The sequence below is a fragment of the Pyrus communis genome, chromosome 13, assembly GCF_963583255.1.
Source record: "Pyrus communis chromosome 13, drPyrComm1.1, whole genome shotgun sequence".
NCBI lineage: Eukaryota > Viridiplantae > Streptophyta > Magnoliopsida > Rosales > Rosaceae > Pyrus > Pyrus communis.
In genome coordinates, this window is record NC_084815.1 from 5,794,658 (window position 1) to 5,866,746 (window position 72,089).

General features: G+C 35.0%; 5 protein-coding genes, 2 long non-coding RNA genes and 1 pseudogene across 7 annotated transcripts in view; 5 read left to right on the forward strand and 3 right to left on the reverse strand.

Annotated features, from left to right (window-relative positions):
• The first annotated feature begins 1,892 nt into the window (after window positions 1-1,892).
• On the forward strand, window positions 1,893-4,096 carry LOC137712136 (NAC domain-containing protein 67-like). The gene is made up of 3 exons (XM_068451274.1): window positions 1,893-2,085; window positions 2,694-2,983; window positions 3,557-4,096. Exons 1-3 carry the CDS (start codon window positions 1,893-1,895, stop codon window positions 4,094-4,096), a joined length of 1,023 nt encoding a protein of 340 aa, XP_068307375.1.
• An 8,612-nt stretch (window positions 4,097-12,708) lies between these two features.
• Window positions 12,709-13,962, forward strand: LOC137713897 (uncharacterized). The gene is made up of 3 exons (XR_011065345.1): window positions 12,709-13,139; window positions 13,259-13,394; window positions 13,760-13,962. It is a non-coding gene; the product is annotated as an uncharacterized lncRNA (long non-coding RNA).
• An 11,751-nt stretch (window positions 13,963-25,713) lies between these two features.
• LOC137713445 (remorin 4.1-like) lies at window positions 25,714-28,049 on the forward strand. Its single transcript, XM_068452739.1, has 2 exons — window positions 25,714-26,586; window positions 27,441-28,049. The coding sequence occupies exons 1-2, from the start codon at window positions 25,888-25,890 to the stop codon at window positions 27,630-27,632; spliced, it is 891 nt and encodes a 296-aa protein (XP_068308840.1). The 5' UTR covers window positions 25,714-25,887; the 3' UTR covers window positions 27,633-28,049.
• A 1,497-nt stretch (window positions 28,050-29,546) lies between these two features.
• On the reverse strand, window positions 29,547-34,089 carry LOC137712137 (pentatricopeptide repeat-containing protein At2g33680-like; annotated as a pseudogene).
• A 1,485-nt stretch (window positions 34,090-35,574) lies between these two features.
• On the forward strand, window positions 35,575-36,981 carry LOC137712454 (uncharacterized). The gene is made up of 3 exons (XR_011065221.1): window positions 35,575-35,677; window positions 35,778-35,954; window positions 36,910-36,981. It is a non-coding gene; the product is annotated as an uncharacterized lncRNA (long non-coding RNA).
• Window positions 36,982-37,770: 789 nt separating this feature from the next.
• Window positions 37,771-41,140, forward strand: LOC137711881 (uncharacterized). The gene is made up of 5 exons (XM_068451037.1): window positions 37,771-37,952; window positions 38,520-38,611; window positions 38,757-38,869; window positions 40,199-40,280; window positions 40,645-41,140. Exons 1-5 carry the CDS (start codon window positions 37,913-37,915, stop codon window positions 40,816-40,818), a joined length of 501 nt encoding a protein of 166 aa, XP_068307138.1. The 5' UTR covers window positions 37,771-37,912; the 3' UTR covers window positions 40,819-41,140.
• Window positions 41,141-42,039: 899 nt separating this feature from the next.
• LOC137712813 (calcium-dependent protein kinase 32-like) lies at window positions 42,040-45,819 on the reverse strand. The gene is made up of 8 exons (XM_068451980.1): window positions 44,900-45,819; window positions 44,434-44,557; window positions 44,205-44,348; window positions 43,881-44,033; window positions 43,632-43,747; window positions 43,113-43,280; window positions 42,672-42,905; window positions 42,040-42,505 (listed from the first exon to the last, which is right to left on the reverse strand). The coding sequence occupies exons 1-8, from the start codon at window positions 45,398-45,400 to the stop codon at window positions 42,350-42,352; spliced, it is 1,596 nt and encodes a 531-aa protein (XP_068308081.1). The 5' UTR covers window positions 45,401-45,819; the 3' UTR covers window positions 42,040-42,349.
• Window positions 45,820-65,706: 19,887 nt separating this feature from the next.
• The window catches only part of LOC137712608 (putative elongation factor TypA-like SVR3, chloroplastic), a 7,386-nt gene continuing 1,003 nt past the window's right edge, over window positions 65,707-72,089 (reverse strand). Inside the window, exons 4-14 of the mRNA XM_068451714.1 lie at window positions 71,856-72,032; window positions 71,455-71,607; window positions 70,790-70,879; window positions 70,350-70,484; window positions 70,154-70,270; window positions 68,773-68,924; window positions 68,610-68,694; window positions 68,204-68,298; window positions 67,336-67,501; window positions 66,855-67,050; window positions 65,707-66,158 (exon numbers count right to left, since the gene is read on the reverse strand). Coding sequence (XP_068307815.1) covers window positions 66,022-66,158; window positions 66,855-67,050; window positions 67,336-67,501; window positions 68,204-68,298; window positions 68,610-68,694; window positions 68,773-68,924; window positions 70,154-70,270; window positions 70,350-70,484; window positions 70,790-70,879; window positions 71,455-71,607; window positions 71,856-72,032 — 1,503 coding nt within the window. The 3' untranslated portion in view covers window positions 65,707-66,021. The remainder of the gene's footprint in view (window positions 66,159-66,854; window positions 67,051-67,335; window positions 67,502-68,203; window positions 68,299-68,609; window positions 68,695-68,772; window positions 68,925-70,153; window positions 70,271-70,349; window positions 70,485-70,789; window positions 70,880-71,454; window positions 71,608-71,855; window positions 72,033-72,089) is intronic.

Genomic DNA, 72,089 nt, shown 5'->3' on the forward strand with positions numbered 1-72,089 from the left:
TGAAAAGCATAAGCTCTTTACCAAGTGACAATCTAGAAAAAGCCACTAAAAACTTGATATGAAAAGTGAAAAGCACAAGTTCTTTACCCAGAGACAATCTAGAAAAAGCCACTAGTATTTCAAATTTAGGATTTTTTTTATTTTTTATTATTTATAGAAAAAAACTCCTAGGATAACCAGTTTGAGTACAATCAAATAAAAAAACTTGACAAGCAGCTATAGGAATAGTTGTATCCCAAACATGAAAATCAGTAACAGAGTAATCAATATTAGTTATAGCATCCGTCAGAGGATTGACCTCTCTGAAGACATGCTTCCAACAAATGTCCTCAACTTTAGGACTGTACTAGGTCCTGTTATATTGCCTCGTCCTAGCACTCTAAATTCCTCTAAAAATGTCGGTTGAACTTGCTCAAATGCGCCTAACATTTATTTGACAATATTTGGTTAATTGTTACTCAAGAGAATCTCTTAAATAGTAACAAGTGCACAATTACTAATATCTAAGTCTTTCAAACTTTAACCCCTATATTCTTATATTTAGGTTAAGAAAAATAGTGAGTTTGAGCATTTTGGTTTTCTCTTTCAATGCAAAGACCTATATATATATTCTTAGACTCATGTTTTTAAATTTTGAGTTTTAAAATATGAGTCTTTACAGGGGGAACAAAGGGATTAAATTTTACCAATTTAAGTATGTGCATTAGAGATGGTTAAACTCAAAATTCAAAATCTCTTTGAATTTTGACAATTTAAGTATATAAGATTTGAGTCTTTGCCTTGAACTCAAATATAATATTTGGACTCATGTTCATTTAATGAATTATTTCATACTAGTAATAATATGGGATGGGAAGTCAAACACAAAGCTTCGAATATAAAAATAAATGGTCTTAACTAATTTAGTTACAAACTCATTAAACTATTAAGTATTATATTTAAAATACATATAATAATTCATGTGGTAAAATTACATAATTACAGTAATGCATACCTCGTTATATTATCGTCACATATCAATGCGGTGCTACATACACAACAGATTATATGACACCACGTCAACCTGAAATATAGCATCACCATTTAGCATAATATATTTTCTGGTACAAGTTTACCATAGTTTCTCATGAATATTGCTACACTTACCAATTTATTCACCATACAATTGGACCACAATATATTAAGCTTTATTTGAGCAATGCCATATGTCACCTTACAATAAAATCCAACTGTTATATAGGAATAGGCCCAGTCCGAGAAAATTAGTAAGGTGTGATTATCCTTTAAACTGGACCGAGTATAGCAAAATCCTGTTGCAATTGTTATCAAGAATGGGGTTATCTTCGTATGACCAACGGGGAAATTCTGAATTTAACGATAAAATTACTTCAATTCTGAGGTATTAATACGTATGATACAAAATGGAAATATATACATACATAATATATATACACGCAAATAATATATTACAAAAGGATTATCGTTTATCTATCTTATTCCCCCCAATAAAAACGTGGTTGTATAAAAAAAAATATATATACACACACACACACACATGCATATACATACATACATACATACATACATACATACATATATATATATATATATATATATATATATATATTACACAATATGCATTAATTTAGGAAGCATAATTCGATTAAAACTCCTAAACATTGCTGTATATGGCTCATTACACCTATTTCGGAAAAGAAAGAATACTTTATGAAGGAATTCTAGTCCTATGTAAATAAGGCCCAAATCCCCGCTCAAAACCCTTCACGCCTACAGTTTTCAGGTTCTTATAAAGGGCGTCATGTATAATCATAAATTAGGAGCACTATTTTATCACCTTCAAGGGTAAAAAAAACAATCAGTTCAACAACAACATGGTTCCAGTTCTCAATGAAGTAGGTCCGGTTGATGCATATATTGATTCTCTTCCACCGGGTTATCGATTTGTCCCCACCGACGACGAGTTGATTTTACACTACTTGATGAGAAAGGTTTTGAATGAGGAGCTTCCCATTAACAGGTTTCGTATTGTTAATCTCTACGATCACCATCCACGAGACCTTACCGGTTAGATTCTTGTTATCTTCTTCTCTTTACATTCTCTTTTATTTTCTGCAATCCTGTTTATCATTACTCTCCTCTTACAAGCTAAAAATAAATAAATCTTGCCCTAACAAGTAGTGCTTTGTGTTTCTTGTGTTTCAAGTATCTTTTACGTTTTCTTCTTTTCTTTGTCATAACTGTATCTTCTTTTCTTTGCGTTCTGAAATTTTATAATGTATGAAAACAATATTGCTCTACCGTTTTAGTTCTTTACCGTGAATGCTTTATGGTAAGTACGTATTTTGTATACAAAAGTATGTTTTTATGTGTGTATAGTTAATATTATCAGGTTAGGTTTTGAAAAGTATTTTACTCTCTTTAGTATATTAGTCTGTAGCCAATCTCTAGCTGTTAATCCTGCAATTCCTTCTAAACCTACGCATGCCAACGACAATGTTTTTCTTCTTTGGTAATATATAACTGGAAGCCATTGAAGTATGCTGTTATACGTACTAGTAATACTACTCTAAATAGGTTCTCTATCCATGACTTGTAGTTGAAACAAATAACATATAAAAGGCAAATTCTGAGGTTTTAATAAGATTGGTGTGGTTTTTTTTTTATCCTTCCAGGAGAGTACAATTTAATTAGAGAGAGTGAGTGGTACTTTTTCACTTCAAGGAGACGGAAGTACCCGAAAGGAGGACGGCCATGTCGAGCAGCAGATAATGGATACTGGAAGGCAACTGGCAAGCCTGATGACATTAAAGATGATAATGGCCAAGTAATTGGGTCTAAAAGGACTCTAGATTATTATGAAGGGAAACAAGGAAAAGGGACAAAGACAGACTGGAAAATGCATGAATATAAGCTCAATAAAGAGACTGCTCCTTCTAACCAAATTGATGGTACTAACATGAAGGTACGCAAGTGTGCACGTACATGTCTCTGTGTGTGTGTGTGTGTGTGTGTGTGAGGGGTGTGCAGAGTCATATGAATTAAAAGTATTTGCGAGGGTACATTTGTCGACTATTTTATGAAGCTCAATAGGAGATTATTTATAATTCAGTGTATATAGAATAGACCGAATCATATATAGTACAATTTTTTTCCGCAAAAAATGTTGGATCTTCTTTCAAATAGAACTGACGCCTTAAGACAAGTTGGTTACTTCATAGAGATGCTCACAATGCAGTGCACCCAGACCATCTTGAATTCTTGTATGTGCATATGTGATGGAAAATTTGTGTATCTTGGTTTTAATCCAAGTGATCCTTTAGAAATCTAAGCGTGCTCTCCTATTATTTAGGGTTTAATAATAGAAATCCTAAAATTCTAAGGGTTCCTTCGTTTCTACTACTTTTGTTGGTGCAAGTGCTCCAGTACTCTTTAGTCTTTGCATGCATGGGGACCTATGTGTGTGCGTGTGTGTGTGTGTGTATATTAATCAAGAGTGCTTTGTATGCCTGTACTAATTTGTTTCTTAATTCTGCAGTTAGATGATTGTGTTTTGTGTAAGATTTACAAGAATAGCAGAATCAAGAAGGATGGGAAGAACAACGACGACAATGCACCTGAGAGTACTATCAGAACTGATCAAGGAGCAATACTGCCTGCAGTTACAAATACTGTAACATCTCATGCTTTTCCCGATCAATCAATTCAACATCCATATCTTCTTACTGGAGAATCTAGTGGCACTACTTCTTCCATTGTAAATAAACATTGTGTTACGTCAACCTCGACAACCCCGGCATATTATGAGCAGCATTATTTCCAAAATCAAACATGTTCCGATCATCCAGGACCAATCTACAACTGCAACAATCAAATTCCACCGCCACCGCCAAGGGAGCCATTTTCTTCTCAATTTCCTCTGCCAAATTCAATAGAACATCAGATTGGGACAGGATGGGAGTCTGTTAATGGAATGCCAGTGGTTGACTCGAGTTCTATTCGGTTACTTCCACATGTCAGGGAATATGAACATGCGCTTAAGGCTATGAGAAACAACGAAGGCCAGGGAACGTGGTGATGATTTGTTGGACGAACAAGAGTCTAGAGAGCGTATTTTGCAATGGAGTCATCAAGATCATTAAGTTAGGGGAAAAAAATCAGGGTGCTAAACTAATGGTAAGTTGTTAGTGTAGGTCTTAGTTTGAGGATAGTTTTTGTTTTTTGGTTGAAGCTATTATTTTATTTTGTGTTTTGGTGATCCATCGTTTTAAGTAAATAATTGTTGTGAGTTTGCTAATCGATTAAGCTTTCCCATCATTAGAAAATTTGTTTTTTCTTTTGATTAATCTTGTTCTAACAGGATTAAATGGGTTCGTATTTCACAGGTTTTGTTAAAGGGTAGACCTTCCCTTTCAATGCTTAGAATACTAATTAACTTTACGAACAATATACTTGCGTCAACTCTATCGGTGCCTCACCTTGTTGTAATTGTCATATTTTTATTGCACAAACTTTCTAATTAAAGAATATCCATGATTCCATGTAATAAATCACTTTTTAATAAAAGAATCCATGATTTTATACGATAAATCAATTAAGATAGAGATTATTTAGTCATTCATATATCAAACAAGTTGACAATTTTAGTAACTATTAATAGCATCTTCACAATAAACCATTCATTTGTTTGATACATATAGTTGACTTAAAGATAACCAATTTGATTATTTTTTGGATAAATGATGATTAGAAAATGGTCGGTTCTCATACAAATTTCTATATTTTTCTTTTTTGCCAAACAAAAGAAAGTTTTACCACGCTCAAATGAAAATATTTACATCAGCCGTTAAAATGTTGAAATGCCACAAAGATTCGAAACATTTTCATCCATAGGAAAGCTCCTATTCGTGGAGACAAAAGAGCCGCAAGGTGTGAAGTCCTTAATTACATTCTCTTGGAGCATAGAGAAACACCAGAGACTTCAAATGTTGTGCCACCCTCTTTATATCAAACAGAAAGCCCTTGAAACTAGCCTCTGCAAGGATCTCTCCCTTAAGCATTCAAATAAGAGGCTGAGAATCAGACTCAGTCTTCACCTCCATAACCCTTGCTCTAAGCACGCTAAATCCAGCCCTCAATTCCACTCCCTCTGCAACCATACCTGAACCACACTGAAACCCACCATAAGGCACACCAACACCCTTGATACACCCTGCGAAGTCCCTCACCAGCACCCTTGATACAATAAAAACTGTAGAATTATTATTTATGACTTTTTCTATTAGCACCCCACAATATGTTAAATACACATCTCATTAAAATTTAATATTACATGACTTACATACCTAATATGTAATGACAATTTCGACCTTATAAGGTTTAAAAAAAATTAAAAATCCAAATTACCTTTCACATATATATCTCAAGTTTATTTATCTTCTTCAACTCTCAAAACCACTCTCATCCTCCATTGTAGAATTAATGAAACTACAAACACATTAATTGAAGAAATTATTCTTGATGAATGAAACGTGAAATCGTTACAAAAACTTTACATGAGGTAAGACTTCGTATTTTCATTGTTTTAGTGATTTCAACGACATCAACATGCATATAGCTGCGTTATGAATGATATCCATTAAAAACAAATATGATTGACGATGAGAATCACACACCTAATAAACCTTAGCCACACTATATCACAAAGATCCCTTGATTTTAAAAGTAGCATAACAACCTAATCTCTTCCTCCAATTGAATGATTCAATAACTAAATCAATTCCCATGATTCGATCAAATGAAAAGAAGATGAAGCATCATCATCAACCCTAATATTTATTTAATCCCCATTACACAGTGCCACTGCTCCTAATCTATATAAAGCTCTACACTTCTATAGTTGCCATATTTTTTTTGGATTTTTATCTTCCTCATCTTCCTCATCCATTGTTGTGAAAATCATCTTCCTCATCTACTGGTATGGAATACCCACAGCCTTCCACCTCTTTCCATGGAAGGGATAGAGAAACATGAAGGGTTAACACATGCAAATAATCAAACAATTGTTGGCACCACTCCAATAGAAAAATTTAAAAAAAAATTCAAAATCCAGCTTCAGCTTTACACCGAAGGTACTTTTGGATGACCTTATGTATTTGCACTTAAAATTTGAAGAGCGTGGGTGTACGTAGAAAACGTAAGTTCTATGGTGAGAGTGTAGGGTGTGAGGGTATTATAGGAAAGTAAATGGGGTGTATTAAGTTAAGTTTAAATTAAAAAAGAAAATGTGGGGTGTATTCAACAATATGTGGGGTTTCAATATAATTAGCCTTATTTATCTATACAAATAAATTAAATCACAATATGCACAAATTAAGTAAGCATAATATATATATATATATATATATATATATATATCATTGTATAAAAATATGCCCAAATTAAGGAAGCATGATCACATTGAAACTCCTAAACCTTGCTGTATATGGACTTTTAAACTTATTTCGGAAAAAAAAAAAAAAAAAAAAAAAAAACCGTTATGAATAGACCATATTCCTATGCATAGAAAGCCCAAATGCCCGCTCAAATCTTTAACACCTATAATTTTCAAGTAGTTTGTCATGGGTATGTTTGGGTGATTCTATCCGCTGCAAAATGTAAACATCCGTGTCTCGTATCGTCTTTTTTTTTTTTATTATTATTATTATTATTATTATTATTATTATTATTATTATTTTAGAATACTTCAATAGTACAAGAGAAATTTTATTAATATGGAAAAAAAAAAGGTATACCTAATCAGGGGACATAAACTTCATCCCTCATAATACAAGAAAAAAAGATTAAAAAATACATGAAAGAAGGGGGACATAAAATTTACTCTTCTAGAAGCAAAAACAACAAAGATACAAGGAAAAGAAGGGGGTACATGAAACCTCACCCCTCTAAAGCCAAACCTAAAAGTCTAAACCTGCAAAACAGAACAAGGAACATCACAAGGTTAAGAAAAAAAGGGGCTTTTAGATCCAGGTCCAAAAACGTAGAGTGTTTTTAGGAGTGAGTCCAGTTATCTAATTATATGTTTTTATTTCTTTTATACTCATTTTATATTTTCTAAAAATATTAAAAATCAATTAAAATCTTCTAATATTATGCATTTTCCAACTCCAAAAAAATATATTTAATATCTTATAACAAAAAAACTAATATACTAATATAAATTTATCTGTAAAACATTCTACCCTAACTCAAGTAACAAATATGTGAATGTATATAATACCTATACATGAGATATGAAACCTAACTAAAAGGTAGAAAAAACATAACATACCTACAAGCAAGACACATTAATCTGTGACAGGTTGATTATAAAAAAAGAATGTGTCATATAGGTAGATAAATATAATTAACCTGTGATATAGGTTGATTATAAAAATTAAAAATAAAATCTATAAATGGGGTTTAAAGCAAAAGGAAGAACGAGATATAACAAAAAGATAAATAAAATAAAAATAAGTAAAGAGATAATTGGGAAGAAATTTGATTTTTATAATAAATCTTATTATTGAACAGATAACTATTGATAATTAAATAATTAAATGTAACAAATTGGATTTATTTTAATAAACTGGACTATTCCTACTATTGGTTCAAAAAATTGGACTTATATTAAGTTTCCCCAAAAAAAAAAAACAAGAAGGTGAGACAAACCTGTATACCAAGATACACATTAATCTGAGAAGCGAAACCTAGGAAAGCCAACAAAGTCTAAAAATAAAGCAGCATGAACTGTCATCAGAGGGGAATCATGCCATACTAAAATTGGAGAAGACAAGCTAATGTTAGTAAAATTGTCCACAACGACATTTCTTTCACAATAGGTTTTTCAGAAGTTAGATATTATCACGTTAGGCTTTTCAGAATTTTATTTTTATTTTTTTTTATTTTTTATCTTCAATTTAGTCAGCAGTCAATATCTTTTTGTCTTGCAATTCGTTCTTCAGTATTTCTACACATGCCAACGACAATCGATTTTTCTTCATTGGTAATATATAACTGGAGGTCATTGATATAATTGGAGCAAACCAGTAGGATGATATACGTACTAATACTACTCTGAATCGATCGGCTTTCCATCCATGACTTGTAACTGTAACGGTTACGATATAGCAGAGATTCTAAGGTTGATATTTTTTTTAACAAGATTGATATTTTATTTCTTCTGATATTGTGAGGTTCTAACAAGATTGGTAGCCCACTCTCTTTTTCCTTTTCTAATAATGGGAAACTTTCAACATTTTTTCTTCTTCGTTTAGGACACTATCACTTAAACAGAGAAAGTTTGAGTGGTACGTTTTCACTCCAAGGACACGGAAGTACCCGAAAGGACAACGGCCAAGTCGCAAAGCAAATAATGGATATTGGAAGGCAAATGGAAAGCCGTCGTGAGGACATTAGTGTCTGTGATGTCTATAGAGAGTCCGACTTTATAAAATATTAGAAAATATATCTGCCAAAGGACTCCTGGACTTTTATGAAGGGAAACAACCAGAAGGGGAAAAAACAGACTGGAAAATGTATGAATATATGCTCGGTAATGAGACTGATCCTCTAAAGAAAATAGATGGTGCTGACATGAAGGTATGGAAGTGTGCACGTATGTGTGCGTGTGAGGCATCATGGGAGAGAAGTATTTGCGCTGATACATTTGTGGACTTTATATATTGTGAACCACAATAAAAAAATTTATAGTATATGCTCCGGAGTATTATTTACATTGGAGCATAATATATTTTTTCAGCCGTAATAGATGTTGGATTAACTTTCAAAATATAACCAACATCCTACGAGTTGATCCTAATTAACTTCATAGAGATGTTCACGTTGCACTCCACAAATGTGACTATTAAATTACTCAAAGCCATCTATATTGTTGCATTAAGGGCATGTGAGTACTGTTAATTTAAGTGTTCTCTCAAATTATTTAGGGTTTAATGATATAAACCCTACACAAAATGTAACCCTTTAATTTGTATTAAGCCACTCGGATTAGAAAATCTAAGGGTTCTCTCGTTATTACTATATTTTGTATGCAATTGTTATTTGATCTTTGCATGGTGACCAATTAATTAACATAGAGTACTTTATATGGCTTAATAACTTTTTTGTTTCTTGTCTGCAGTTGAATGATTGTGTTTTGCGTAAGATGTACAAGAATACCAGAAGCAAGGCGGACAAGAACAACGTCAATGCAGCTAAGGGTACTACAGAATCTGATCAAGGAGCTATTGATCTGCCAGCAGTTTCAAATCATTTAACATCTCATACTTTTCCAGATCAATCAATTTAGCGTCCATCTCTTTTTGTTAGTGAATCTAGTGACACTTCTTCCACTGCAGGCAAACGTCTAAACCCTCATATTATCAGCGATACTCGAGACCAATCCACAACTTCAACAAGAAGGACAAGGACCACAGCGAGTTACAAGTAGGGGTGTGTTATCCACACACCCCTTTTTACTTCTCCCATACCTTTTTAGTTTCCGACTGTCGGATTGGATGAATTGAAGAAGATCAACAGACATAAATTAACAAGGGGTGTGTGAGAAGTAAAAAGGAATGTGTGGATCGTACATCCCTTACAAGTATTGTAAGAGCAACTCAACCGTTTCTTATTGTCTCAGGGATGGGCAACCCAATCCACTCTTCCCCTCTTTAAAACACTCCAGCCCACTTGGGCAATTGGACTCAAGGCGAGCTTGATAGAGAAGTTAGACATAATCGTCTAGCTTAGTGCCCTGCCTATGTGACGTAAGACTAGTGTCATCATAAGGTCGGCCGCAGTTTAAATTACTAAAAAAGTATAGAAATTATTAAAAATATTCATTAAAATATAAAAAATTACATATATTTTTCTATAAATACCTAACTATGTTCTTCTACTTACACTGCATTTCAATATTTTCAAATACTTTCAACTAATATTTTATTATTATCCGATACTAAAAATAAAGTTAATCTTTTATTATAAATAAATAAAACTAATATTTTAATACGAATTGTCTGGAATATTCAATTTAGGATAGAAATGCATTTGGATAGTTATTGTTCATTTAAGAAAATTGAATTGCTTATTACCCAAGAAGCCCTATGCTAGAAGTGCTACACCTCGGACTTTCCCAAATCATCAATCAGTTCTGCAGCCTGATCATCATACAATTACTGTTTATTTAAGGAAATTGAATTGTTTATTACCCAAGAAGCCCTATGCTGGAAGTGCTCTTACACCTCGGCCTTTCCCAAATCATCAATCAGTTATGCAGCCTGATCATCATCCAGATGGACAAATTCGGAGCAAGCCCTCATATTATCAAACCTTTTCAAAATGGAGCTTCAGGAAATTGCAACTTCATTAATCATCAATGATCTCCATTTTACAAGAAAAAATATTCAGGGGAGATTATGACATGTGTCAATGTTTGGCTGGTCCAAGTACTACTTCCACTCAGTTACCTCTGCATGATCATACAATGGAATATTCTTCATCAGGTCCAAGTGCAGGACAGAGGGCAAGAAGATGCTATTAGCTATATTCTGATAACAGTAAGCTTGAAGGCGAGGGTGATGTTCCATTTGAGGATGCATGGTTCAGTTCCTTAATGGTGGCATAGATAACGTGATAATGTTAGGAAAATTAAAATGTTAAATTAAATTTGCAAAGTAAATGATGTGTCATCAATAGATAATAAGTACGTTAATTAATATTTAAGTGATAATCCAATTATCAATCACCACATTATTTAGTTTACAAATTTAATTTAAATATTTTAGTCTCCCTAACATTACCTTATATTAGATTATGGGAGTTGATCAACAACATTTCAAAGTAAATCATCCATAAAATAAAAAAAATAAAAAATGAAAAAGGATTTGGATATGATATACATTTCATTTGATGATATTAACTTCATGGATATATATATTTTTATATATCTTTATTTGTTTTGGTACTTAACGATGCTTTTTTCTTTTGTCTTGTCTTATTCCCATATTCTTTGAACTGCCTATTACTTTTTCTGTTTTTTCCTCAACCTAATGGTATAGTACTATGGAATTGTGTGTCCTCACCATAAGTTCTACTAAAGATTCCACATATTGGTATCGAAAATTATAAGTTTTTATCACAAATAATCTTTGAAATTAACCTCTTCTATCAAGATAATCTCTAAAAATGAAAATCGATCAATGTAGTTTTTGAAAATGGGTTATGCAAATCAATGTGGCCTTCCTTTAGAATTTCATTAAAAATTCTATTAAGTGTTGTCGAGTGACACCGGAGAGGTTTCAGCTCGATTATCAGCACCGGAGAGCACGAGGATCGCGAAAACAGGGGTGCGACCGATTGGACTGGTTGGAGCCGAAGGCATCAATACGATCGCAGGACGAGAAATGTAGATTAGGTAGGGCATGAGCTGAAGGTGGAGGTGGTGGTGGTTTCATTAAATGGCGGGGAGAGGTTGGGAGCGGAAGAGGAAGAGGAAGACATTGGTGGTGAGAGGGTGGTGGGTATGGTGGTCAATATTGGGTGGGTGTGGAGGTTATGCATATGGCAATTGCATTGTGTGTTTTTACAGGGCTTGGATTGATGGTTGTGTCTCTGTAGGAGTCAGGGTTGGGTTTTTGGGGAGGGGAAGAAGATGATGAACAATCATCTTCTTCTTTTTATTTTAAAGTTTTTAATTATCCTATTATAACAAAAATTAAAAAAAAAAATTATTTAAATATTTTCTAATTCACATGGTAATATTTAATTAAATTTATAGGATCTAGTTATGTACCAAATCTTCACATAATAGAATTTTTGACACAATTGTAACGAAATGACCACATTGATTTGTGAAACCCATTTTCATGAACTACATTGCTCAATTTTCAATTTCAGGGACCATCTTGATGTGATGAGTTAATTTTAAGACCATTTGTGATAATCCTAAAATTATATTATCACCAGTTCACAATAGAAATAGACAGATGAATGGGTTATTTTCAGTTCCCAATTTCCAATCAAAGATGCAAACAACTCCGCACCAAACTTTATTATTTAGGGAACTTTAATGGAACACTCTCGGTACTGTTCATTTTAACGAAAAACAACATTTTTTCTCTAAAAAGTCAATCATGGTACTATTCACTTACAACGCCTTTTTGTCATTTTCATTAAAACTCAAAGTTTTCAAGCCATTTTCATTAATTTTCCTTATTATTTATTGTTAAGAGAAATGTTAAGGCGACTCTTTCAAACGTGACATTTTTTATGAATTCGTTGTTATTATATTTTAGCATAATATTTTATAATATTGAAATAAAAATTGACGTTAAATTATCAAGTGACAGAGAGTTCAAAGATAGTCTCACTTTAGAATGTGAAACTCCACTTTAAAATATGAGTATTGCTACGAAGACTAAATTTATAGACAAAATTTGCAAACTAAATAATGTGTCACTAATAAGATTGAGCACGTTTATCATCATTTAAGTAATAATCCATCATCAACTTCCATATCATTTAATTTATAAAATTTTGCCTATAAATTTAGTCTCTAACTTTCCTATTAAAATATTAACACTTCAATTACATCACTAAACAGCTTCAAAAGATCAATCCCTAAACGTTGATCTCTAATCATATATATTAAAACTCAACCGGCCTGGTCACTGTGGATGACCAGTGTGATGACCATTTTACCCCTCGATTTATCCTTGCTTTGCTCCTTTGTTGCCAGCTTTGTACAGTGAGATTACGGTTTTGCCCATTGGATGCACGTGTACACCATCACTGTGCGACGCCTGCTCTCCACTTTTCATCTCACTTTTTCCCTTCCGTTTCAATTTTTACCCACACATCGATCATCGCTGGACCTCCTTTCGACTTCTTCTCTGCTTTTGCTTCTCTCTCTCTCTGTCTAGCCATTCTCAGTTTATGTTGTTCTCAACTCTAGTTTTCTGTCTCCAAAACGCCGATTTTTCTCGCCCTCCAACCTTCCATCTTTCTCTCAAAAATTATTGACAACGATGCAATTAGATCCGATCCAATTTTTTACCTAGAAAAGTTGGCGTTTCCTGGTGAGTTTTACGGCTTTCTCAATGTGGGTCTTTTATTTTATTTTAATTTTTTTTTTTTGTGGTTTTAGATTTGTAGATGGGTTTTGTCTTATGTTTGCTTTTTGTGATTCTGTTTGTAGGCTCAGATCCTTCTCCTGTTCTTTTTCACCCAAACCAGCAGCCCCACCTTCGATTGATAAAGATGGAAACACCACGAATTGAGGCGCAACACCAATACTATAACAATTATAAGAAAAGAGCTCCAAACCCGCAAAGGTATTTTGTTTTTTTTTTTTTTTGTTTTTTTTAATTTTTAATTTTGTTTTGTTCTGGGCTTTGAGCTGTTTGGCTATTGAGAATAAGTTTTTCATTTTTTCTCATTATTTTGTTTCTGGGTTGCCTTCAATTAAGAGAATTAGGGAATGGGTTTAGCATGAATTTAAATTATGGGATATCCCTTGAGGAAAATATTGGTCAGATTCGTTTATGTGTTGTTATCAATCATTGAGTTGATTTTGGAGTTTTCATTTGATCAAAGAGATAGTGATTTTTTTTTTTTTTTTTTTTTTTTTGGTGGAACTTTTAATCGGTGAGATTTTTAGTTAAGCTATGTTTTGGGTTTTGGCTGTTGTAATTCATAGGCCATTTATTGTGGATGGCCACCTATCCCACTAGTAATCCATTGTTCATCCCACCATGAGAAGAAGGAGAGCAAATATACACAGATAGACATACGGATGGTAGAAGAAGAAAGAAGAGAGGAAGAAGAGAGGAGATAATAGAAAGAGTTATCTTTGTAATCTTATTATTCTTGATTATAATGAAAGCACCACTGCTTCTCAGAGGACGTACTGGACTGTAGATGAACCTCGTAAATTTTGTGTCGTGTTTATTTATTTCACTGCACACACCGTCAGTTTTACAACACGTTATCAGCACGAGAAACTCTTGTGTCAGTGAAATCACAAAGCCACAAATTATGTTCACCTATGTTGCCTGGAATTTCACAGATAAGAAAATCTTTTCATTTCATCATAAAATCTTTGTACTACTAATTTCCCTAAAGCAAATATATATATATATATATATATATATATATATGTTTTTGTATGACTGTATATCATCCTTTGCACAAGCAAAAGAGTACAGACTCAAAATTCGTAAAGAATCTGACAGCCATGTAAACAGCCTCGGAACTCCAACTTGCAGACCTCGGATTAAAATACTTTCTTCTTCAAAGTTGTTCGTCTGCCCAGTACCTTTAATAGATCAAATTTTCAGAAAATTCCAATGGTGTAATAATCGCAGACGCCTGAAATATCAAACCAGTTTCTAATTTCCGCAGAAAATTGGGCAGACACCTTATGAGTACCAAAACTCCATTTTGGTAGCTCAAATCAAAATTGTTTCTTCACGAAAGTTGTTCGGTATCTTCTTATTCATATCATACTAAAATTTGAACTTCACGAAAGTTGTTCGGTATCTTCTCATAAGTTACAAACACTCTTGACTCCAAAACTTATGGGAACCGTTTCAATTTTTTCGAAACTCACCGGAGGAGGAACAGCAATTGGAAATTAGTGTTACTGTTATTTCCTGGATAACTAAAATGACTTCGAATTGTAAAATAATAATAAAAGTAAAAGGGATGAAATAAAAGAAAATGGCAGACCAAGAAAAAGAAAACAACAAAAGATAAGGACTTAATCATTGCATTTTCTGTTTTGGCATATTTATGTGCATGGTGTTGGTTTAAAGCCCTATCACAAGTTCTATTTATTTAAAGCAATTTATTTATCATGGTTGGAATTACCGCCTATTGCTTTAATTTATTTATTATACTTTTTTTTGTTACGATGAGTACATAATGGACCCGAAGTTCCTTGATCAGATAAGAACCTGAAGTTTCTTGATCCTCATCACATAAAATGATTAGACCCAAAGTTCCATCATGCAAAAAGATCAGGAATGAAGTCCCTATATCCTCAAGATCGGACATGAAGTTTCTTGATAAGTACCTTAAGTTTGAAGAGCCGAAGTGCCACAACTTAATTGTAATAAAGGCCATAAGAGTCCCAATTCATAGACTATTAAATAAGAACCAGAAGTTCCTTGATGTATGATACATTTTGCAGGAGAGTTTACATCTCGAAGTTTTGATGATTATTTTATGTTATTGGGCATTGACGTTGAACACCATGTTCTTCATTTTCATACTAAAAAATGATTTAACAAAAACATTTATTAAGCAAATGAAATTGATTACCCACGCTATACTCATGAAAACGAGATTGCAAGTTTTTCTACATGTGGACATACCATTATACATGATTCACTATTAAGTTTGGTTGAGATCAGTTACCAACCATCAATATTTCTCAGTACAACTCGTGTTTGGGCACCAACCAAACATTACACATGCACGAGTTTTTTTATTATGTTATCTATGTGCCTATTGCACTGCCACAATGTATTAAAAATAAGGCCTGACCACAAATTGGAAATTTATGTTGAATTTGATTCACCATTTATTATTCAACATTTAGAACCCTTGACTAGGGATATGTTTACTGCGCGGCTTGCAGACTAGGATTTTGATAAGACGATTTTCTCGCCGTTAGGGGGAGAAAATAACATCGTTCCAGAAGAATGATAAGAAAATATCATTCCAGAAGAATGATGAGAAAAGACCGTTCTAGAAGAACGAAGAAAATTTGTCTTATTTTGATTCATGAAGCAATCAATATAAAAACGAAGTGAGAATAATTGAATGATGCAATGATATGCAAATCAAATACTAGATGCATTTAATGATGCAACGAAAGTAATAAAATCACTTATACTTGTTGCAAATGTGCCTACATGAATTGATGTTCCTGTTGGACAAAATAATGTGATAACAAATCTGTTACACGCCTAAAGCGTGGCAGACCCTTGGATTCAAAAGATTCAGTACTTCGAAAGAAGAAGAATATGACACTACTGAACTATTGCATTCCCAAAGCATAACTGTTGCATGCCGGAAGCATAATAGTCACCGTATGGATACATGTCCCAAAAAGAACAATATGCGAACATGGGAATGTAGATGTCTCATGCATGAAACATGATAGACATATAGGTTCCAATGACTCAACTCTGGAAGTAGAGATTAAAATCCCAGCTCTATAACGTTCTAGAGGAGGTTATGATCCGCATTCTCTAAAGTATGACTATCTTGGAAGAAATGGTGTAATGTCCATAAAGAGGCAATAGATATCCAAAGAAATGAAAAGCTTTTATGCATGTGCATGCACATGAGAATATGAGATCAATGATTGATGACAACCAATGATAATTTTGGTTTTTACAAGTAGCTACTAAATTCATTAATGAGTTATATTAATATTGAGTCACGTTCTTTTGTTCGTCGACGAAAGGAAATATTATTTGCCAAAAATGGAGAAAGACAATTTCATTACAATATTGTAAGAACGTGAAAAAATGGACTTATATATATGTGTATATAATATAAATAGCCAAAAGATGTTGAACCAAATGAGGTTACATATGGGCATTTGTGATACAGTGAATTACACTCACATGATATGATTACTAATTGAAACCTAAAATTATGTTCTTATAAACAAGTTCATATAAATGGAGAATTATATACGAAGGGTTATGAATCGCCCACATCATATCTCCATAAATAAATCCCTCAAATATACATGGAAGCAAGTTGCTCTATATAAATTCCAAAGGAAAATGTATCATAAAGTGTAGAAAATATCTGAAGGATTCAGATTGCTTGAAGAAAGCCCTGGAAGGGTAAAGCATAAAATATGTACTTAAATACCAATGGATGATATAAATTGTCTTAGTGAGTATTAACATTATGATATGGTTGTAATATACTGAAATCTCTTGCAAGAGTCAATAATATTAGATTTAGACTCCTGAAGAGTCTAGAAAGTTTATAAAGTGTTCAGAGAGATATTGTCTCGAATTGCAGAATCGAACAATATGCCAACACGAATCTTATCCATGATGTTTATAAAGAATCATATGGATTGAAGATTATAAGTTGAATACTCAAATTATTTAGACAGTAAGAATGATCATTTATCTTCGTGAAGGTAAAGATAAATTGATATTTGGCCCAGAAGTACCACATCTTAGTGAAGTATATGTTTTATTGTATTTGGCAAAATACATTGAATGAAATAAAGCTTATTTATTAATATCTCTGAGAAATTACATACATATGAGTTAAAACAAACAAACAGGACGGAACCTTCACAAAGGTTGCTCATGTGAAGCCTCAGTACTCGGAAGTACCCCAGAAGGGGAAGGCACCAGAGGTTGATTATTTTGAGCCTCAGTACTTGGTGAAACTCCAGACGACTGAGACAATGGGTGTCTTTAGAATAAAGACTCGAACCCCTGATTGTCATTTTGAGTCCGACCTTCGGATTCCAATAGCTGGTCGAGCTTTCTTTTCATGCTCGTCGAGTAATTATTTGCAAGCATGTGTAACACTCTATTCTCGTGCTTGAGCCTTCTAATATCTTATTTAAGACTTGCCACCTCAACCATTAATGATTCAACTTGGTGAGTTCGAGCAAGTATGCGTTCGGCCATATTAGAAACAAAGTCCGCACATTGAATATTGAGAGCCAATGAGTCTTGAATGGCCAACTCATCAGACCGGTTTGAAATGATTCTGTTATCTTTGGGAGTGATAAGATTCCTAACTACCACTGTAGCAGTTAGATTCCTAACTACCACTGTAGCAGTTAGGTCACTCTTCATTACAGAGTCTCCAACTGCAAGAGGACCATTAGAAGATAAGAAGGACGGGCGCCATATACTAGCCTGAAGCGGCTCGTCTGTACCACTCTTAAGACTCAAATCTAAGCAAATGTTAGATGGGCAAGCCATTTTTCAAAAATGATGAAGGAAAAAGGAGGTCAGATAAAATCTCAAAAGTGCAAGAAAGGGAAAATTCTACATGCAATAGTTTTTCGAGCATACATTTTGAGCACAATTGATGCCTCTATCAAAGAAGAAGCAACATGGCCACTTGTTCAAAAATCAAAGAGACACTGCTCTTCGAATTTCAAAAGCCAGATTTTCAGGATACAGTTCGTCAACATTTCTTAGACGCAATCTCAGCTTTTGGATATCACGTGCAACTTTGTCAAAGATCTCTGATAAAATTGAAAACGCTTGAATCTTATTGTTCTAATTACACCACAGTTGCTGACAAGAGTAAAGGCACATCACCACTACATGTTATTGGAAAATCCCTATATATGTCGACCTCTATCTTCCATAACAAGGCAGACCTACAAAAATATCTAACTTTTCTTCCTCTCCGAGAATGCATCTTCAACAAAACATCTTGAAATACTCAGTTATCTTCCTCTCCGAGAATACCTCTTCAAATAAGTCACACTAGAACAAGAATATCTCATATCATCAAGGACGAGAGCAAAAGTATCTCATATCATGCAATCTTCCTGTCCTTTTCTTTGTCCTTATTCTCACTTGGATGACTAAGGAGAAAGAAAACAATCAGTTGGAACTTGAAATCAAATTTCCAGTCAGGAACCGACTACCTGGAAACTTTCCTGATTGCTTACCTAGTATTGCTCTCGAGTACTCATTTTCAAACTGCTGATATGATGATTGGAGCTGCCAAGCATGATGAGTCGCTGAGAAGTGATGTTTTGAAGGACCTTTCAAATGCAAGGTTTGCATTCCACTCCTGCATCAGATGACAAATACTGCAAGAGAAGATGTCAAACCTGTATAGGGAAAATACCATTTTTGCAAGGGGAACAGATAAGGCAAGCGAAAATGATACATTGAAGCATGTGGAGACAAGCACAACAAAACACGAATTGATTCATCCCCGACGGAGCCAAAAATCACTTGACGTGTGGAGCTGCTTGTGGTTCCATTTCATTCAAGGACAAGTCCCAAGGATCTTGAAGAAATCACAAGTCCGATTCAAGATCAAGTGTCCACCACCTTTGAATCAAATTCCGCTCCAGATAAAAGGAGTAAATTCAGACCTTTGGTGCAAGTCTAGCAGAAAGTCCTACAGCCCAGTTCAAGAAAAACCCTATAGAAAGTTAACAACAAGTAAAGCACCTCATTTGGCAACTCTCCCCGCTAAGAGACTAAAGCAAAAGGATCAATGATCAACCTAAAGAATTTGAAATCAGGGGGAGATACTCATCAGGGGGAGCATTCAAAACAGATCAAGATTTTAACAAGTCAATTGAAGACTTGTGGCCATCCAAGATGGAGTGTTGTAATTCACAGGCCATTCACTGTGGATGGCCACCTATCCCATTACCAATCCACTGTTCATGCCACCACAACCTTGTCTAAAGCTTTATCTATAAAATGGATGAGAAGAAGGAGAGCAAATATACATAGATAGACATACGGCTGGTAGAGGAAGCAAGAAAAAAAAGAAGAAGATAAGAGATAATAGAAAGAGTTATTTTTGTAATCTTATTATTCCAGATTATAATGAAAGCACCACTACTGCCCCGAGAACGTACTCCAGTCACACTGACTGTAGAGGAACCTCGTAAATTTTATGTCTTATTTATTTATTCCATTGCACACACCGTCAGTTTTACAACATTGACAAATTTCTAGCGTGTTTATGCATGTAGTTTTTATTATAGACTTGGAAGAAAATGGGATTGAGGGTGAGGGGAAAACGGCAGAGAAAGCATGGACGAGAGATTTGGGATTAGAGATAGGAAAACAGATGAAAAGAATAGATAGAGGAATGGGTTTAGTTCATTTTCACTATTTTTTTAAACTGATTTGGGATTTTGTTTGGGTTTGAGGCCATCATTGGCGTTAAGACGTTTATTGTCAAACCGTGTGTTTTTTTTGCTAACTTTTATTGGTAATTTTTATGTTGTTCTTACGATTTTGTGTGGTAGGGTTTCTAAATTTTATCGTTGATCATTTGGTTTTTTTTGTGTGTTGGTTTGTTTGTTTTGCAGGTTGTGTTTGCGCTGGGATAACATTTTCCACCTTCTATTTGCACTGGGATGACTGTGTTTTAAAACTGTTGAGGGTGAGATTTACATATGGAATCATTCCATTTTTTTTTCTTCCAAATATGTGTATTTAGTTCTCTTTCATTTTAAATTTTAAAAATTAAATTGTTATTTGAGTAATGTTTTATTAATTTATGTTATGTGTTGTGATCAGGAATTCTGTTGGATTTGGGAATTTTTGTTTGATGAGAGAGATGATGAGTTTTTTATTGGACCGATTTGCAATTGGATTGCATTATGCCTTTTTGCACCCTTCTTATGCAAGCACTTCATTGTTTTAAATACAATTTGAAGAGAGCTGGGTTGTAGGTTGGACATAAAATGTTAAGGTGAGATAAAATCGAGATACCAAGGATGGAAGAATGACTTAGAATTGGGGGAGGAAAACAAAGGGAAGATAGAAGAGTATAAGAGAGGGATAGGGTTGACCTCATTTAGGAATTTTTTTTTTTTTTAATTGATTCAGGACTTACATGTATCATCATCATGTATACTAAAACTCTGGTTTGAGTACAATTGATGACCAGTGGCCGGACCCATTTGCCCCTTGCTTTTTCCTCTGTTTCCCTTGCTGTTTTCACATTTGTACAGTTGAATGGTTGTTTTGCCCCTCACTTTTTTATTATATTTTTTGTCTTTTATGTTTTTCTGTGTTGGCACAAGGTTACACTAGTATTAAACAACTACAGGTCCTCCAAAGGTCAGCTTATTACCATATTTCATCAAGTTCGGTATAAATAGATCTTCATTTTTTACTACAGTTAAATACATGGACATGCCTCCACAAATACAGATTAGTTATTGGTTAAATACTTTGTGTTCAGTAAAGTTGACATAGAAAATCTTCCCATTGTGTACCAAAATCCTCCACACATGAAAATAGAAATTCTTACTCAAAAAACACATATTACAATATTGATGTATATGTTGTTTTTTTATTAAATTAACGCACTATTTTCAATGTTATATCCAACACAAAATAAAATGCTCTTACACAAGGTGGTTAGTTACATTTTTTAACTTATCTACCACATGTTAATCTGAGTTATATAAACAGGAAAACAACAATTCAATGGAAATATGATGCATATCATTTCGTTAACAATGGTGGCAACTAAACAATCAAATAGTTTGTTTCAATTAGTTAGTACATTTTATTATTTTCTCAATCAAAACTGTTTCAGTGTATAATAAATTTTTTAAGCACCTTTCCAGTTAGTTGTCCAAACTAATTATTCCAGCTTATTCACCGTATAATACCAACAATTTAACGACCAATGATACTTCATTTAACATAGACTCCATTTGGAAAAAGCAAAATAAATCTTTTTCTCTGCTGAAAAACCAATAGATATAATGATGTAGATCAGTTATATCAACAAATTACCATAGTTCACCCTAATGCTATACGAGTTTGGTTGCTCTTATGTTTCCTCATTATTCCATCGGTGATTTGTATTTTCAGTTATTAACCATTCTTGACTAATAAGTCTTTTTCAAGACTAATTGTGTTCAGCTTCTTTTTTTTTCCAATCTTTGTACTGTATGGTTTTCTATCATATAATTACAGTTTTATCTGATTACAAGTTTCAATATACTTTTTCCAATGCCTTAGAAAAATATTATATCCCTGTTCACAATGGACATGTCCAGCTTGCAAATATTACAAGGTATGCTACCACTCTCCATAATCTAGATATCTATAATGTGCATAAAATTTGTAACTTGAGCTTAAGAAGGTTCTGGTACACAGCCAAATCACTTATATAAACAAATTAACATCATTCATCCAAATCATATATCAATTGATTCCTTTTTATTCTCTCAACCTTTTGTCTAATTTTATTTATTTATTTATTTATTTATTTATTTCGTGTGACTTGCTGCAGAAGTTAGAATGAGCTTTTCTCATAATATGGATGATGAGTATGAGAAACTCATCCAGAGAATGAATCCACCAAGGTATATACAAAAATCTTACAATGGGTTCATATAGAAGTATGAATTTTCTTTTAGGATACAACTTTGATGCAATAATTTATATCATGGTTTGTAACATTTCGTATAGATTTTGCCCGTAATTTGTTTTCATCACTATTTATTTCCTTGCTGAACACAATGAAGCGAATTCTCTTCATTTGCATTCTTGCATTTAAATTTGCATGTCAGTTTATGGTAAATAATATTCAATTTTCATTGTCTTCAATTCTACTGATTTGCGGTTTTATTATCTATTTATAAAACCCATTTAGACTCACAATTTTTTTGTGTGGTAAAACTTAAACTGAAGCATTATGTATATCCAAGATTGAAGAAGAAATTTAAGTTAAATTAGATGGACACTCAATACTAGGGGTGATATTGGCAGGGTTGTAACCATATCAGTAGTCGATATTCTAAATAAAGTGAAATACAAGACTAACCCAACAGGTATCATAAAATAATGTTAAACTACTTCTCTCTCTCTCTCTCTCTCTCTCTCTCTCTCTCTCTCTCTCTCTCTCTCTCTCTCTCTCTCTCTCTCTCTCTCTCTCTCTCTCTCTCTCTCTCTCTCTCTCTCTCTCTCTCTCTCTCTCTCTCTCTCTCTCTTTTGGTACTCAAGATATCATTCCTCACTTGGCCAAAAACGATAGATTATCCCTCATGATATGCTTTCCATGTTTGAATATTTTGTTCATTCAGTTTCAAGTGTTTTCTTTTTGTGTATAAGAATATCTCAATAACTCATTGTTTTTTCTTTCCTCTAGGTGGTACAATAGTTCTATCCGATCAATCTTTTTAAACAAGTTACCTTTGTAAGGTATCAAAACTACAATTTTTCTATAGCAAATAAAATTATTTCCTTCACTATAGTAATTTTGTTTAGATTAATTAATGTTACATTGATACTAACTCAAATTTATACATTGCTAGAAAGTCAATTTGTAATCCTACATCAACGTTTGGGCATTACTAGCTAGTTGGATGCTAAAACCCTACCCAAAATTTTAAATTAAAAGACTAAAAAGGGACATTATTCTAGGCACATTTCATCTTTTCCTACATGTCACCATTATAAAGATAATAGTAGACTACCAAGTATCAAGTGTTAAAAACACGTGAGACGTGGGTGTCTGGAAAACCTAAAATCAATATCTCCTAGGCAACCGTACACGTGTCCTTGGTATGGTGGTATGACGTCATCGCTTGCATGGAGGGAACCTTCGTTGCACATCAAATGGGTCCATCTTCCATTGAGTTTGTTCCACGTGTATCCCAAAACAAGACCTTGATAGTTACGGTGCGACGCGTGATTAACGTCCGAATCGTCCATCTCCCACTTAACCTAATTCCTTATATTTGTGGGAATCTCTCTTTTTTTATTTTTATTTTTTATTTTGTCAGATAAATCTTTCGGCCGACACTACGAATCGAAGAGAATATGGTAAAGATTTCGTTAAAGGGTGTTTCCAAAAAAAAAAAAAAAGATTTGGTTAAAGTGTACTTTTTGCAGTAGTGCCCCTTGATTTTTCTCCCTCCCACATCCTCCACCATATTGTACAAACTTGGAAGAGGTTGAATTATTGCACTTAACTATCTAGTTCTAAGTTCTAACAAGGGTTGAAATAGTGGATACCTAGGTTTGGAATTTTTCATTCAAGTTTGAACGCGTGTCGCCATCCTTTTTTTTTTTTTTGTTTTTTTTTTTTTTCAAGTTACCCACCTTACTTGACGTACCATTTGACCCGGGGGTCAAAAGTGCAATATCACTTTATTGGTATCGAGGTTATATGAGGAGAGAAATATTTATTTGCCAAGAATAGTAAGATATCTTCTATATTCCAAAAAGGAAAAGCGTAGTTCTTAATTTACTGGTAATATATTGAATATTTTTTCTACAGCTCGAAGAAGAATATGCCTCAAATTCGAATATCTCATATATCGTTGTACACGACCACCATAAGAAACAAGCATCGCCACTAAAGATCTGTCACACAAGCTAAGCGAAACTGAAGATCACCTTGCTCAAGTTTGACTTGTTTAATTTTGGCCAAGTTTGGCTTGACTTGGTTTTGAACCAAAAAATTCGAGCCCCATACTGATCTCAATTTGTTTCGAGCTACTTCCAATGTAAGTTGGTTCGCCTAATTTTCCCTTTTTTTTTTTTTTTTTTTTTTTTTTTGCAATATCGTGGTAGGGTTTAGGCTTAAGAGCTAACAATAATATCAAGTATTTTAAATATAGTGTTGTAGTAATCACTAATCACTAGTATGATATAGTATTCTATAAAAAAAATATAGCAGGATATAGTTTTTTGTATACACTAGTATATATATAAGATCATTAAGTTTATACCTCTAAAATGTTTTGAAGCATACTAGCACCGGAAAGAATGAACGACAATGCTTATGTTGTTATATGGTTTAGGTTTTCTTAAGCGGCAACCATGCATGAAGCCCTATTTGTACTTACTTCCACGAGAAAGAAGAAACCCATCAAACTATCATTTCTAGGTTTTATTTATTTATTTTATTACAATGATATATTTACACTAAGAGGGTGGAGAAATAAATTGGTTACGAACTCACCATTATCAAGATTCGAACATAAGACATCTCACTTACAAGTAAAGAGAAATACTACTAGACCATAGTACTATGCGGCTATTTCTTTGTTTTATTAATTCAGTTAGTTCGAATTGGGCCTCTAGAAAGGTACTTCACAAGAGTTGTCGAGCTTGGATGACTGAGGCAAGCTCAAGCCTATCTTGAGTTGTCTCATGAAAAATTTTGTTCACGAGTTTTACATTCCTAACATACTAATGCTCAAGCTTAGCATGTTTTTTAACCGACCCGACCAAACTTGGCTTGGTTCTTTCATAAGTTGAGCTTCGACAAGCCAAACAAGAGCCGAATCCAGTGCAAGCTCAAATAGTTTTGAGCCGATATACAACTCTAGCCACTTAAACAACCGACACGATGCACTTGAATATTTCAAGCAGGAGTAATTTATCATATATTTCTCCAAGTAAGCCATTGTATCTACTTGTTTTAGCAATCCTTGTTATTATCATTTTAAACCTAAGTGGTTGATTAGAACCTTGTGAGTAAAGGACTTCAATATAAAATAGCGGAAGCCTCATGCATTGGATCACCATTTTATTTCTTCAAGTGCAATCATCATTCCCAATCATAATTCAACATGCAACTAACTAGACATCTAGTCAGTGCTTAGACACCCAAGTTTTGTAACTTTTTGTGAAAGAATAGTGCTACGCATTTTATTTTTCTAAGCGAAATCCCACATGGTCAGCTAACTAGTACATGTTGATGCCGATATTCAAGGAGAGGATACAAATTAAAGAGTCTAATACAAGGTGAGGCAACAGAAGAATAAGGCTAAAAATAAGGAACTACATAAATAAATAGATTTAAAAAGATAATCAAAACCCTAAGCCACTTTTTATCTCATTGGGATAATTGACAGCCCTAATTTGTCGTTATTAACGTTATGAGCCTTTCACTTCAAACGTCTGCAATCTACTTCCATGTGTGGCTCAAATTACGCGTTAATTGTCAACATTCAAGAGCAACAAAAACAGACAATTCAGAAGCCCTTGGTACTCTTAATTTCTCAGTTGATCCACCCATCCTAGTACTCTTTCTGCACAAATCAAACACTTGACACGCACACACACACTCAAACCCTCTGATATGAATGATCGAAGGGCTGGCACCAGCCAAGGAGTACAAGATCATCATGATGATCATGGTGAAGATGAGCACAACATCAGGGACATCCATGCCTTGACACCGCCTCGCCCGCTGCCTCCCGCCAATGGCGGCGGCCGCAGAAGAGAAGCTTGGGAAACCAGTAGCCAAGCATCTTTGTCCATGGCCAGTGCTGAATTAGGAACAGACTTCACCACCATGAGTAGAGAGTTCAGTGCTTTAGTAGTTGCAGGGTCGGCAATCGGGACAAATAATAGTACCACAAATGATAGTGACCATAATACCATGATTAATCAAGGGAACAATAATTTGGGTAGGATCGGAGAGGAGGACAATAATATGCATGAGCAGGAGCTGGAGAGCAACCATTTGGCTATAGTCCCGGATAATTACAACCATTTGGACCCGATTACCTACTCTCCAAGGAATAGTCAGGCTAATAACTATATTGGGTCTTCATCAAGCACGGTTAGGACTCGGGATCACCAAGAAGGCAGCGGCGGCGATCAGATGGTTTCGGTGGATCGGGTGAAGAAGGAAGAGGTTGAAACAAAGATATCGGCTTGGCAAAACAACAAGATTGCCAAGCTTAATAACAGGTTTAAGAGGGAGGATGCTATTATTAATGGGTGGGAAAGTGAGCAGGTTCAGAAAGCTTCTTTATGGATGAAGAAAGTTGAGGTACGTTGCCAAAAAACTGATTTGGATAGTGATATTTTTGTGCATGCTGGAAAATTTGATTTCCCATGATGGTTTCTCTGACTAGTTGAAACTAGGATGATTTACCACTTTCCTTTTCAGCGACTTCATACTATTTACCGTCCAATTATTCTTGAGAAATTGGCCGAAATGATTATTTTTCAAATCCCGTCAGTTTTTAGCATCTTGCCGATATGCGGTTGCTATATTGTAAATATTTGATCATTATCGTCAGTATTTGATTTTGATCAGTTCAGTAACTGAGATTTGATTTCTAATCGTTTTAGCCAATTTTTCAGTGTTCTTTGAGGATGCCGTGATGAAAAATTTAGTCATGACCATGATCATCGTCTGTCATATTCATTAACATCATCTTATGAACAATATTTGGACATTGAAGCTTCTCTATTTGGTGAAACTAAATTGTCTTAATAATATTTTTATCCTTGCCTATGTTTCAAATCACGATCAAACAACTAATCATAATCAGGATCATTAAACAGTGATAACTTTAATAATAAAGATGTTCCATCTTTTTCATCGTCTTATGGCATACAACGCCTTTGAAGCTTCTTTGGGGAAGCTGGCCAAATTGATCCTTTTTTCACATCTCTTGACAAATTTTTTAGCAATGTCGTCAATCTTTGATCGTTATGTCATTGAATTTGATGGTTCAGCAAGTGTAGTTTAATTTATGATCATTTTAGCCAATTTTTCTTTGTTTTTTTCTTTTTTCTTTTTACTCGTGTCTGTTTTCCGTGAATTTTGGAAGAAAATGTGTAGATGAATAATCATTATAACACCACATATATCATCTAATGAATGTGAGCATGCAGAGGAAGTTGGAGGAGAAGAGAGCAAGAGCCCTAGAGAAGATGCAAAACGACATAGCCAAAGCACGTAGGAAAGCAGAGGAGAGGAAGGCATCGGCAGAGGCTAAAAGGGGAACGAAAGTGGCTAGGGTTCTTGAAATTGCCAATCTAATGAGAGCTGTCGGAAGAGCACCTGCCAAAAAGTCCTTCTTTTAGCCCCCTTACCATCGGAATATTCCAAATTCCATGCCCAGAAACAAACCACCACCACCCCACCCCCAAAAAGGAAAATGGTTAGGGAAAATAAGTGCCCCATGGTCCTCGTATACAAGGGCCTTTCCCTTTTGAACAAAGGCACCCCTGTATGAAATGGGGCAGTGAAGTCAGAGAAATATAGCAACTATAAATTTTGAGTGCTTTTGGTTGATGCGTATTTTTTTTAGTGTGGTCAGTGTGTTGGGATGTTGGGATGGATTTGTTAGTGAAACGACGTCGAGCCTTGTACAGTTTTCTTATTCCTGGGCAGGACTCGGGAGTTATATAGTGTTTGATGTCGTACTGCATATAATTTCCTAAGCGTAATTTGGTGTATTTTATTTTCCAATTATGGAATGGAATGATAATTTGCACTATTTTCGTATTCCCGAGCCTAATAGCTAGGGCTTGTGAGTTTGTGAGTTTGTGAGTTGTGACTAAGCAAGTATCAAAGTCATATATTGTTTGAAGGATAATGCATGTGTCCTCCATGGACTTGTCCTCCCACTTACAATTAACGAACATTTGCCGTTCGAATATCATAATCAGAACCGTTCATTCTATTTATCACCACCTAAAGATTATATCCGCAAAAAAATCATTCAATTTGAAGACCATTTAGTCATCTGTATGTGTTAAACAAATCAACAGTTTTCGTGACAAGTAACATCCTCATGATGATCTGTCCATTTGTTTCAGCATATGGATGGCTAAAAATTCGTCAAATTGAACAATTTTTTGCATATATGAAAAAGAGAATGAACGATTCCGATTATAACGCCGGGATAGTAAATGTTTGTTAATCGTAAGTGGGAAGATTCAAATCCGATCAGAGGATCAAAAAGAAATGGCGACGTCCTTAACATAATCAACCTAACTTTTTAAAGACAGGCGGTGCCTTCTGACCTAGGACGTTTTGGTACCTACATACTTTATAATCCTCTATTACAATAAGGACTTTAAGCACCCACAGAATACTGTTTGAGTCAAAATCAATAAATGAAAGTTTGCTGAGTGCCTGGAATTACGACATACTGTACAAGCATGAAAGCACTTCTGTTAATAAAAATGCGACACCAGCTTCAAAAGCAAAAGAAAAAGATTTTAACAGTATAAAGCATTATGTCTTCAGTCCGTGACAACGAACCTGGACCATTTAGTATTCTCCAATGTGTTAACAATGTCCAAAGTTTCGAAACTCTGAAAATGATGTATCACCAACCTTCAACGTATTCTTTGTTTGGTACAAAAAAAGGCCAACAAGAAGGATCTTTCCCTACAAGGTTCAAACAAAGGAGATCTTCAAAAATCTCCCTTTAGAGGTTGCACTGCATTGAAAATACTTTCTTGCATTGGCCCCCATTTCATCTTTATGACTAGGAGTTTAAGGCTCTACGATTTAGTTTTGGCTAACAAAAAGGCAAGATAGATGCTACTTCCTATTTGTGTAGTATGCACTAAAGTAGATTATAACTCTCACACCGAAATATAGAAGTAGCTCTTCTATTTCGATCATTTTATTGAATACAAAGTTTGAACTTTCAAACTTTCAATTTGAGATTTGGCTTTTTAACCAAAATGGTCCCTGAGATTGACATAATTTCTCACTTTGGTTCTTGAGATTTGATATCAATAGAAGTGGTCCATGAAGTTGTCTACCATCAATCATTTTGGTCCTTATATGAAAAAACTATGTTAGACAGGACCAAAACGATAAAAATACCCTCATTATTAAACAATTGGCCAAAATGATTTGACAAATTTTGAGGGTATTTTTGTCATTTTGGCCTTATTTAACGGAGATTTTTCACAGAATGACCAAAATAATTGACGGTAGACAAACTCAGGACCACTCTATTGAGTTCAAATCTCAGGGACCAATGAAGAATTATGCTAATCTCAAGGACTATTTTGGATAAAAAGCCTAGAGATTTTTATCTCGCAACCAACAAGAAAATGCAAAAATACCAAAGTCTGCCACACACCGGGATCTCTAATTGAAATTCAGGTACCATTTACAAGACAAAATTGTGTGTATTAAGATATGGCATGTGTTTATTTACATAATGCCATCACAATGTTGAACTTTTACAATCAAGCAGTGGATGATATATTCATATGTTAGCTTGCATTCTCTTACTAATCTTATCCTCATGTCGTATAACAGAAAATTAAAACGTAAGCACATTCCATGTCCGTTTCAAGAAAAAGAGGACCACTTACAGAAATGGAAGCTCCTTGACTGATACCCTGCATCTCCATTGACATCTCCATCTAAGAGAAGCGATCAAGTTGCATGCGCTTCATGAGCAATGAATTGTACGAGTTATATTTGTGGAAAATCTCAAGGGACGAAGACGACTGATTTGTTAATACGCAGATATCAAATCTCAAATCAGATGGAGATCACATCTATCATCACGGTTTTGTTTTATTAAAACCTTTAATAGATCGAGTTCTGCATAAATTTCAGCACTTTTTGGATGGTCCAGCCTCTTCAGGTTGCAAGTCAAGCAAACGTTTTGAGGATAACATGCCATAATTCAAATTCACGTTGACTAAAGTTCTCCAAAGCATAGGTGAATCTGGAAATGGACTTTTGTTGATGAAATCGATGGCTTCTGAAAAATTCCCAGACCGACCCAGAAGATCCACCGTGCATACAAAGTGCTCAATTCCTGACTTAGTTCCATACTTTGGCACCATTTCGTTGAATAAGCGAAACCCAGTTTCCCATAGTCCAGCGTAACTGCAAGCTTGAAGAGTAGCCAATAACGTGATCTCATCTGGGGCAAATCCTTCTTCCTTCATTGATTTAAAAAGTGAAAGTGCTTTGTTGCCTTCCCCATGAAGGGCATGCGCCGAAATTATGGCGTTCCAGGATACGCAATCATGACTATTCATACCATTGAACATTTGATATGCTTCTTCAATGCTACCACATTTGGCATACATGGTAATTACAGCATTAGCTGCAGTGGAATTGGCTTCAAATCCAGCTTTAATAATGCAAGCATGGAGACTCTTCCCCCTTTCTAAGCAAGCTTCTTCAGCTGCTACACTAAGGAGCCGTGAATATGTTATGAAATCTGGATTCATACCAGAAGATCTTAACAGACTAAATAAGACCATGGAATCCTCTTCAACATCTCTATGTGGTTCCATAAATCCAACAAGTACTGCACTAAATGAAGCGGTGTTTTAACCTGAAAGGTCATCAAAAACCTGTCTTGCAGATTGAAGGCTCCCACATTTCGCGTACATGTCAATCAACTCAGTGCCAACATTGACGCAAGAGACAAAATCAAGCTTTATGCAAAATGCATGGATCTGACATCCCAATTCCAGATTTCTGCACTCTGAACATCAAGCACAGTACAAAAACAGCTAGAATCAACACAAATACCTCGATCGAGTATTTTTAAGAAAGCATCGAGGGCCATATCATCACAGCCATTTTTAACATTCATTGACAGAAGCACGGTCCAAGAAATTAAGTTTCTCTCACCCAGTAAATAAAACATTGCCTCAGCTTCTTCAACCATCTGGTGCTTTCCATACATGGCTATTACTGCATTTCCAACAGAAGTTTCACCCATAATACCATATTTGACAGCAAGTCCATGTAATTGCAAGCATTCATCCGCACCCACACCTCCATCGCAAGCGTTAATCAAATTTGTAAAAGTATTGGCTCTAAGCCAGAACTCAGAAGATGCATAAAGACCACAATTGCTTTCTCCCCACAGCCTGCCTTCCCATATTCCAAAACAACATAATTTAAACACTGAACATCTTTGTAATCCATGTCATTGAACACTTTCTCTGCGCCACCCAAGAAGCCACTTCTAGAGTACATAGAAACCAAAGAAGTGGCCGCAAAAACATTCTTCTCTTTTTACAGCAAAACCGTGAACCTGTTCCCCACTTGTCCGGTCTCCAAGTGAACTACATGCCTCCAAAATCACCGAGCATGTACGCTCGTTAAACTTCTCGTTGCTGCGAAACATATCCTGCGCAATGTGGAAGACAGATTCAAAGTCACCAATGTCAGAGTATCCCTTTATGAGAGAAGTCCAAGTGATTGTGTTTCTAAGAGGCATTTCATCGAAAAGGTGATGTCCATCATCCAGTCTTTTGAATTTCGAGTACAAGTTGACAAGATTGTTGCCCAGAAATGTGTCATTCCGGCAGCCATATTTGAGTAAAAATGCATGAATTGCCTGACCCAGAATGAGATTTCTGGACCCAGTTGAGAGTTGGAGGAGCTGAGGCCAGTCATTGAAGAGAAATGTGTATTCTCGTTGTTTGAGGAAGGTTGTGCCTTCCAATCTAGTGTATACATAAAGTTGAGATAATCAGATAAAATGATGCATTTTCTAAGCAGAGAATTCAAGTAATTACTATCACTAGCCATAATCAGATAAACAAAATGAGAGTACTAGCCAAGCCAATGTTCCTTTGGTTTCATACTCCTAATCATTTCACAGCCAGACATGTGCATATTATTATTATATTAGAGAGCAACAGGGCAAGCAATTGTGAGTGTGCAGAGAAATATTATGGGCTGGATCTTCAGGTGCAAGGTCAAATAACGCTCATTATGTGTACAGGGGAATATGTGAGTGTGCAGAGAAATTTCACCTGCAGAAGCAGATGCATATGGTTGGCAACTCATGTTTAAACAATTACGGTATATATTTATCTATAAATCTAAGTATTACATTGTGCACACTTTTGTTGCATAGTATGCTCTAAATATTATCATGCTAGTATCGCTTCTGATTCTACTTTATGCATTTACGTTGAATTGATGATCAGTTGAAAATGAAAATAAAAGCAGGAAACTTCTCCACACCCCACTCCTTGCATATCAAATCTGCCCCACCTTTTGCCAAGAAGCTCAACAACAGGGCCCGTATGTTCTTCTGGCACCTCCACAGTGGCGATCTGCAAGCAATCCAAATGGTAGAAATGACTGTTATCAGACGACTGGTATGATCCGTAACTCGTAAGGATATTTGCCTCAAGAAAAGAAAAGTTAAGCATTTGGCAATACAGTTTCTATATTTGTAATTATGTACCAACCACGCCATCACAGTTCTAATGAAAGAAGCACTACATTTACTATTAGTTTTAAGTAATATGACAATGTGCCTTATTTTGATTCCAATTCGTTCAAAATGGAGCAGACGTATTGGCCTTCAACCGTGACAGTAATTATTTATACCGTCCACTGTTTTCCTAAAGATCAGAAACAACAAAAAGTTCAAAACAATCACCTCATATGGTTACAAAGGCCCCTCGGAATAGGGATCCTTCCGAAGAGAACTAAAAGGGTGCATCGTTGGTGCCAATTTGCAAAATGGTCTGGGCTATCTGAACTGTCTAAATTCTAGACTCCCATCTAAGAATCATCCCTAGAAAGGAAAAAAAAAAAAAAAAAAAAAAAAAAAAACAGAAAATTTGAAAATTGCTTGCCCATTTGAGTTATCATCATCTATATTTCAGTACTGTATTCGCCTATTTATTTAATCAAAACTGGATAAAGTGATTTCAAATTTGTTGTGTTTTTAAAAAGATCCAGGAAACGAGAGACCTAACAAGTGAAGAGGTGGGATCAACGACTGCAGTGAGGATTGAGCTACATGTGATCCCTCTTGACTTCCATCGAAAGAGACCCCTATTAATACAAAGACTGTACTTTCCAAATGCAGATCATTGAATTGTTACGAATATCCTAGACAGGTTCGCCTCTTTCGCTTGTTCATACATACACCCTAAGGGAAAACGTAAGGAATTGGGGAAGTTATCATAGTATGAGACGGTAGACATCTATAGAAATTACTTCATAGGCATACCTCACGTCCGACAACCGAGTGTTTACATCATCTCTGTCAATAGCAGGTCCAGGTATGTTCCTTATGTTACTTCTCCTCATCAATTTACTCCTCCTCTCTAAGACAATAACCCAGTTCCCTATCAGACTAACCTTACCCATTCCCAACCAACAAATCAAGCAAGAAAACAACCTCTACCGCTACGAGGCTATCTCGAAGATAAATTCTGAAACCTATTAGCTCTAAATATGTAATTGATGCAGTAAACATGAAAAGAATAGAAATTAAAGATTGCAAGAGAAGAAGAAGAAGCAAAAGTACCTGCTGCGGTGGCTGCGGCTTCGGTGGCTTCGGAGACGGAGCATTTGATTGGCGACCGAGCGGAGAAGCGTTTCGGGTTACGGGAGCGGAGTTTGAGTGTGGTGGTTTTGGCGGTTGAGGAAGAAGGTTAAGGTGAAGACGAAGAGTTGCTTGGAGAATGGAATAGGAGGGGAAAGTCTAGTAATTCTAGGGTTGTTGGTGTTAGGGTTTGGGAGGGAGAAGTAGGAGCTGTGGAATCTGCAGGTTGCCTTCTCCATGGCTCTCAGCCTCTCACTCACTGTCACTGATGAATATTTCAAAAATCCCAGAATTAATCCTTTTAACGCGGGTGGTATTGTTTAATTAGCGCATAACTAGGCGTGTTCTCTTCATTTATAAGTTAAGTAAGATATTCGATTATCAACTAATTAGAATCATATTACTTTAGTCTAAAGTAGGAGGGGAAATCGCACTATTCATATGAACAGTGTTTTGAACGATATTTCAGTTTATTTACAAGATTGGCACTCAGATGCTTTAACCAGTTTTCTCTTAATTTATAAAATTGCCACTCAGGCTTAAGGACCAATTTCCAGCCGTTGGCTGCATCTCAGCTTTTGACTCGGCAGGAGAGAGGAGGGGGACATCACGGCTGACAAATTGGAGAAAGACGATCGCTCCCATTTTTGACTCGGAGACAGCTGGGTGTGCCTGTGGCGAGCGGAGAGAGGGGGACAGAGCGACTACAGAGGAGGGAGACACAGGGCCTGACAGATTGGAGAGAGATGGGAGCTACGGGTTTGGACTGAGTGAGAGAGATATTTAGGTGGGTGCTCTGACAGGATCCATGGGATTTTCTCCCATTTTAGAGAGAGATGGACAGGGAGAGAGATACAGAGCGGAAAGCATAGGTGTGTGTATTCTTTGGGTCTTCCGAAAACGCTAGAAACCTAAAACATTCTCAGATGCTCTGCAACGGGTTGGCGACTTCGATCATTCGTCCTACAGTCCGCATCGATCTCTTCCATCTCTGCTTCGTGATCCCTTCGATCCCTTCAAGAGGTAATTAAATCTCACTTCTTTCTCTGATTCGTACCTTATTCTCACTGTTTTTCTCGAATTGTTTGTTTTTCTTGGATATTGTTGTGTTTCGATCCCAAAATTTTTCGTATTTGAAGGGATCTTATTTCTGGTATCTGATTTGTGGAGGGTTTTTTATACTTTTAAACGTGGGGTTGTGGGTGTTTTGTCCAGGGAGCAAAATTTATCTGGTTAGGCTTTTTCCCTTTGAAAATTAATAGATGTTCAAATTCGGAACCGTGAATTATTAATTTATTTGTTGTTGCGGTAATTTAGGCACTTGAAAGCGAGGCAACCATGGTTAGATTTCATGTGGTTCATGAAAGACTCGGTCAGGCTTTAGAAGGTTTGCCTGATGAACTTTACCTATCAGATGAAGTTGAGGAACAGGCATATACATATATGTCCCTTTTATCCATTTTCAAGCTAATGCTTCCCAAGTGTTATTTCATTTTTTTTCACACAGACAGATCACTTTTCAATTCAAACTATTCTCGCTTTGCTGCACACGTTTGATATAAGTCCGTCTGGGTTTGACGAGATTCAAAGTACTTCTTATCAAATTGGTTGCACGGACCACTACGAGGTAGACATCCTCCAAACCCTCTACATAGCATTGAGGTAAATCCCACTTCTGCTCTGCTTCACAAATTATTTGTTATTTTCCGTAATATATTTTGATTTCTAGAACTGTAATTTCATATTATTGCCCTTTCGACTCCTCTCCCAGTGCCTCAAGCCAAAACCAAACCCAGCTCCAGTCCTCTACAAATCAAACCTCACAAAGTAAAGCACTCTGATTTCGTTTTTTTATTTCTGGTCCAGTAACCTTAGGTAAAGCGAAGAACTATATAAATCCTCATGCATGTGGTTTGTTCTTTTGCAGAATCCGAGATTGGAGGTGATAAGTAGCTGGTTTTAGCTTCTGAGGCAGACACTTGAAGAAGGAGCAAAGATGAATGCATTAGTGGCAACGAACAGACACTTTAAGTTTGCTGCTCGGCTTTTGGGATTGGACTCCAAGCTTGAGAAAAGTTTACTTATACCATTTAGGGAAATCAAGGTAATTTTGCATATAATCTCCCTTATGTATATCCCTTACTCTTAATTATAGGTAGATTGTGTGTATTGGTTTTGCCCCCTTTTTTTCATTACCCTATTATTTGTTGTTGTCCTCACCCTGTGAATCCAATGCTGAGTCTTTTTTTTTTATCCTTCTAAAATACATTATGCATCTGGTTTTTGTTCATTCACATATGATGCACTGTTAATCGTTTCCTAACAAATCTGTTTATGTATGTTATTTTCTGTTTGGTTTGATTCACAGGGATAGCTTTTTTATGGTTATTGTTGTTAGAAATAGATTTAATTTTTTATGCCTTTGAACAAACCCTGTGAATCAAATGCTCTGTTTTTTTATGCTTTTTTATGGTGGTTGTTGTTGTTGTTGGTTTGTTCAAAACAATATGTTGTTGTTAGAAATAGATTTAATTTTTTATGGTTGTTATTTTCTGAGGATCATTCATGGTCACCATTGAAAACAAGTGTGATTTGTTCTTCGCCATCATATTTCAAATCAAAATTGGTTCTGTCATTAATAATTCAAATGATCAGTTCTTTTATTTCAGAGCAATATTTTTTCTTTATCGGTTTATGTAGATTGGGTGGCGTTCGATAGTTGATGGATTGATGCCTAGAATCCTACTACTAATTTTGGGCTACAGTCTTGACCATTATTTACAGCAGAGATGTTGTTTTGAGATTAAGAGACCTTAGGAAACTATCATACAAGACTATAGTTACAATTGAATATCGTTTTGGAGTTCATAAGAGGAATGTGTTTATGGAAGTGAATATCTTCTTTTTCAATAAAAACAACAAATATATTGATCTTCAAAACCAGGGTTTAGGGTAGACTGTCGTTCAATGTATAGAATTTTACCCCTTTTATTACTTTTTTAATATTTCAATCCTCTTTCAGAATATTAATCCGTAAACTTATTAAATTTATTCACCAGGTCATTTTTCTTTCAATCCCGAAGTTCGTATTTCAGGAATTTGGATGGTTGGACACAGCACTTCGCCCTTTGGCTTTTGAGGTATATTTATTTGCTGTTGTTATGGTGGAATGTGCAATCGTTATGTCTTAAGTTGAGCCTGGTTCTTTAATAAAAACAACCAAATGTATTGACTTTTGTATGTGTTTCGCGTGAGAACACCAAGTTGTGATGTGTTTGCATAATGGTTTGAATCTGTGCTTAGGTTGGTTTGAAACTCAGGTTGGGTTATGGTTTTGTTCAATTTTAATTTCATTCTCTGGTTTTAGTTTCTAATGAATGAAGAGAATCATTCTCAATGACTACTAGAAGGCATCCTGTATAGCTGCTATTGCATTGTCATGCAAAACTTCACGCTTATTGGTGGTTAATTGTAGGTATATGTGACCATTGTCTTTTCAATTGGTAAAAAATCTTCTCTAACTTCTGAAAATTCATGGTCAGCATTGAAAAGAAGTGTGATTTGTTCTTGGCCATCATATTTCAAATCAAAATTGGTTCTGTCATGAATAATTTAAATGATCAGTTCTTTTATTTCAGAGCAATATTTTTTCTTTATCGGTTTATGTAGATCGCGTAACGTTCGATAGTTGATGGATTGATGCCTAGAATCCTACTACTAATTTTGGGCTACAGGCTTCACCATTATTTACAGCAGAGATGTTGTTTTGAGATTAAGAGAATTTCACTTCTGCATGAACTTTGTGCACTTTGAAATCTTTATTTTGGGCTCATTCTTATAACATCTTTGGAAATATTTCAAAACTTGACTCCCTTTTTCTTAGTCATGATTGCTATTATCTTTTTAACCGGGTCATGAGAAAAGTTAGGGTAAGCATGTACGAGTATCAGCTGGAAAGCATGTTTGTTCACCACATGAGGCGGATAATTGTTCAGCTGTATATGGATTTGCTTTTGTTGGACTGTGCTGCTTTAAAGTTCTGGATTGGTGCTATCAGTGAAAATGCCCCCCCTGTGCTGCGTTGGGGACTTTCTTGATTCAAGTATTATTCACTTGGTTTTCTTATTTTCTTACAAGTTTTCATTTAAAAAAAAAAAATTGCTTCATTCATATGCATTCTATGTTGCTAGCTACTGGGGTTTACAATTTTTTTACTTTTTGCTTTTTATTTTTCCTCCTCAGGTAATATTTTCCTTTTACTGCATATTGTATCTTCTGTTTGGGAGTGCCTCTGTTTTTTTAACTTGCTGAGAATGCCTCTGTCAAAATTTTAAGGGCCTTTCTTTGTTTCATCCAATCATTTTCTTCAATTTCTATGTCCAACTATGAAGCATTTTTTTTTTATTGATATAAAGACCTTTTCTTTCTCCAATTATGCCTCTGTCAACTCTTTTTGATTTAAATGCACTCATTTAGCACTCACATTTTTCTGATAGAGTAGATGAAAAAGAGGGAAACATAGCACTCACATTTATCTGATAGAGTAGATGAAAAAGAGGGAAACATGGATTATATATGCGCCTTCACTTTGTTTTCTTATACGTCCTACTGTTATGAGATTAAATTTAACAGACATCCATACTAACAGCTTCGGTTTTCAAATTTGTAGAAACCAGCTGTGATCTGTTGCAAGAAAGACTCAGAAAAGAAAATACCTCTACATACCGAAGATTATGTCCAACTTTAGCATGCTTGAAACAGGTATGCTATGCCATCAGCTGCTTCTAATTTTGTAAACAGTTAATACTATCTTAAAATTGAAATGCCAATGATTCGAAGCTCATGACTGAATTATTATAGTTCTGTAAGATTTATTGAATACTTTTTTTCAAGCTGTCTCTCGCAGCGGAATCACCGCCACCAACAGCTATGGCTGCGCAGTTCGTCGTCGTCCAGTAGTCCTCCGAAATTCAACTCTCTCTTTACTCTCTCCGACTCAGTGCGTCTCTATTCTTCCAGGTACACCCATATCTATATCCCAAACGACTCTTTATATGTATCTATTTGTTAGAGAAGGCTTTTGCCCTTTGGGTTCAATTTTATCTGCTGTCTGTGTTGGATTTGATGTCTTCTCAGTCCTTATTTTTTTATCCAGCAATGGAGCTTGCATTATCACTTGAGAAATTGGCAAATGAAAGCTGCTTCACTTGCAGAGTGTAAAACATTCATTGTTATTGTATGATGTCTTCTTAATATAAGATGATTAGGTGTAGGTGATTATATTTTGTACCAGTAACATGGGTTGGTTGTTGTTATGAATTAACAATTATGTGATCGTGAGACAATTGTGCAAAGATAAAGTATTGGATTGCTGTTTGGTGTGGGTGCAAGTTGTGCCGGATTAGTACTTTGGAGCATCATTTTTGAAAAATCATATGGTCAAGTCAGAGAAAAATGTTAGTTACTTGCTTATATACTGTAAGGATGCTTGGGCTGGTATATGTATTTCCACATATTGTATTGGCAGCCACAAACATTTGTGTTTTATCCGGCAGTGTGATGCCATTTTTATCCCAACAGGTTCTGGAAGTGATCTCTGTTTCTGTTATCAAATGTGTGTAGTTTCCTATTTTTTTTCTTCTTTTGGCTGGAAAGTAATGGAGAAGATAAAATTTGAAAGACACAGTTGTGGTAATCCTTGAGATAAAAGTAGATGATCCAAGTTTTACTACATATATTTCAAGGAATTAATGTTGGATGCAAAGAACAATGTTACAGTTTCACCATCATACGTCCAAATATTGTAAGTTTGGGACTTAACCTAAGGTGTAGTTAGCAAGACCACTTACAAGTTATAAATGTTTGGTTTTTTTTTTTTTTTTTTTTTTTTTTTGGGGGGGGGGGGGGGGGGGGTGGGGGGGGGGGAAGCAGTTGAAAAACTTGATATCACCTTTGCATTTGTATGTTATCAATGTAAAGATTATTCTTTTGATCAGTTAGATGTCAGTTTTATAATCAATGCTTTGGTTAACTATAAATCCACACACCGTTTTCATAAGATTTGTTTTTCTGCCAACATGTTAATTTTGCTCAATGATAATGCCATAATTGGAATATTTTTTATAGAAATGATGTAATGGGTTAATCTGAAATTTTGAACTGAACTCTTACATGACTGCTATTGCACATGCTCCTCTTTTTTGGTTGTTGGGTTTTATTTTTATTTCATTTTTTGGTAAATGCAATTGTTGGTTTTGCAAAGCACTGACTTCTATCTTATTTTTAGTTCTCTATGCATGTAGTTTCACCTTTTTTGATCTCGAGTATCTGGTTGGTTTTATTTATCAGGCCCAGGGTTGTGATTCTGGATGCTGACATGATTAACCACACTTGGTGCGGAGAAATGCAAGCATGTTGCAGCGTATTATGGGTATATTGCTACTACTTTTTTTTCCTCCTTTCTGTAAATGATACTAGATTTTAACCAAGATCAGATTGTATCAAACAAAAGCATTGTTTTCCAACTGGTATAAAACAAGATTCTTTTCCACCAAAAAAAGACTAGGTATCCATATTGTATCGTTATTTTCTTTATAGTATAAACCTGTTGAATCAACCATAGAATTGGTTTTGGAGTTTTCGTTTGATCAGAGAGTGTTTTTTTTGGGTGAAAGTTTTAATCAGTGAGACTCGGATGAAAATGGAAGAATTTCTCTAAGAATCAGACCCTATGCATTCTTACTGTTTAATGCTGAGAGTTTCTATTCTGTTATATTATAATGGAACCAATGCAGGTTTACTTCGACTACATGAGGAGCTTCAGAGTTGAATTTGATGAGTTTTTTGAGGAAGGAATGATATCAGAAATTGAAGTTGGATTAGGTCCGTGTGGAGAGCTATGGTATCCTTCTTATCCTGAACGGCATGGTTGGAAATATCCTGGTATTGGTGAATTCCAGGTACCTTAACAAATGGTGATCCCTCTTTTCATTAGTGGCATGCATAATAGCTAGGGACTGACAGTTATTTATAAATGTTTAAGTTAATAGCCCTTCATTCATCTGTGGTTATGACCTTAAGCCTGTAGCTCATTTGATTTTTTACTTCTATCTGAACTTTGAAGTAGTTCTCTGATTCAACCTGGTTTAGTCGATCCCCTTTTGTCGCGATGCCAATTTACGGTTCTTATCATGTAAATTGGTTGAATGTTGCTTCTGTTTCTTATGAAAACAGAGAATTTTTTGCAACCACGTCTTTTGTAATCAAGAACGTTCAATTTTGTCCTGTTAATTGTACAATGTCTTTTCATATCAGCTATGTTGAATGTTTATAAAAACCAAGCTGCTTATCTTACCGACCCCTTTCACTCATCTATTCCTCTGTCCGTTCATGGTTATGTTTAATTTATTCAGGTTAAATGTGTCTTATTCATGCAGTTTAGGCTGGTGCATTCAAGTCCCGCAGCAACACGCGTGCATATTTTCTAGTTATTACCAAATCTCTTATTCTTTAAACAAACAAAAAATAAATTTTTTTTTTTAAGGATTTATCAAATTGCCGGTTTGGTAAGTTAATTCAAGTGGTTCGGGGTTAGGCTCCTTTAGAAAGTGTTTTTAAATAATTAAAAGCGCTTTTGAAAAAAATGTTTTTCACAACAACCCTTACCCTATGTTTGGGTGAAGAAATTTAAAATTACTAAGGAATTTAAAAATGACGGAAATTGAAATGACGAGATTTTATTTTCTAGAATTTGTAAATTTTTTTGTTTGGTAAACCTAGAATAACAATGGAATTGAATACGGAATTTGTTATTTTTAAACTCAATTGAAAAATGACACCTATTTACATGGAATTTGAACTTAGGATTTTGAGGTCTCAAATTCCAAGTTTTTTTTTCCACGCAGAAATTCTAAATTTCTATGTTTATGAATCCAAACAAAAGAATCGGTGTCTGTCAATTTATAAATTCTGACTTTTACCAAAATTCTATGTTTATTTCCCTCATCCAAACAATGTGTTGGTAAAAATACAAGTTAATCATCAAAAAGCACATGACTAAAGGCACCAATCATGAGCTTCTTATAGGAAGTACTGCAAGTGCTTTTGAAATCCAAAAATAATTTTTGAAATACGCTTTCAATTATTTAAAAACACTTTTCAAACAAGCCCTTAATTTGAATCTGTATGAATCTCATAAACTCACACCAAACAATGACTTTTGATGAAAATATGCGTCCCAATTTGTAACATATTTACAATCACAATGAGCTTGTTTTCCAACCTACTCTTTCCCCCACCCAACCCTTACAACAAATACGTTACATGCATCACCATTCACCAAGACACGAACACCCTTGGCCCATGTCCTAGTAATAATCACAAATCGGTCTAAAAACAACGAAAAAATGGAACAAGAATTACATAACACAAAAAAAAAATGAAAGATTGTTTCCTTAATATGCATCCTCCCCACAAGTACCGTGAGTCAATCCTCCAACGTTACGTACTCTCCGTTTTACCTTCCACCGATCCATCCCTTATCAATTTCAAACTGAGACTATTGAACCGGTCTCGCGAATACTGCCTTGATGCTTTCCTCCAATCTGTCCCGGCCTTCATCATTGCGGCAAACTCCTCATAACTTATTCGTCCATCCTGCAATCATGGAAAGGATTCAGTGTGGATTCTAAGCAAATACTACAACAAGAAAAATTCAAGGTTCTGGTTCATATGCAGATTTGCAACAAGACTCCCATTAAGATAAAATTAGAAAAATGGTCGATGTGTGTCGGTTATAGATTTAACATGCAATCTGACTGACCTTGTCTGTATCTACGTCAAAAATAATGGCATTGATTACATCTTCAATGTTGTCATCAACTTCATTTCTCAAGGCATTTCGCAACTCTTCAATTTCAATATACCCACTCTGGTTTTGGTCGAAGAATTCAAATGCTTTGCGAAGGTGCTCCTCATCATTGCCCATCCTTCTTAGGTGAACAGAGATGGCTACAAATTCTCCATAGTCCAGATATCCATCGTTATCTACATCACCCTGTTTAAGAGAAAAGAACCCCCTCTTATTATCATATGTAGCATTATACGGATCTTTAAAATGTAACGCAATGCACAGAGTCATTCAAGCAAGAAGGTTTCAGATTCTTTGAGTCGAACATGCATATAGATTATTATTAGCCCACAGGTCATAACTAATTAATCCTCTAACATAGTAAACCTTACACTAATACAAGATAATACTTACAGCTTCCATCATAATATGAAGATCCCCATCAGGAATCTGATGGCCAAGTTTATGTAACCCAACTCTTAACTCGTCAATGTTAATCTTGCCCTTGTTGTTAATATCCATGAGCTTAAATCCTTCCTGTATGCCAGCAACTTCCTCCATCGACAAAAACTCAGCTATAACCTGTTAATTTAAAATTTCCAAAAGAACCAAAAGAAACCATTAGACTAAGGACACATACATATCACACATACAATAGAACACACAAATGAGATGCATTACTGGTTTGGTACTGAGGTGCTTTTATAAAAAGTGGGTATCAAAAAAAGCTGAGCTCAAAAAGGTGTTTGGTAAACACTTAAAAACAGCTTATTTTCACAGTTTTGGATGAAAAAATGCTGAAAACTTGAAGCAGCAAAAATGAGTTTATTCTCACAGCACAGTAGAAGCAGTTTTTTTTAAAAGCACAGCAATACCAAACCAGCCCGAAAGGTTATGAAAAAAATTATCCAACATAAATCTTTGGAAGACTACCTTGAGAGCACTTTTCTTGAGCTTGTTCATGATAGAGAATTGCTTGAGCCTTGACCGAACAGTTTCACCTAAAGAAACATTTGGAGCTTTCTTTGCATTTTGCAACCAAGGATGATCTGCACTCAAAGAAGCAAGAATAAGATGTACGTTCATAATATTATGTTTTGCACTTTCCAAATTCTTCAAGCAACAAAAGTCTCTTTATAATGATAAACAATAATGATAACCGTCGGCAGAACTGAACATTACCTAGAACTTCCTGAGCTGTAAGCCTCCGCTTTGGATCAGGATTAAGCATCTTCTTCACAAGGTCTTTCGCATTATCAGAAACCAGAGGCCAGGGGTCCCTCTTAAAATCTACAACAGACCGGATAATTGCTTGTGCAACTCCTTGTTCAGTTTCTGCAGCAAGATAATAGATTCAAGTCAGAAATTGTCAGAAATGCTAGCATAGGAAAGCCAGCAAGTAAATCAGAATTCAATAGAAGAAAAGTAAGCAATTCATTTCAAAGGGTCTGAAATCCAAAATGGTGACATTTAAATAGACACGCACATATACAAACACACACAAACCTGCCCAAAATGGTGGAACACCACAAAGTAAGATATATAGTATAACTCCAGCACTCCACACATCAACTTCAGGACCATAGTTGCGTTTAAGCACCTCAGGAGCCATGTAATAGGGACTTCCAACAATTTCACTAAATACTTCACCTGGAAACACATGAAATAAAAAATTATTAGTAAACTAATCAGAGCAAGAACAATCAAATGTCAATAGTTTTGGAGAGGACTTTACCAGGTTTAAAGAACACGGACAACCCAAAATCGATTGCCTTTAAAGGTGCTGTTTCCTTCTTGTTTCCAAATAAAAAGTTCTCGGGTTTGAGATCCCGATGCATCACACCGTGCTTGTGGCACATCTGCAGGAGAATTAAACGCATTAAAATCATGCCAGTGCATGTAAACATATCAAAAGGTTGATTCCTCAAAGAATAATCTTGGGGAACAAAAAATCGATTCTATACATACAAAATGTCAAAAGAATCAATTCACCACAACTCGACAACTGCAATTTGACCACCAATACAATGAAAATGGAATATACTCATCAAAGAATTAAACAAATGATCAAAATTTCAATCAGATCTAGATTTAATCAAAGTCTATCACTAGTAACCAAGTACTAAAATAAAATCTATACCCTCACAAGATCCAATCAATCACCAATCCAACAGATCACAAGAAACCACCAAAACCCTCACCTGAACAACTTCAACAATCGTCTTCGTGACGGCGGCAGCCGCACGCTCTGTGTAGTGGCCTCTGGACACGATTCGATCGAAGAGCTCACCACCCTCACAGAGCTCCATAACAAGATGGACAGCATGGTCATCCTCATAGGTGTCTTTCAAGGTCACTATGTTGGGATGCTTAGGCAAATGCTTCATGATCTCAACTTCTCTCCTCACATCCTCTATATCCACAGCTGTCTTCAGCTTCTTCTTCGAAATCGATTTACAAGCAAACGTCTCGCCGGAGCCCTGATCGGTGCAAAGGTAGGTAATTCCGAACTCTCCGCGGCCGAGCTCCCGACCCAGTTCGTATCTCTGCTCGATTTCAACGCCAGTTGGGTCTTTCAGCACAGAGAGCTTGGAGCCACCATTTCCATGGCCGGCAACGTAGTTAATCGCAAATGGATTCTTCCTGTTCTTCTTGTCCTTCAACGGCGAACCCGTCTGGGGGGTCACACAGCAATTACCCATCTGTGAAAGATCGGTCTGGGAGCCACAATCGTGTCAGAATTCGAATCGAAAACTCGAGATCTGAGGTTTTAGGGCAAAATCAAGAGATGGGTTTTTGAGTTCAAGATCCCAATTGCTCTGTAGCCCAATTGAATTGAGAAAATTTTTGGAAGATGACCAGAATTTGAAACGAGAGATGGGATTTAAGGAAATGAGGAGAGAGGGTTTTGGGGTTTGGAATTGAAGAAGAAGATGAGAAGGGGAATTTCAGCGCGTGAGAGCCACCATTTGGCGGATTGGTGGAATAGAGACAGAAGGACAGAGAAAGGGTCCAGCCTCTGTCGCAGAGACTTCCCTCCTAACCTATTTCTCTCTCTAGACTCTCTCTCTAGCCTCTCTCTCTCCTTCTCTCTCTAGCGCCTCTATCTCTTTCTCTCTCTTAATACACAGTTGAATAGGCACAGAAAGAAGAGGAGGTCCAGATTCCGGAAGGGGAGAGCTTTGTTGTTTCCTAAAATACTGTAAACAAAATTAAAATTATCTCAAACAATGCCCCTAACCAGTATTCATAATTACAAAATGGTACTATTATTCTTTTCTCATAGACCAAATTACCCTTGAAACGTATTTGTGTAAAGTGGCAGGCCAGGGTATACACGGAGTTTTCTTTTCTTTTCTTTTTTTGGCAGATAAACGGAGTTTAAATTATGCAATATTTTAGTCGTTCTCACTAAGTTTCTGGTTGGCTTCTAGAAGGTCTTCTGTGGATAAGCATACCTAATTGAATTGAGCCATGACTCCATAAACTATCAGTATTTTCCTTTTTCTTTTAAGGATACTAAATTTTTTAAATTAAATTTATAAATTAAATGATGTAAGTGTTTCTTATTGAATTATTAATTATGTGTCAATTAACATATTTATTTTTTATTAATAATATATCATTTGCTCTAATTCACAAACCAAAATATTGTATAACTTAAGCACGATATAAAATTTGGTTTAAGAAATAAACATTATTCTTTTTTCTTTCAATAGTAGTTGTACTTAACGAGAAGGAGAATGCTTAGCGTGTCGGCCCATGTGCTGACCATTTCATCCTTTAAAATTACCCTAGCTTCTTTTCTTAATTGCTAGACTGCCCTTTCTCTAATTACACCTCATTACCTAGTGGATAACTCTTCACTTTCGTTATTAAGATTTAAAATCTATAAAATTGGTCTCTGAATTTGTCTACCATCGATCACTTTGATTTTTCCGTAATAAAATCTCGGTTTTTCTTATCTACTAACCTTGTCAATATGAGATTAAAATAAGGGAACTTTAATGAAAAGCTCTCAGTACTATTCACTTTAACGAAAAACCACATTTTTACTCGAAAAAGTCAATCCTGGTACTATTCACTTTACCCTTTATTTTGTCTTTATCGTTAAAACTTAAAGTTTTCAAATCTTTTTCATTAGTTTTCTTTTTATTAAATTGGGGGTATTTTGTAATTTAGTCTTTATTTAACATAGATTTTTCATAGAATGATCAAAATTATTAATGGTGAACAAACTCAAGAACCACTTCAATCAATTTCAAATCTCAGAGACTAAAGTGAGAAGTTGTGCAAATGTCAGAGATCATTTTAAATAAAAAATTATTCTTAAATACGAACATCCAAGTCACGTTATTATCAGACCGCATACATAAAGTGTCGTACTTTTCTTGTATTTCGGTCTCACACACTCTTTATTCATATATTTGTGTCTAATATTCTATACAAGCGTTCAGGCACAGAAATAATATGTATTAATAATTAAGTGAAAAAAAAAGTTTTATCCTTCATGAAGAAAATTATAGTTACAAGATAAAATTAAGACTTGATGGAAAAGTAATACGGAGATGATGAAGTCAAGCTGACAAAGAAGATGAAGGTATGATGGAAATAATTAATAAAGCTAATGGAAATTATTGAGGCAATAACAATAATTAGACATGTAATTAATTTTTCCTATATTTTGTTTGGTATGTCTTAGCTGTATATGCTCATGATTCATTTGTTCGAGGAAAAATAAATCTCATATTTAATTTGTGTAATATGATTGTGGTGGGTACGTAGTACTCTAAAATATGATATTTGTCAAAACGAAGTTTTGTCTTTTTTGTCTTCTAATAATTTAGGACTCGTTTGAAATATTTTTAAAATGATTGAAAGCGTTTTTAGGAAAAATATTTTTGAAGTTTTAAAAGTATGTAAAGTGTTTTCTACAAGAAACAACAGTAATGTGCTTCTTCCAGAAAGCATTTTAAGTGTTATTTAAGGATTTACTTGCATTTTTACTAAATATTGGTTCCAAAAACATTTCCACCAAAAAGTTTTCAGCAATTTTAAAAACACTTCCAAACAATCGCCTATATTAAGATTCGTATATTTTTATCTTGAGTCTTGATATATATATATATATATATATATATATATATATATAATATATTTTTTATAAATATATAAAGAAGATGTGTTGTGAACCAAGAAGGGGTCATAAGAAATTCTAAGAGAAAATGCAAGTCCTATATAAGTTCAAATCACCCTAAAGGAGGATGGAAACTTATGCACTTAGTATTTGGATAAAATATATAATGCATGTCTTTTGATACACTTATCAGTTCGGGTGCTAGTTGAATGGTAGACTTGTTGATTTTTAGTTGTATCACAAAAATTAATAAATTAGGAGCATGTCTTTAATGCATATTAATTACGAAAAACTAGCTTAGAGCATTTTATTGTGCACCAGACATCAGTTAGGAGTAATACCCTATTTCTTTGTGGTCTCCTTACAATAAGAAAAGCCAATTAGTTATGCTAACGTAGACTTCGTAGTCTACATGCAATTAGCTCAGTGGTAAATGTGAGTTAGACAATGAGTAAAAATATGTTAGATCTAGTGTTCGAAACCCTCTAATGTAATCCAAATTAAAATTGAATAGTGTACATTACTTCAAGCGTTGTTATCTTAATCATTATACTCTTGATAATTTATTTAAAATAAAAATAAAAAAAATAAAAAAAAGCATATTGGTCGTATGAAAAGAATGAATACAAAAAATAAATAGAGTTGTTATTGATACTTTAGAAATAGTATCATGCACTTTGCATTTCTTTTTGAAAATTGTCTCTCTTGTTTGTAAAGATAGAGTGCATGGTAACAATTTTGATGTGCCAATAACATTTATAGGAAAATAAATAAAATATAGTGTATTGTTTCTAAATACTAGTTAATTTTCTCTACACTAAAAAAAATAAAAAATCAATGCCACTAATACTACAAGTATTCATTTGTACTTGTAAGAGTGAGATTTGATTCAATATCTTTAGATGACGAGTTCAATACCAAATTTATTATTGATCTATAGCACAAATCTCCACTCTCATATCATCATATTAATTTGACAAAAACAAAAAAGCATTATATAAAAAACAGAAAAAGAAAAGGATGATGCAAGGTAGATCAAATTATAAATTAAATTTTGTAAATAAAGTGATGTGGTTGTTAATGATTGAATTATTATCCAATTGTTGTTAATGTGTTTTTTTTTTTTTGTGACATATCATTTAGTTTTTAAATTTAATTTTAAAAATTTGATTGACCTATCATTACTCTTTTTTAATATTATAATACACGATGCAATGTAGCATCTTGTAGAGCACACATAAACACGACATAATTGCGAGTAATGTAAGGGAGCCTAATTTTAGAGACAAATTTTGTAAAATAAATGAGATGTCACCAATAAGAATGAGCATGTTTATCTAATTATAAACCAATCATCAACTTCCATGTTTATTAGTTTTCAAAATTTATTTACAAATTTAATATTCTTAGCATTATCCTATAATTGCACCTTGGCCACAAGAGTTACTGAAATGGCATAATTGCCCCTCTGCTGATGAAGCATTTGAAGTATATATGGGTAGAGAGGTAATTTTACCTTTCTATACTTTTTTTATCAGAAAGATGTGATTTGGCATTTCTTTCTTTGTCCTTTTATTCCAAAAGAGCAAAATTCGTTCTGATAAACAAAAAGCTAATTGCCGTCTGTCTTGCAGCTGTCCAGGTGTGGGAGAAAAGGGTAGTTTCGACATTTGACGCTGCAAACATACAATAAAATGGCATAAGAAGCGTAGCCAGCTTTTTGGCATTTTCGGGTTGACCAGTCAAACATGACGATTTTGACTTGGGAAGTTTTGGAGTGGCAAAGTGCACGCTATTTGTGTGCCCCTCCTTGTTGCTTTCAAGCTTATTTAAATTATTAATATTTTTCCAATAAATTAAAAAATAAAAAGGGAATTGGGCGATGCTTCAAATTGGACTCGGCAAAGGGCAGTTGAGTTGGGATCTTTTATAGGCTACCCGGATGACCTGGGGACAGTAGACGCCTTACATATCTTGCAATACAAGTATGACAAAAGGAGAGTATATATTTAATTCGTTTATCTCTATCTATATTATGACATGTAGGATATCGGTTTGTGTAGCGGAGATTTTCACTCGGGCACCTAAATTTTTTCTTTTTGTGGCATTAAATTATTTACTTTAGTTGTTTGATAATCATTTTGCTTTCAGTATTTGTTTTCATTTTTAAAATTGAAATTGAAATATAGTTTTGTAACTACTTTTAGTTTTCAAAAAGAATAAAAATTGAAAACTAGTTTCTAGTTTTCAAAATTTGGCTTAAGTTTTGACTTTTTGATTTTCAGTTTCAATTTTTTTAAAAGATTTTAGTTTTCAAATATTAAAAATAGTGAAAACGGCAAGTAAAACACTAAAAACTGAAAATGAAATAGTTATCAAATAACCTCCAAATTAATAAAGTTTGCTAAATTCAATTAGAAATGCACAGTCTTTTATGATATGGTTTTTTCTTAGTGAAGTGGATCATTCCTAAATTTTCTATGATTATGTCAACTTCAATTACTCAATACACGTATTTATGCAAGTAATTCATATATAGTTCAGAGCAGTAGTTCATGTGAGCAAACTGTGGCTTATGTTCATCTAATTCTAATTTGTTAATAAGAATTTGTTAGCTAGGCCAGCCAAGTATTAGTAATTTAAACTCATTAAGCGTTAATGAAGTTGACCTTATCTATTTAATTTATTAATGTTTGTGTAGTTTATAAAGCTTGCACATTAATGAAACATGAAGGATTAAAGCATAATTTAACGTTACCATAATTACGATTTAGTTGTATTCTTTTCTATTTATAAGTCAAAAATTTCATGTTCGACTCACATGTACGACATTGAAGTATTGCATTAATTGTATTGTGTTTGATACCTAGTTAGTAGATGAACCATTGTGTGGCTTAGTTCAATCCCTCCCTCTTCTTAGAGTAGAAATGTTGAGAGTGAATCCCAACATCAGAAAAATGAGGGACATTGTGACACACCCCAACTCAAATATCCAAATGACACCTGGATGACACGTGTTGGCCGCCACTCGAGAGTGACGAAAGCCATGAATATATGAATTTGCGAGGCTATGAGGGAATAAGTAATCCAAAAATCATGCAACAAACAATAATCACAAGGAATATACAAACGCTAAGAGGCAACAATCATAGTAATCCGAATTAAACATGAACGAAACAGAATGTCCAACAGCTACAAATCCGAAATAAAAGATGCACGAATATGTCCAGAGCATACCACTAAACGGAAGTACTAGTGAAAGGTAAGACATCAAGTTACAATTATTCATAAGGAGACCATACACAAGTGGAAGAACGCAAGATCATTGGTAGGGAAATGCCTCGATGCTCAAGTCGTATATCTAATCACTATGTCCTGAAGGGAGCGCAAAAACAAAAGGTGAGTGGACCATAATAATAATAATAATAAACCGATTTCTTTCTGAACATACTAATCCCCTGTTTTGAAAACGTATAATATAATATTACATAGTAGGTTTTCTGAAAAACCTAGCATGCCATGAAAACATCGTAAATCGTGTACGTATAAAACAATACTCAATACTAGTGATACAGTTGCCCGAAGGCAAATCCATAATTCTCATCAATGACGTACTCAACTAAGGGTATCATAGTCGCCCGAAGGCATAACCATCACCTGAAGGTGAAGCTGTACAACACTGGGTTTCGCCAGTGAAGAAATATAGCGGGTCCATCACCCAAAGATGAAGCTGTATGACTCTGAGTTACGCCAGAGAAGAAATATAATGGGTCCATCACCCGAAGATGAAGTTGTATGACTCTAGGTTACGCCAGAGAAGAAATATACATACATACATATATATAACACACCGACACTACACGTGGCTAGTGAAGCTGGGGGTATCTCATAAATATCATCAAATGTGTCCTATGGTCATAGACGTCTACATACTCGTGTTGTATGTATGTGATGTATGATAACCCACTAGATAAGCACCAAAAACATATCTTAAAAACTCGTATTAAATCATAGGAGCTCAAAAGCTCAAAGCCTCATCTCATAAATCCATGATAAATCATATTCATAAATCCGTAAAATAAATCATATTCATAGTCCATAGAATTTCATATACGAAAATCCAATAATTCATGACGTTTCGTAAAATGTAAATTTGATAAATCATAAATAATGCATAAAACATAAAATCATGCTTTTCATGAATGCAAGCCAAATATTTTATAAAAACATGCAATTTAAGAAGGGATCCACTCACAAATATTCCATTACTGGGGAACCATTCGAACTAAGGAGGATTGGGTCACTTCCAACTGACACACCTAAACATAAATATAGACCATTTAATAAAACTCTACTAAAACGATGGAATTTGGGAAAACAGACATCGGATTCGGATTCGACATGTCGAAAAACCTAAGGAGGGACCTCGGGTTCTCCCACGCGCCGCCACTGGGTGACGGCCCTGGAGGCCACTCGTCACTGCACGTGCCGAGATGAGTCGCCTAAAAACTTACTAGCGCTGCCGTGGTCACCGCCGTGGACGGCGGCAGAGCACAATACTTCAAGCGGAGGCGCGTGTGCTTCATGCGCCGCCCATGACAGCCCTCCACTCACACCCACGCATCGACCATGAAAAACAGGGAATTGGGTTCAGATCGAGTTGGATCTGGGTTTTGGGTTGCTGGGTTGGGCCTAGTAGTTGGGTTGGACCCGGTTTTAGGTTGCGGGTAGGGTCGACGCGGTTTCAGGCCGTGGGTCGACCAGAATCTAGGCATAGTTTCTAGAGCTCTATTCGAGCTTATTTCTTTACCATTTTCAACGTTCTAGCTATGGAAATGAAGTTTAGAATGAGAATAAGAGGTTCATACCGTTTTGGAGTTGTGTTATGGTCGGAATTGGCCGGGAAATGGCTTGAAAGATGACGTTTCTCGCCAAAATCTGGGGAAAGTTTCCCCCAAGCTGTTTCTTGCATCTAACACTCGATTAACACTTACCAACTACTCCAATCTAACCTAAAACATGATCTAAGGGGTTCTAAAAAGTTTACCTTGGCCGTAGATGGCGAAACTCGTCGGAAAACACAAGCATAGTGACTGTGCTATAGTACCGAGAATGAGAGAAAGAGAGAAGGGTGCCTAGTCGAAGATAAATGGTTGCCGTCACTGCCAAATGGTGGTGATCAGCTCTGGCATGACGGGAATTGCGATGAAAGTCATGTCGTGATCGTAGTGTTTGTGTGCTTTCTCGAAGAGGGGATGAGAGTGTAGAGATGATAGTGCGAGATAGAGATAAGGAGATAGAGTTTTAAAGAGAGAGGAGTCATGGGAGGAGAAAAAGAACACCTCATAAATGGGGAGAAAATATGCCACGTGTCAGCCAAGGAGAAGCCCAAAGTGGAGAAATATCTCTAATTGTGAAATTACCAAAATGACCTTGATGCACAAAATTCATAGAAGCTTCGTTTTAGCTCCAAATTCGATTCCGTTCACGCCTACACGTTTGTGTCAATGAGGGCTACGAAAATAAAATAAAAAGAAAATTCCTACATGTCAATAGACGAAAGTTTACGGAAGTCAACCTTTCAATCATTAAGGGTATTTTTGTAATTTTAACTAATTAAAACGTGAATTTTAAAACGGGTCGTTACACATTGCATGTGCTTATAAGTAATTTGGCTACTTCTCATCTTGTCAATTGGTTTTATGTTGGAACCTTAACTTTCTTCATGGTATCACTATCAGAGCAGAATGCCCCATGTGTGAAGCCTAACGGCCACATGTGCTCCATGTCACCTGATTTGTGTTGTCCACGTGTTAGGTTTGAAAATTCGCCACACATAAGGGGGCGTGTAGAAAGTAAATCCACTTTGGGGAAATGAGGGACCCTTGCATGTGCTTATAAGTAATTAGGCTACTTCCCATACTGCTAATTGGTTTATGGTGGAACTTCAATCTTTTTAGGGTATCAAAGCAAATTGCCCCATGTGTGAAACTCGACGATCACACGTGGTCAACATCACTTGGCTTGTGTTGTCTAACTGTTAGACTTGAAAATTAGCCCAATATGAGGGGCCATGTAGAGAGTGAATCCCACATCAGGGAAATGAGGGACTTTGCATGTGTTTATAAGTAATTGAGTTATTTCTCATATTACCAATTAGTTTTATGGTGTAATCTTAACTTTCTTCATGGTATCAGAATATATTGCCCTATATGTGAAGCCAATGGTCACATGTGCTCCACGTCACCCAATTTGTGTTGTCCACGTGTTAGACTTGAAAATTTGCCAGGGGATGTGTAGAGAGTGAATCCCACATCGGAAAAATGAAGGACATTGAGCTTATAAGTAATTGGGTTACTTCCCATTTTGTCATTTTTTATGCTGAAACCTCAATTGTTTTCATAATACTCCTCCCTTAGAATAAAATATCTTTATATATTAGTAAATAAAATAGTATAATGCAACTCTTACTAATATCGATTGAGTATATACTCATTTTCACACTCATGATTACAAATTAATCTAGGGCTCATTTTTTAAATGATTGAAAATGTGTTTGGTGAAAATATTTTTGAAACCAATTCTTAGCAAAAATTCAAGTGAATCTTCGAAAAGCACTTGAAGTGCTTCACATGTGATTCCTGTAAGAAGCACATATTTGGTGCTTTTTTCAAACTTGAAGTGCCTTGAACCTCAAAATCAATTTCACCAAAAGCAGTTTTAATTATTTTAAAGCACATCCAAATGAACATGTTCACACATGCACATAAATTCTCAAACAACCACTAAATGAGTCAGCAACACTCAATTCTTTTTAATCTTTCATAGCATAAAGGGGGTGTAGTTAATTTGGATTTCAGAGGATTTTAATGGAGTTTTTTAAATGACAGATTTCAAAGGATTTTAATAGATTCTACAATTTCATATGGAATTTGATAGACTATTATGGATTTCTATTATAGATTTCTATGGATTTGTAAGGATTTCTTAGAATTTATTTTTTGACTCCTACAACATAAAATATTTTCTCAGTGCACAATCTGAAGAAGACATAAACATATATATATATATATATATATATATATATATATATATATATATATTGATATGGAAATATAAACCAATCAAATATGTCTTTTCTTTTCCTTTCTCATTTAAATTGTGATTTATTTACGAAAAATAATTTTAACTAACCAAAACAAGTAGTTCTTCTTAAATCAAATGTCTCAAAATTAACATTTTTTCCTCAATAATTGATTAGTTCATAATGTGTTGTTCAGTCCAAGTACAGCTACCAATATACCAATATAAATAGGCTTTGGAAGATGCTTGCACACTTACACTAACATGATTACATGAAAAAGAATAGAAAGCTTGAATTGGCAATAAGATTCTTAGTAGTAATTTTCAAGAGTTCAATTAACATGGTAAAAAATTAACTCCTTCAGATAGAACGCATAATCATTACAAAAACTGCTAGTAGTCATTAACACTTCCCATCAAAGCATTACAAGGAATACTGTTACATAGTCCAAACTAAAGGAAATAAAAAATTCAAAAAATATTGTACAATTCAAAAAATTCAAGTTTGCAACTGGTACCGGTGACGGAAGAAAGTGAAGGGAAATCAGGTTGGCATGTTCTATGTCTGGAAGAAAATGGAGAGTGAGAAAGAAATATCGAGTTGCAGAATGGAGGGAAAGAGCGATGGGGCTGAAGAGAAATCCTAGGGGTGCATGTAGGATTTTCTTATAAACTTATAATCCGTTCTCAAATCCTACAAGATCTCTTATTGAAATAAATCCTTCAAAATCTATGAATTTTTTAATACCTATAGATTTGCATGAACTCTATAAAAATCCTTTAAAATCCTAGTGGACTACATCAAGGTTCTAAAGTCTTTTAAAATCCTTTCATTGACTACCCCTATATTTGAATGGATTCTTTTAAAATCTTTTAAAATCCTAATTGACTACACTATGATTCTAAAGTCTTTTAAAATTCTTTAAAATTCTCATTTGACTACAGCCCCTAAGTTTTAAGCGTATAAATTAACAATAAAACTATTTGATCGTACAAAATTGACATATTTTATAAAATGACTTTACATATATTAGAAAATATGTCAGCAAATAGTGTGATATCCACACACTCCATTTTACTTCGCACACACCTTTTTAATTTTCGACTGTCAGATCAGATGAATTGAAGAAGATCAACGGACATAAATTATCAAAAAATATGTGAAAAGTAAAATAGGGTGTGTGAATAGCACACTCCATATTTTTTTTGTCTAAACAACATTAATTACATATTAATGAAGCTCAAACATTTTTCACTATATACGCAGTTAACTTTTCTTTAAGAAGAGAAATAAAACTAAGAAAAAAAAAAAAGTAGAAGAAAAAAACCCAATGAGTTGGGGGTTGCATTGTATCCCAACCCATCGACCTCTCACCAAACAAATTAATGGCCGGTGCCACGTTATTTTGACGACTTATGTGTAGAAGCAATTGGAATCCACGCGTCAATTAATTGTTTTAAATCTTAATCAATATTTTTTCCACCATGCAAAGAGAAAAGTCTGAATGAGGATCCCCTATCCGGATCCTATTTGTAAGGATTCCGAGAATGCTTACATTGTATTCATTCATCGTGCGAACAAAAATTATTTTAAATATTTTTATTTAAAATTAAATACAAATAGTTTATGATGAAAACTGATCGCACAATATATAAAAAACAGACACGATGTGAAAATCTTGGATATCCAAAAAGAATTCTCATTTCAAATCTAAAGCGCCTGACGTCGTTTCCAATTTATCACAAATGGAACAGCAAGTTTTGTTTACTTTAGGAAAAATTAGTATCCAGTCTCTAGTTACTAATGTTTATTGACTGAAATCTTATTAGTTTTTAGATTTTGATCCAAGTTCCTAGCATTAATGTAATAATGAATTTACATGTTAGTTACATAATTTTTTAAAATAAAAATTAATAATAGATTTAGAATTTTAATACTCACACATTTATTAAACTCATAACTAATTTTCAATTCAAAACATTCCAAAATATATAAAAAATTAGAATAAGTTTGTACCCATTAGCTTTTTAAAAAATTGTTTTCAATTTTTTAATGTTATATGCACCCATTCATGTAATTTTATCAAATTTTTAACATTGAAATGTACTCATTCTTAAATATACTAAATTGTTATATGTAAAATGTACCTATATATATATATATATAATCTATTCAATTTTTTTTCTAATCCATTTTTAAACTTATATGGGTGCATTCTTTTTTCTTTGATTTGAGAATGTATCCATGTCAAGTTTAATCAAAGAAATTTACTAATGTTATTAAGTCTAATTTTTTTTTTTTTTTTTTTTGTGATTTTGAAGAATGTACCCATGTTTTGGTACAATAATTTTTTGACTAATTTAGATGAATGTACCCATGTTTACACACACACAAACAATAGTATAATTTATATTTTAATATTTTTAATCCCACAAATTATAATTTTTTTTATTTAAAATCTCATTAATATAAACAATTATAAATTTCAAGTTTTAATTTAAAGAAATATAGTAACATACATAGAAATAAATTTTCACATTAATTTCAAGAACTTCGATCAAAAATTAAAAACCAACAAGATTTCAGTAAAAGAATATTGCCAAAAATAGCATCTAAAGTCTCCCTTCACTTTATTTGAGGAAAAATTAGTTTATGTGCATTAGTTTTTTCTTTGCCCGATACTTTGACATGCTTTGTCAAGCAACGACGTTGCCCGTGATACTTTGACATGCTTTGTCAAGCAACGACGTTGCCCGTGATTGCTGAGCTCAGAGGAAATGTCATGTCCCAAGGAGACTGAAACTTGGTTTAGATGACATTGTCAACACCTTCAATACTGTCACTTGGAAACATGTTTACAGAGAGGTCAACTTTTTCGCGAATGCTTTTACAAGTTGTGGCCTGAGCTTCCAGAATTATCATATTTGGGATCTTTCTTTGCCTTCAAAAGCTTGGAATGTGTTTTTATCTGATTGTATTGAAACTGATTTTACTCTTAATTTCTCTTTCTAATGCATTCTCTTTTCTTGAGCAAAAATATAAAACGATGTTGCTCGTGAGTCGTGATAGGTTCAATTAGCATAATTAGTAAAATATGAAAAATGGAGAATACACACGTATATGTTATAGGAAAATAAACAAAAATGACTCATTTTATTAATTTTATCATTAAAATAAAAACAAATCGATTACATAGTGTACATGTGCATATCATGTACATATAGTATACATAGTGCGTATTTTTAACTCGATCATTATGCAAAACGAGCTTTCTCCTTCTCCATCACTACCAATTTATCCTTCTCCGTCATAGATCCTACCTCCCTTCTGTCCCCGACACCTCCTTCCCCACCCTAATCACCCCCACCGCCAAGTCTTGGTAACTCCCGACACCTCTGAAACCTCAAAGTTCAAGCACAACAAAGATTTGGAAAAAGAGAACAAAAACTCAGAAAAATTCAAAGTAACCAAAATCACTTGGAGAATCTATGTGTGAAAACAAGAAGAAACTTGGGAGGTAGAAACCCAATCAGATACGGGGGAATTTTAGTAAAACCCAAACAAGTAAACAAAAAATTAAGAAAACCCCAACAAGGATAAACCTCGCAGCAAGAAAAAAAAGTTGGCGGGAAGGGAGAGAAGGGAGTGTTTAGGAGTTTTCAAGCAGAGAGAAAATGGTCGTGTGGTGATGTGTGAGAGAGAGAGAGAGAGAGAGAGAGAGAGAGAGAGAGAGAGAGAGAAGAGTGGCAGCACCACATCCCACCTCTTGAAGCACCTTCTCATCCTTCAAATTCAACCCCACCATGGCTTTTCCCAACCCGCAGCTCAACTCCGCCAGCACATCCAGGTTCTGATAGTGAAATTAGCAAAATCCTTAAAAAGCACCATGGTCTTCAATTCCTAGCAAACTTTCTAGGCAATTTCCTTGCTTGAAAAGCACCATGGTCTTGAATCCCCATATTCTGCAAACGGTGCTTCAAGAGGTGCTGGGTTGGAATTTGTCTTTAATCCAAAATGAGATATGGGGGTTGAAGTTTCTGAGTAACCCTTTTATATAGGAGGGTAATTTGGTAATTGCACGTTTAAAAAAATATATTTTTATCATATTGTTGTGCATGTTGTGTGCATGTTCAAAAAAACTTATTTGTCCAAAAATTAAGAAAATGAGTTATTTTTTACTATTTCCCTATATTATTCGATAAGGGTGGGCACTTGAACCTGAAAACTGAAACCAAAGCACGAATCAAATTGAACTGCACAGAACGGTTTAGTTTTGTGGTTTCAAAACGGTTTTGGTTTGAACCCAAACTGAATGAAGGAAAAACGGTTTGGTTACGGTTCCAGAACCCTAAAACTGAACCGAAACCGAAACTGCATAACTTTATTAAATATTAAATTCTAATTGGTTATTTGCTTGTCTGCATATGTGTGTGTGTGTGTGTGTGTCAAGTATCTATGTGATGTCCACATTTTAGTATCTGTGCATATGTGTCAAGCGTATTGCTGTGTTTTCTCTGGTGTGTGGTGTGTACTCTGTCCCTTCCTTTTATGATGTTTTACTTTTCGCTCTACTGCTTGCGCATTCGAACACGAATTCTATTTCCATCGATATGCATCTGTTACTATATTAACTCCAGTTACACAGAAAATCCGTAATTATTATGCACCATTAGTTCGCCTTATGCTCAATTTACTTCAAATTAATTTGGGTTTAATCGTATTTGTAGTCCAATTATCTAATCTGGGCTTAATATTATAGATTGATATAATCCAATATAACCGGGTACATGAGTTTTGGTAGACATGCATTATAATGTTTTTTGTCAGTTCGCTGAATTATGTTATTCAAACTGCTTCGCTTGATTCCAAGGTAAGGGGAGTTTATGTAACCCTAGTTTTATATAGGAAAATGCTAGGAAGACCGACTATTTAGACTAAAGTTCATAAACCATATGATGTGGTTGTAATTGAAGCCATGCTTGATTGAATTTTAATATTGTATACATGCTTGAACAATGCAGTAATAGAAGACATGAAAATGAAAAACAAATAGTAAATGTTGCTAATAGAAGAGAATTGAAGTGTATATCAAAGGAAAAAGAAATGAGATACAACTAGCTAACCATAATAGCTTTTTCAAACAATGAAACCAAACCAAAACTGTTTAAAACCAAAGCGAACCAAACCAAATGGTTTGGTTTCATTTCAGTTTTGGCCTCAAAACCACACCATACCAAACCGCAAAAACTTGCGGTTTTGGTTTTGATTTCACTCAAAACCGCACCAAACCAAACCGCGCCCGTCCCTATTATTCGACAAGTTTGTTAAAAATATTTTAAATCTAATTATTATTTGTTGATTACTTTATTTTTATAAAACATTTAAAATGTGTGAATTTTACATGTATTGAAAAATGTATGAAAATAACTTGGAAAAGTATGTATGCATATGTAGTGTACATTGGAGTTTTAAAAAGATGTAATTTAACGAATCGTTGAGATGCGCACGAAAAATGGATGTATTTTTCAAAAATATGTACATACGCGAATTTACTAAAAATTTACTAACTATGTTAATTAGCTTTAAGCCGTTATCGTTTGATTTAAATAAGTCAAGTCTTTTCTTCTCTTACATGCCCATTTTTATTTATAACCTTCAAATTGAATAAATTAAACAATAGCAAAAAAAATGATTAAGTTGTTGCGAATTGTGTGTTTATTTAGGAATGTGATTGTGTAAACTTGAAGTAGAACTAAATAGGATTTGGAGACCAAATCTTCATAACCTTTGTATTACTTGAAAGGCAAGAAAGGCCATCGTGGTTAGTATAAATAAAGATACAAGGCCATAAGGGGAATACAATCCTCATAAACTTGAGCACTTCTCTCTTCCTATGTATTCCCACTCTCTCTCATCACGTTAAAGTTTATTTCACAACACATTATTAGAACAAAGTGTCTTTGCGAGAAAGAGAAGATCCTAAAAAAATCCCACGAAAGCTTTTCACCATCTTATATCAACGTTCAAGTAATCCTAAACCCTAATTTATTTGGTTTCAATTTATTTTCATGCCATGAATACTATGATTAGTGTTCTATGCTATATGCATGTTATATGTTGATGTGTGTGGGTATATCAAAAAAAAAAAAAAAAAACAAACAAAACAAAAAGAAAGAAATTCCAAAACCCTAAGCCGCAAAAGTCGCGGTTGGAGTCGAGCACCCAAAACCTCCACCAAGTCTATAGGTGAAGATTCGTGCCCCGTGGTCCACGCCGGCATAAGTTCCCTCTGCCGTACCAAATTAAGGTTCCTTTGAGCACCCCTGGCTTGTGCCTTGCCTGGAACCACCTCTCGTAGTTCGATCGAGGATGATAACGAGGTCTGGAGTCTTTGGCTCGACCCCCATAAACCCCAGACGGCGCCTGATATGGCGGGTCTAGTAATTTCGGCGAGAGAGACACACTAGTGATTCGGCTGGTGTGTGTCGAATTGGACAAGCCTAGCTTCAGTTGGAATCTACCAAAATACCTACTTAGCTTCAGTAGTCTCGGCTGGGGTGTATTGAACAAGGTATTTTGCTTCGGCTGGAACCTATGGAAACATACGCGCAATTTCGATTGGGGTGTATCGAATATATTCATCTAGCTTCGTGAAGAGTACCGAATAGACCCCACATTTCGGTTGGACCTTCCGAACCCTGTTTGGGTTTGTCCACCTTATGTTCTAGAATGGGCTTGAAGTCCACACATTCACATGTCCCGATACTTGGGTCCGAGGGTCAAACAAACCCTTTGACGAGTCTGGACGACTCCCACACATAGTGATGAAAATATTAGCAGAAAAAACGAAATGATAAGGAGAAAAAATGACCTATGTTTTTAAGATAATGAATGGTTGGAAGTGACAATAATTAGAAGTATATATATAAACCATAATAATGGTCAGTGGTAAGAGAGCGGACTGCAGCTTCCAAATGAATAAAAAAATGTAGAAGATTCTAGGTACGATGCTCTGAGCTGGTGAGTCTGTCTGATTGTGGCCACGGGTATGGTGAAATTTCCATAGCATCCCCGGGCTGGGAAGGAGTGGATAACCGTGACTTACCACCAACTATCCTCCTTTGTTTATTTTTTATTTTTTATTTTTAAAAAAAAGAAGTGTGTGTGTATATATATATATATATATTTTTTTTTTTTTTTTAAGGATACTTAGAAGTTTCTTTCTTTTTTATTTTTTATTTTTTTTATTTCTGAATTAGAATAAAATATTTGAAAAGCGCACAGTTGGTACTGGGACATGAACAAAAGCTATTAAGTAGATTAAATAATTAGCAGTAGAAGAAGAGGAAAATAATTTGGTTGAGGTAACCAGGTCAACAATGAATTGTGTTGAATCAGCCTCCCTTGCACGCTCACACCGTACACTAACATTGACTCAACTCTTTGACACACAAAATGAAGACTCAAGAAAATTCATAATTTATGCATTTTTTTTCCTACAACAAAGATACAAAATATTGAAAATCATTATTATTTACGTATGAAATAGATATAAACTATTATCTACCTAAGAAAAATATTTGAGTCCTTAGAAAAAAAATATTTTATTTTATTTTTAAAAAATGCAAAAATTGATCATCATTGTCTACTTTGAGTAGTTTTTTTTCTTATAACAAAGATGAAATCGGAAAAAACTTCATCAAAAGAGTATAATATCATGCTACAAATGTCAATAAAAGAATATTAAACAAGAGCAAAATTCAAGGAGTGAGACAAAATTTAATAGCAAGGATAATAAAGTCATAAAAAGGATAATCAAAGAGTTTAATATAGAATATTTTAATTTTGGGTTTTCTCATTTTGGGTTTTCTCTAAAATATGCTTAAGGCTTTTGGGTTGATATTAAATTTTGTAGGGGAAATTTTTAATTGTCACCGAGGTATACATACATGGTGAATTTAATCTCCATAATCAGATATGAGATAGATTAATAACTGTAAACAACTGGTGATAGAACAAATTTTCTCGGTGCTTCATATATGAAGGTTTTTTAGTTTATGAGAAAAATAATGTGAGCTTTACTTGAATTACATTGTAAGAAAGACATTTGAAGTTAGAAGCAACTTGGTTTTCTATATTAATATTAATTGGCAAGTGCTTGAACTTTGAGACCCTTTACTCAAAGTTTTAACTACCAAACGAGGAGTACGCAACCAAAAACGACAGTCATACATGAAGCATTTCGTCTCATGGCCTGTGGTTCCAAGGGTTCCGGAGAACCTCCGAAGGATTCTCTATCCGGTTAGCGAGTTAATGTGGTTTAAATTCGTCTTTAGAAAGAATTGAATCTAAGACTTCTCACTTACAAGTGAAAAGAAACACCACTAGAGTATAGTACTAAGTGGTACTCCCATCCAAGCCGAGGACTCGTACATGATTCGAGTTCTGCAATGTTCTCACCATCTGGTGGAGAGGTATCAACGATGGCTATCGAGCCTCTTAGGGAAAGAACGTGCAGGTGCTCTTCCGTGCTCCATAATCTGGGATGAGGCATCCAATAAAACTCTTGTTTCAACCCATGCATGTCTCCGTTGGCAAATTGACGACATTTTGGCAGAATGTGGCGGAGACCAAATAGTCACGCACGATAGAATTGGGGGGCACCATAGTTCAATAAACGAGTTGGAGGATCGAAAATGCACTCGAGAAATCAAAACCTTTGCTAGGAAGTTCAATGAGATGACTATGCCTTGGGCAACTTTATTTCTTTCTATCGATCTAGAAATATACTCTTGAAGAAAAATCCGCACCTCACGTTTGTTATTTCTCTTGTCCCTTGTATGTATGTGACAACTACGTAGAGATCAATGTTTTAAAAGACAAAGGCGTAGCCGAGACATTTTATGGATAGCCTTGCCTAGGCGAAAGCCTTAAGGCGTGAAACAAATTCTTATCGGACCTAAATAACTAGGGAGTCCGCTGTGGGTGTAGAAAAAAAGGGACTGCTGTGGGTTTAAAAAAAAATAATATATATATATATATACACACATACACTTAGACAAGACGACGTTATTTTGGGCCAAGTCTTACAAAAAATCTTTCTTTTTCGCAAGTGTCTTTTTCATGAAGACACCGCCGCCGCAAGTGGAAAAGAACCAGAGGGCAAAGCCTCAAAGGCCCAGCCTTCGACTTTGAGGGGTCCCAAGAAAATTTCAAACAAGGATTTCGGCCACCTCAAAACATCCTAAGGCGCAACTTAACCATGTCTAGGCGAGTTTTCGCCTACTCCCCACTGGGCACATGCCATTTCACTCCCGCCTAGTCACGCCTTGAGGCGCATGTTTTAAAACACCGAAGGAGATTTCACGATATGCATTTGGAATTTTCTATGAAATGAGGACAATTTCATAGGTGGGATGCAATTGATAAAATTATTAGCAGAAAAATATGGAATGAGTAGAAGAAAAACAAACGTCGACGCTTGCGTTTTTATGACAAATAATTAGGAGAAAAATATTTGAAAAGCAGTTGGCATCGAGACATAGACAGAATTATAGTCTTAGTTTTTTGTAATGAAAATAAACTATTGATCTTGTTTAGTATAACAATTAGTACTAGAAGACGAGAAAGAAGACCATCTGCAGAGCTACCAAGTCAATACTATATTGCGTTGAATCAGCCCTTGTACCGTACACCACACCACAAATGACACAGATTCGACTGTTTGACCGAAAATAAAACGACCGTACTTGGGTCCCGATCGGTGTTTTTATACAAGCGATACTAGAAGAGGAGGGGCAGAACAACCAAGAACTTAAGTGAAAGGGTAAACTCCAAACTTCGAAGCTTATCGTCTTCTAGGCCTTTAATACTAGTCCCTTCGCTTAAAAAGTCAACAAAACCAAACGAAATGCTCTTCGTGCACGTATGACTCTCCCTCAGGGTTTGGTCTTATATATCTTCTTTGTCCCGGGTCGTATGAATCACGGTTTCGTTATATATCTCACAAACACACAAATGTTGAAATGTTCCACGTCGGGCAGGAATTGAGAAAAAGAAGAGTTTAAATATCCTAAGTTGGTATGACCTCACTTCAACTAATACTGATGCTTTTTGTGACAAAACCACACCACGATCAAACTGTGCAGGCGGTAATTAACAAGTTAGGGTCAATGTCGTTGGAAGTGGGCCGTTTCTCTGATAACTTGACAACAAACTGTTCTAACCAATAGATAGGTACCGGACCATTACCATATAGAATGGAATCAGAAACTTCTCTTTAATATACAATGCACACTTTAATTGATTCAAACAATGGACTCGTTCTACAAACCTAAAAATTTCTTTAGTAGGACCAACTTTGGTTCTAGGAGGCGGTCCCAGGCCCCATCTAGATGCACAAATGCATAGCAAGGATGACATGAGAGATGGAGACCAACTTTAGCTAGTAGAAACTTGAAAATGAGAGCTGGAACTTTGGTTTGGTCTCGAGTCATGGAAATCAGACTTTTCTATGGAGCATATACAGCCTCTCATACCCAAGTGTATTCAATCTTCATCTTTCTCGTAATTTTATCAACTAATCTTCTAGACATAACAGCTTCACTATATTATGCGTGTGTGTGTGTGTTATATAATACGTTCAGGGGCACATCTTCTGTCGAATGTCAAACTTGGAATATCTTAATTATAAGAGAGTTTGAGTAAGTGAAAAAAGGTACCTGTTAAGCAACTGACGACAGGCCTGAGCTCGAACAAGCAGCAGTTAAAATTCGCAAAATAATATATCCTTTGCCAACATTTCCTTTCCATTAGCTAAAAGTATTGCCTTCTTCGATAAAATAAAAACTATGTGACAATGGCAGTCTCCATTACAACTCAAAGTCAGAAATCTTCATCAATTCAATTTGTCTTTTCACATCACCAGTGAACATCTTATAGTACTACAACTTTGAGTCTCATTCTTTTATATACAACCAATTAATATTGCAAAACTTTGCTTACTCTTTCTCCTTGATGTCGAAACATAAAGCAATGAGCTTTGGGTTCTTTGAAAACAATGAGCTTTCGGTTCACATCATATATATATTTACGAAAACTTACTACCTGTTTGATTTCTTTGAAAACTTTGGGTTCTTGCACATTCGGATACTTGCAGGAGTTACCTCCACCAATTCATCCTCTTGAATATACTCAATGCAGTCATCCAGACTGTAATCCAATGGGGTGTCAAGAATCACTGCATAGAGAAAAAGGAGATTCGAGATTATCAAATGCTATAAACTGAGGCTTGCTTCTGCAGATGTACAAACTCAAGAAAATTGAATTACTCGTAAAAAACTTACAAGAAAACATGAGAACCCAACCATTTTATAAGCAATTAATGCCTAGGTAAATTATTGAAGTGGGAAATTGGAGAGACCTTTCAGAAAATACTAGCCTAATAGAAGGGCTATTGCACTAGTTCTGACAAATATTAAGCATAAGACACCATTAAACTTAAGAAACATCAAATATCCCATTCTCCTCACAAATATAAGGATAATTTTGTTCTGGGAAAAAAGAGCAGACATTTGAATCATGTAGAGCAAAAGCAAAATTATTATGATGAAAATTCAATCTATTTAGGTTGCCCCATGTAGAGTACTATGTTTATTGGGTCTGCCTAAAAGTACTATTAACAATGGGATAAATAGCTTACGAATATAAAGTAACAACTTGGTTAGACATAATTGGAATGTTAGGAAAAAAATTTAGTTTTTATTATTTACTCGGCATTATTGCCTTAAAACAGCTAAATTTCACCGATATATCTTTTTGGTCAACCTATCATAGCTTAATAAATTTAAACTTAACAATATCAGAAGGGAGTTAACTCTTTTGCGCAATAGACAGGAAAAAAAAAAAATTAGCAAGCACTATAGTTGCTTCTCACCTGTTTGTTCTTTGTTGGAACGGATATTTGTTGCTGCCTTCTTCTTACACACATTAAGGGACAAGTCCCCAGGCCGCTGATGGATGCCGACTATCTGACCTTTATAAACTTCCACCCCGGGACCAATAAACAACTGCCCCCTCTCCTGTGAACTAGAAATGGCATAAGAAGTACTCGTTCCACCCTCAAAGGCAACCTGAAAATAAATCTTCGCAGTTAAATTTAATTATCCTGACGCAGGGGAGACATACATGCAAGTCACATATATGATCTTATTGTTATTTTGGATGACTTGGAATGCTTGAACTTGAGTTTCACTTTAATGCAAAAAATCATCTCAACTTTAGATGTCCAAAAGTATCACAAGTGAGATAACAACTATTGTAGTCAGTACCATAACAGACATTGGCAAAAGGCTTTCACCACCACTAAGACTTGTAAAGTTAAACATCAAAATAATGAATTATATATCAGAAGTTACCAGTGAACCCTGATCCCGGGTACTCATATCACCAGCCCAAGGTCCATAGCTATCAAATATTGTGTTGAGAATTGCAGTGCCACGAGAAGCTGTTAAAATTGCATTTCGCAAACCAAGAAGGCCACGAGTTGGAATTTTATATTTGAGGAAGGTTGTGCCTTCAGACCTGGTGCATGCATAGTCCAGACAGATAATCAGATCAGATGTTGCATTCACCAAGCAGACAATTCAATAACTGTCATGGCCATAATCAGACAAAAAAAGGAGAGTATGTGAAAGCACTATGACCCTCCATGATACCCACTGCGGGGGATGGGGACCATTATTAGATGACAATTAATTATTGGTTTACTAATGTTCTTTCAGTTACATAGTCTAATAATTTCAAAACCAAAAGTGCACAATTTTAGTTATGAGAGTTCTACATGGAAATTTATTTGCACCAGTTCAGGAAGAGTGAAACTGACAAGCAATTGTGGTATAGAAGGCACAATAAATTACTAAAGGAACAAAAGTCTTTTTCACAAGGTCTTCATTATGGGCTCGACATTCAGGTGCAAGGCAACTAATTGGCATTGCATATATAGGGGAAATGTGAGGGTGCATGGATATTGCACCTGCACAAGCAGATGCATAAAATTATAGATTGGCAACTGATTTTAGGTAATTACTGTATCCTTATCTAAAAATCCATCTTTTACAGGGTGCAAACTTTTGTTGCACCCTAAGCACTGCTAGAGTTACGGAGAAAATTATGCTCTAAATATTTTCATGTGCTTGATCATCACCTCTGATTGTACTATGCATTCACATTGATAAAAGATGATTAGTTATAGATGAAAATAGAAACAGGATAATGTCTACACACCCAACTCCTTGCATATCAAACATCTGCCCTTTCCTTTTGCCAAGAAGCTCAACAACAGGACCCATGTGTTCTTCTGGCACCTCCACAGTGGCGATCTGCAAGCAATCCACATGACATAAACGACTGTTATCAGATGAGCGGTAGCATGATTCGTAACTTATAGGGGATATTTTCCTCAAGAAAAGAAAAGCATTTGGCAATACTGTTTATTTGTAATTTTGAATGAACCACAGCTTCGCAGTTCTTAAGAATTAAGCAATGCATTTATTATTATTTTTAAGTAGTATGACGATGTGCCCTGTTTCCATTCCAATCAAAGTGGAAGCATTGGCCTTCAACCATGACAGTAAGTAATTTCAAAATTCGCTCATTTCATACACAGAAACAATAAAGTTTCAACACTCACCTCATATGGTTCCAGCAATTTGTCATTCACCCTTTTGTTAATAACTTTGGGAGGTCCCACCATGAATTCATATCCTTCTCTTCGCCTGAATTGAATAACCATTTAAAATTGTGCATATAGAAGAAACAGGATTGTGGAATAACAAAAAAATAACCATACTCACATGTTCTCGATCAATATTGTAATATGTAAAGTACCCCGTCCACTAACAATGAAGGTGTCTGCTGTTTCGCCATCTTCAACCTTCATAGCTAAGTTACGCTCAAGCTCACGAGAAAGACGATCGCGTAAGTTCCTACTGGTAACATACTTTCCCTGAAAAGGACCAAATACATTTCCAATTAAGGTCACACAAGATAAAGATCCCTTGACATTTGTGCCAGAACTAATAACCCGTAGGACATTAACAAAAGATATGAACCATTGACCAGGCAGAAACTTAAGTTGTCAGATAATTTGCATGCAATGTTGACAGACCGTCAATCAAGAACCACTGATTAGGTGGACTCTTGTTTGAATCTACAGTGCCAGACCGACAGTCTAACATCATACTATTCCATAATGTGGCAATTGAACTTACCCTATTTCAACCAGAAACAAAAAACATCACCCTATTTATGTTAATACAAAATCATCTCTACTTTCACACATTTTTAAAATGCAGCATGTCTTATATCTTCTGCTCCATTTGCCAACAGGGTATATACTTTAGAATGTAGAATGACTGTTTAGGAGTCAGGTTTTAGGTTTTAACAAGGTCTCAGATGAGTGACTTAACGTAAAGTACCAAGCCATTCAAATGCTCCTGTAAGGCTTGAAATCCAGATGTGGGATGTTAAGCATTCTCAAGAATATATCCAATTATATAAACTGTACATCTTAAGTATAGTGTGTATATTTTTGAGAGCCAGGATGCTGGGAAAGAGATTATGATGTAATGAAACTAGTGTACGCAGTAAGCCGCTCAATCTATTAACGTAGTTTGAGAAGCTGTTGGATGGACATAATATATGCATATGTAATTATAAAGGCTCATTTTGAATAGGGATCCCTTCCAAGGAGAATTAAAGGGAGCATTGTTGGTGCCACTTTGCAAAATGGCCTGGCTATACAAACCATATAAGTTTTAGACTCGCATCTAACAGTCATCCCTGGAAAAAGATCAGAAAAGTTGGAAATTGATTGCCCATTTGAATTATCATCTATATTTCAGTTCTCAACGAAAAGATTCTGTTTGTCTATATATTTGATCATAATTAGATAACTGATTTCAGATTTGTTGGATTTTTACAAGGATGATCCACGAGGAGACTAAAAAAGTGAAGACTTGGAATTGACTGCATTGAGGATTGGGCCCACATTGTGATCCCATCATCGAAAGAGATCCCTATTGATAAGGTGTCTCTGTACTTTACAAAACGCAGATTGTTCAGATTATTCTGGCTTGTTTCATACATATACCTAAAAGGAAATCTTAAGGAATTGGAGCAAGTTGTCATAGTATGAGACAGTAAACATCTGTAGAAATTATTTTGTAGACGTACCTCACGTCCAACAAACGGTGAAGTGTTTATGGCAAAAGCCATTTTCACTGTTGGTTCCTCAACCCTAATGGCAGGTAATGGTGTCCCAGCGATCTTACAAGCAATTGTCTCACCAATCTGAGTAAATTTAAAATATTAAATAAACCAAGAAATAACTCTCAAATTTATAAAAAAAAAAATGTGATAGCATCAAAACCTGAATATCATTGATTCCACAAACAGCACATATATCACCAGCCTCCACACTTTCTGCAGGAACCCTACTAAATTTCTCATACACAAAAAGCTCACTAACTCTTGCAACTCGACATGCATCTTCTGAGGTGCATACCTATAAAATCGCATCATGAGCAGAAGTTTAGAAAACTTGTTTCTTTTCCTGTATTGAAGATAATGCATTAAGATGAACTTTATACCTTCCTTTCTTTTTGGAAATGAACCATGATGAAAAAAAAATACAATCTTAAGAATTCATATAAAATATGTAAAAATAATACTGATAAGGGTTAAATATTAACAGCAATAGTCAGATATCATGAAAATATTATCCCAAGCTATTTAATTTGGTGAAGAAAATAAATGAAAAGAAAAAGCTAGAATACGTTGACCAGGTTTCCAGATTTGGCTCAAACTCACCTTCACATCCATCCCTTTCTTTAGAACCCCAGCATGCAAACGTCCAATAGCTATTCGGCCTTTATGTTCATCATACTCGATATTTGTAACCTGCAATATTTCTATTAAAATTACGTACAGAATAGTCTATAGATGCCTAAGTTGAATACTAAGAAAACTCGAAAAATAAAAAGAGTAAAGTACAAGCAAATGCAGCTAAGTTTCGTAGCAACAAGTTAAAGCTATACAAGTATTATGGTGACCAAATAAAAGCTTTTTGTACTACAGTTCATTTTGCCTTCGCTAGCCACTCTACTGAATTGCTTTAATATGACCAGAAATTTTGTAATTCATAACAGTCAACTTTAGCCATTAACTTTCTTCATTTTCCTGAAAGGTAGTAAAAGGTCTTCTTGGTCTGAAACGTGATAGGTAATTTTTGAACTCACTATTCGAAAGTATGCAAGCATCAGCTCATATGCCTTAATCATTTACAAATATTAACAGGTAAATACAAGAAAACCCCTGTGATCTCATTATATTGATCAGCCTTCTCTATGCTGTATTATTTTGTACAGTTCTTTAAGTAAGAACTAGTTAAATCCGGATATTACACTCAATATTAGTTGTAAATGTTCATAAAATAAAAGGACAAAGAACAATGAGATTAAAGAAAAGGTACTAACAAGCATTTGAAGTGCACCATCTTTGTCAATAGCAGGCCCAGGTATGCATCTCATTATGGCCTCGAAAAGGGGCCCAAGATCATCTGCCAATTTATCAGCTGACAACCCAGCCTTTCCTTTAATACCACTAGCATATATTGCTTGGAAATCACACTGCAAGGAAAACAACGAGATTAGACTTTCAATGCCACAGACTTTTTAGCTTTCTCAGTCTGATCAAGATTTAAAACAGGTTTTCAAAAAGGAAATTTCTTGCTATTATATTCCACAATAGCCACAAACTAGTTCCTAGTATTCCAAGATACCATTTCAACACCCCAGATACATCGTTTCAAAGGCACTGGGAGTCGAAATAAAGCACCTGGTTAGAGAAACAAATGGAAATCCAAAAAATTTGTTACCTGTTCATCTGTCGCATTTAGTTCGATAAATAGTTCAAAAGTGGAATTGATGACAAAATCCGGACGAGCTGAAGGCCTATCAATCTTATTAACAACAACAACAACTGCATGGCCAAATTCTAGAGCCTTCTTCAAAACAAATCTTGTTTGTGGCATTGGGCCCTCGACAGAATCTACCTACAAAGACATAGCAAGCAAAATGCTGACATGAAAAACATTACATATAAGGATTAC

Bases quoted from the DNA above. Each gene is read 5' to 3' on its own strand.
- LOC137712136 (XM_068451274.1), top strand. From the start codon at position 1,893: ATGGTTCCAGTTCTCAATGAAGTAGGTCCGGTTGATGCATATATTGAT. The intron at 2,086-2,693 runs GTTAGATTCTTG...TTATCCTTCCAG, and splicing joins CCATCCACGAGACCTTACCG to GAGAGTACAATTTAATTAGA. The intron at 2,984-3,556 runs GTACGCAAGTGT...TTAATTCTGCAG, and splicing joins TTGATGGTACTAACATGAAG to TTAGATGATTGTGTTTTGTG.
- LOC137713445 (XM_068452739.1), top strand. From the start codon at position 25,888: ATGAATGATCGAAGGGCTGGCACCAGCCAAGGAGTACAAGATCATCAT. The intron at 26,587-27,440 runs GTACGTTGCCAA...GTGAGCATGCAG, and splicing joins TATGGATGAAGAAAGTTGAG to AGGAAGTTGGAGGAGAAGAG.
- LOC137711881 (XM_068451037.1), top strand. From the start codon at position 37,913: ATGCCCCCCCTGTGCTGCGTTGGGGACTTTCTTGATTCAA. The intron at 37,953-38,519 runs GTATTATTCACT...TCAAATTTGTAG, and splicing joins TGGGGACTTTCTTGATTCAA to AAACCAGCTGTGATCTGTTG. The intron at 40,281-40,644 runs GTATATTGCTAC...GAACCAATGCAG, and splicing joins CATGTTGCAGCGTATTATGG to GTTTACTTCGACTACATGAG.
- LOC137712813 (XM_068451980.1), bottom strand. From the start codon at position 45,400: ATGGGTAATTGCTGTGTGACCCCCCAGACGGGTTCGCCGTTGAAGGAC. The intron at 43,748-43,880 runs GTAATGTTCAGT...CTTTGAGTGCAG, and splicing joins TACAGCTCAGGAAGTTCTAG to ATCATCCTTGGTTGCAAAAT. The intron at 42,506-42,671 runs GTCAGTCAGATT...CCATGATTGCAG, and splicing joins TTGACGTAGATACAGACAAG to GATGGACGAATAAGTTATGA.